General features: G+C 35.9%; 2 protein-coding genes and 1 pseudogene across 2 annotated transcripts; all 3 read right to left on the reverse strand.

The window, feature by feature from the left end:
• Positions 1-37,561: 37,561 nt before the first annotated feature.
• LOC143569535 (pentatricopeptide repeat-containing protein At1g76280-like) lies at positions 37,562-46,017 on the reverse strand. Its single transcript, XM_077055418.1, has 14 exons — positions 45,998-46,017; positions 45,888-45,924; positions 44,984-45,059; positions 44,647-44,825; positions 43,608-43,715; positions 43,319-43,501; positions 42,215-42,664; positions 41,413-41,508; positions 41,145-41,318; positions 40,004-40,231; positions 39,735-39,863; positions 39,228-39,416; positions 39,012-39,131; positions 37,562-38,144 (listed from the first exon to the last, which is right to left on the reverse strand). Exons 1-14 carry the CDS (start codon positions 46,015-46,017, stop codon positions 37,758-37,760), a joined length of 2,376 nt encoding a protein of 791 aa, XP_076911533.1. The 3' UTR covers positions 37,562-37,757.
• A 2,230-nt stretch (positions 46,018-48,247) lies between these two features.
• Positions 48,248-49,947, reverse strand: LOC143569536 (putative pentatricopeptide repeat-containing protein At1g77010, mitochondrial pseudogene; annotated as a pseudogene).
• A 1,257-nt stretch (positions 49,948-51,204) lies between these two features.
• LOC143569540 (uncharacterized) lies at positions 51,205-59,343 on the reverse strand. Its single transcript, XM_077055421.1, has 21 exons — positions 59,180-59,343; positions 58,364-58,440; positions 58,118-58,195; positions 57,886-58,017; positions 57,762-57,812; positions 57,504-57,647; positions 57,287-57,409; positions 56,325-56,402; positions 56,152-56,238; positions 55,943-56,065; positions 55,753-55,836; positions 55,364-55,462; positions 55,070-55,270; positions 54,898-54,973; positions 54,327-54,430; positions 53,990-54,249; positions 52,946-53,032; positions 52,633-52,863; positions 52,450-52,528; positions 51,705-51,768; positions 51,205-51,619 (listed from the first exon to the last, which is right to left on the reverse strand). The coding sequence occupies exons 1-21, from the start codon at positions 59,271-59,273 to the stop codon at positions 51,504-51,506; spliced, it is 2,388 nt and encodes a 795-aa protein (XP_076911536.1). The 5' UTR covers positions 59,274-59,343; the 3' UTR covers positions 51,205-51,503.
• Between the last annotated feature and the right edge of the window lie 12,746 nt (positions 59,344-72,089).

Consider the following 72,089-nt stretch of genomic DNA (forward strand, 5'->3'; position numbering starts at 1 on the left):
TTGGAGTCATGAATGTTGTATCTTCTTGATCAGATGGTTCCATCTGAATTTGTTGGAATCCAGAGGAAGCATCCATAAAGGTAAGCATTTCATGTCCAGCCGTTGCATCCACCATGGCATCTATATGTGGTAATGGGAAAGGATCCTTGGGGCATGCCTTGTTTAAATCGGTAAAATCGACACACACCCTCCACTTTCCATTCTTTTTTGAAACAACGAACACATTAGCTAGCCATCGAGGATATTGAACCTCTCTGATCATACCGGCCTTAAGAAGTTTTTCAACTTCTTCTTGTATGATCTTGTTCCTCTCAGGAGCGAATTTCCTTCGCTTCTGATGGACGGGTTTTACAGATAAAGCAAGGCCGAGTTTATGAGTGATTACCTCTTTTGAAATACCTATCATATCCGAGTGCTTGAAAGTAAAAGTGGATCTTCTTCGCGATAAGAAGGATACTATATCCTCCTCGATCTTACTGGGGATATTGGATCCTAGGAACACCTTTATTTCTGAATCTTCGGGGTCTAGTGATACTTCTTTAAGATCTTTCTCCCGAGCCTCCAGCACGTTCCTGGGATGTTGCTGTAATTACTACGCTATGGTTGGCTTGGCAGTTGGCTTCATTGATGATGAATAGTAGTTTCTGGCCTCCGCTTGATCACCCACTATCTTCACGACTCCCCAAGGGGTAGGTAGCTTGATACATTGGTGATATGTTGAGGCTACTGCTTTCATTCCATGAAGCCAGGGCCTACCTAAAATAACATTGCAACATGAGAGGTTATCTATAACGCAAAATTTTTTATATGAATTTAACCCTTCGATATAGATTGGCAAGTTGATATCCCACAATGTCTTTTTAGTTTCGCCACTGAAGCCGACCAGCACCGATGTTCTAGGGACGATTTCTGAATCCGGGATGTTCATCTTCTTCAGGACATCATGTTGGATAATGTTGACCGAGCTGCCACCGTCCACTAGGATCATGCGCACATAATGGTTAGAAATAAATAAAGTAATAATCAAACCGTTGTGATGAGGATCCTGGATGTTCAGCTTATCTTCCTCATCGAAAAAGATTATTTTGTCTGTTGTTAATGTTGTTGACACTATCGGATGATCCCCTTTATCCATCTTGATCTCCTTGGCAAGTCTTTTTGCTGCGGAGAAAGAAGTTCCACATATGTCTGATCCTCCGGAGATGAAACTGACTGCTTGCGTATCCTGCTTTTCCTGCTGAAGATCCTGGATCCTTGATTTGAAAAAGATTCTTGGATCCTTGATTTGAAAAATATTCTCTGATCAGTCACTCGAGTAGTGGGGATGAGCGGTCTTCTTTCATCATCCAATTCGAACTTCTCTACGGAATTCTCTTTGATGGTACACGAATCTCTAAATAGATCATAGTCTCTGGAGACGAAGTTGATCACATGAGCATCTGGTGGTGGTGGTGTCGCTTTCTGTGGAAGATCTTCAGGATCCTGGATCTTGGATTTCTTTCTTCCCAAGAGTTCTTTAAAGTGACCTTTGCTCAGAAGGTACCCAATTTCTTTCCTTAAGGTGATGCACTCGTCTGTTGCGTGGCCAAAATCTTCGTGGAAAGCGCACCACTTAGACTTGTCCTTGAAGCCGACAACCTTTTCATTTTTTCGGGGCCACCTTGCTTTTTCTCCCAAATCCTTCATGGCACAAATCAAGCCATGAGTATCTACAGAGAAACAATAGTTGGAGATGCAAGGATAGTCTTCGCTGTCTTCTCCTTCTTCAACTGCCCGTACGTTCTGATTGTTGAACTTGGCATACGGCTTCGCATTGTTGTTCCTAATCCAGGATCCTTTATTCTTCTCAGGAGTTTCTTGCTTCGTCTGTCGACCGAGACGATCCTGGATCTTTTTATCTTCTTCTAAGCGGATGTATCTCAATGCTCTGCTTCTGACTTCATCTAATGTCCTGCATGGAGTCATCACTAAATCATCATAAAAAGGGGAGCTCTTTTGAATTCCCATCTTGAATGCTTCAACAGCAGTAGTCATATCAAGGTTTGGGATTTCTAGAGCTTCCTTTCCGAACCTCGTAACGAAATCCCTAAGGGATTCATCACTGGTTTGGATAACATGATACAAATCACTGGTCAACCTCTCAAATTTTCTACTACAGGAAAATTGAGTGTTAAAAAAATTAACTAAATAAGAGAAAGATGTAACCGAGAAAGGGGGAAGACTTAGCGGCCACTTTAGTGCAGCTCCCGTTAATGTGGCTCCAAATCCTTTACAAAGGCAAGCCTCTTTGAGTTTCTCAGGTACAGGATTAATTTCCATTCTCTCCCATTATTGGGCAACATGTTCCTCAGGATCGGTGCTCCCATCATACGTCTTCATGTTGGGAGTTTGAAACCGCTTTGGGATTTCAGCATCACATATGGGCGGAGCCAATCTGGATAATTTGTGACTCCCCTCCGGTATTTCATGGATTGGACGTATCACTCCTGGGACAGTGGATATCATATCCTTTAGCTTCTGTAATTCTCTGGCCATGGCCTGGTTGATACCTGAATCTTGCATGGGAACATGGTTAGTATCTAAAGATATAGGATCGTACCAGTTACCTCTCTGCTGGGTGGAGTTTGGTATTCCAGACGAGTATCTGGGATAAGAGGAGTCAGCAATCGGAGTAGGTCCTCCAGAAGCTATGGTCTGCATGGGGATTATATCTCCTTCATGGACTTTGGAGGATCGTTGTTGTTGTACTCCTGAGGATCCTTGATTCTGAAAGAAGGATCCTTGCTGAGTATACGTCCCAGCAGATCTCGGCGGAAAGAAGGTTGACCCTTGTCGATAATATGAGGATCCTTGGCTTTGCTGACCCATGGATCCTTGATGGAAGTTAGATGACAATGGCTGATCTTACGAGAACCCTTGAGCTTGTTGACTCACGGGTCTCTGTTGAAGGATAGAGGATCCTGGCTGAAAGAGTGAGGATCCTTGAGCCTGGTGACCAATGAACCCTTGTTGAAGGATAGAGGATCCTGGCTGAAACATTGAGGATCCTTGAGCCTGTTGACCTATGGACCCTGGTTGGAGGATGGATGATCCAGGCGAAAACTGTGCCATGGATTCTGGACTGCTGAAATCCGGCATCCTGGGCATCAAGGGGGTGAGATCCTCAGCTGGCCTCTTGTTCTTCTTGATATCTTCTATCTCACGGAGGATCCTCTGGTTGGTCTTGTTCTGCTGCTCCATGTATGCTTTAACCTGCGAAAACATAGATGAAACATCACTGTTAGTACTAACCACCGGGGCAGCAGCAGCAGCAGTTTTTTAGCTCTGGAAGACTAGTAGTTGCGTCTTGCTTCCAGCAGCAGCAGCCCTTGGTGCTCCCGTGATTGGCGGAGGCATCGGTGGCAAAGTCCTCGAAGAAAGAGGGACCGTAGCTGGCATGGTTGATGAAGCAAAGGATGATTGAGAGGCCATTAATAGTGATATGGGTACGAAAAAGTTGAGAATGATAAGAATAATATGGATTATAGCACCAATCGCCCCACGGTGGGCGCCAAATTGTTTTGGACAAAAATCTGCTAAGGATCAAGTATCCAAATCTGTTAAGTGAGGTAAGGTGCTAACTCGATAATGGCAAGTGTATGATTATAATATTGGTGAACACAATGATTTGATCACGAGGGAAAAGGCCCTTAACCAAGATAGTCTTACTTCGGTCAAAACTTATCAAGGCAATCTTTGGTAAAATAACTTCGGTCAAGGATTAATAAGATAATCTCTGGTCGAATTACTTTAGTCAATGATCGACAAGATAACCATTGGTAGAGGAGTATATGATTATCGTGATCTCCGGCACAAAAAACCCCCGGACGGTGAAAACTATCACCGTCAAGTTTATTGATTAAGAAAAAAAGGTATTACAAGTGTTTGTGGAGTTTATGATCGAGATTACAACGAAAGCTATTGAATAGAGAGAGTGTTTAGTTCTGCTCTAGTGTGTGTATCCAGCTCGATCATATCCCGTATATATATAAGAAAAAGTAATTAACAAACTTAACAACTTCATCCTATAAATCCGCTAGTCTTCCATTCTTCACCAACGTGCTGTTTAACCTCGTGCAGATAGCCATTCACTAACGAATAATGCGGTAGACCGGGTCTAGATACCGTTGTTATTATTTAAATGTCAATCTTCTAGAAAATTCGTCCATAATCAGCTATGTTGAATTAGGATCCTGGATCCATGCTCTAGCTAAAGGTTGTCTTGTGAGGATAATTGATGCAAGTTCGTCTTACAGTTGATATACCTGTCTAACACATCACCATACTAAATGCAATCATTAGTAAACAAACAATACCGAGGATCGTCTGTAACGATTCCGGCAAATTCAGGTATACCCTAGCCGGAATATACTATTTACGTGTTATTCAATACTGAATATATGAATTATAATGTGTTTATACGAGTATATAAGATTCACAGTACGAATTATACTCGAATGAACAACTAGTCGTATCGGAATTACGATTAAACAATGAACGGTTATTGAAACCCGAACGAATCGGGAATTACCTTATAGACAAAATGTATAATGTTTAGTGATGTTTACGAAGTATTAAAGCTTCGGGATAAGTGAATTATAGCACAGAAAAAGAATGGTAAGTTTAATGGTACGTTAGTACGTTAAACGAGACCTTTAACATCAAACCAAGCAAGAGACGATCGATCAAACCGAAAAAGATGCACAATGACCGACAATATGATGTTTTAAGTCAATAAATGTCATGGTTTAAGTTTTTAAAGTTTTTAAGTCGGTTTTATGTAAATTTTATTTTAACCCGAAAAACGACCATTTTAGGCTCGTTTTAAGCCGAATTACGAGTTTAAACGAGAAACGAACTGAACCAGATTATCCACAACATTATCCGGATTGCGTAATCCGAATGTGTGGCCTAGAATGGATGTGTGGGCCCCACCCCACACATAACCTTGGACCGATCGGTCCCTTTTACACATACACACACTTTACATTTTCTTTTTCTAAACATCCAACTCCAAATTCTCTCAACACTCATCCATCTTCATCCAAGTTCTTGATCTCCAACCAAGATTTACAAGGTATAACACATGTTTTGATGCTTGAATCTTGTTTCTAACTTCATGATCTTGAGAAAAGGAGGTTTCAAATGTAAAAATGGGTGAAAACCCGGGTTGAAACCGATTCTCGCATGATCTAGTGATGTATACAAGTTATACAAAGGATCTTGATCCATGTGATGAGTTTAAAGAGTTTAGAATGAAATTTTACGGTTGAAATCTTGTAAAATGAGTTTCTATGTGAAAGACGGGTGAAAACCCGAGATGAAACCGACTCTTGCATGATCAAGAGATGTATACAAGTTATACAAGGGATCTTGGTCCAAGAAATGAGTAAAAAGAGTCGAGAACGGATTTTTACGGTTAAAACCTTTGTTTTTATATCAAAACCGACACTATGAAAGAAATGGTTTGATTGTTGGTGTAACTTGCTTGGTATGGTGTTATTGTGCTTGTAAGTGTTGTATCTAGTGGCTAGCAAAGGCTAGAAACCAAGATCTTTGCGATCTAACGCTAGAAAACACAAGATAGTTCGGTTTTCGTGTGGATCTATGATTTTGGACAGATTGTAGTGTGCTTAGAGTCGGGTCATGAAATTTCACAGAGATGATCTACAAATGAAAATATGAGATCTGTGAATTTTTGGTAATTTTTGGATAAAAGATGAATATTTGGTGAATTTAATGCTCGGTTTTGGCCAAAAATGGTGAAAAATAGCTAAACTTGATGAAAACTTCTGGAAAATTTAGGATAAGCTTTTTATAACATATAAAAGTTACACACAAAATTTGAGCTCAGTTGGAGAAGTCTAAGGGGGATTTTCGGTAAAACGAGTTCTAGGGCTTTCTAGCTCGGTTTTTGTGAAAACGGCTTGAAAAATGAGTTTTAGGTTCTGGAAAAATTCCAGGGAGTTATGAGAATGGCAGGGATCGTCCCAGAAAAATTTTGGATTTTTCTAAAGTCTTTTGGTATTTTTGACATATTTAGTGTTTTAATAATGTTTAAAAATAGATAATTAAATGTAAATATAAAAAAATAAATCTGGAAAATTTATATAAAATTTCTTACTGTCAAAATAAGTTTTGTGCAAAATTTCAAGACCCGAGACTAAACGAGTAATTATTTGTGCTAAAGAGAACATAAAAACAAATTTTTAAAGCTTAAAACGTGTAAACCGGCAAAACTCGCATAAGCGAGCTGACTGGTATATAAAAACCTAAAAATGGACCATTTTCATAATACTAAGTAAATTAAATAAAAGTAAATCATCCGAAAATAATTCGGATGATTTGGGTAATTTTACCCGATTTTACTGTTTCCGGCGCCTAAATGACGGAAACGGGCCCCGCGGCCAAACGGGGTGTCCAAACCGAGCTCTAATTTCATCACTTTAACTAAAATAACAGTCAAACACCATTTTTGGGTCGGGTGTGAACAAACTCATTTTTGAAACTAAAAACGGATAACCGTGCTAGGCACGCAAATCGAGGAGAATATAAAAATGACAATTTTGACCGTCAGACTCTAAGTAATGGCACAATCTGAGTCCTTAGGAGTGTCACGGGGTTAACATTGTCCCCGGATCGAGTACAGTACTGGGTTAACAATGTCCCCAGATGTACCGATTAACACGGATTTAATTTATGGGAATTATATAGTAACGACTAGATATCATATTACAGATCCAGGCTTATAGCAGTTCATTGTATCACGTCCCGACTCACAGAAAGGTGAGTTTTCACGAGCCCCTTTTACTGAACTGTTTTAAGTATTTTCCCGGGGCGGAAAGCATGTCTTTAATAAAGTATTTAAGTACATACCGATCGTATGGAAACACTTGTATATTTATATATATATGGTTTGATGCACAGAGGTTATTATTGTTCTGGGGTAACATAGTTCCCGGAGGTTATTATTGTTCTGGGGTAACTTAGTTCCCAGAGGTTATTATTGTTCTGGGGTAACTTAGTTCCCAGAGGTTATTATTGTACTGGGGTAACATAGTTCCCGGAGGTTATTATTGTTCTGGGGTAACTTAGTTCCCAGAGGTTATTATTGTTCTGGGGTAACATAGTTCCCGGAGGTTATTATTGTTCTGGGGTAACTTAGTTCCCAGAGGTTATTATTGTTCTGGGGTAACATAGTTCCCGGAGATTATCATTGTTCTGGGGTAACTTAGTTCCCAGAGGTTATAAATGTTCTGGGGAAACATAGTTCCCAGCATAATTACATTGCTAATAAATGATTATTAAAATGATCTGTCCGTGTTTATTTAAATTAGTGAAACTCACCAACTATTCGTAGTTGACCCATTTTCTTTACATGTTTTCTAGGTATGCCCAAGTTGGAATGATTGATATGTGCTTAATGATCTGTGCTACTTGTTGGGAGCTTGCTGATCTATATTTTGTAATGAATATATTAATGTCTTATCGGTAAAACTTGTGTGTAACACCTAGACAGTAACGAAACTAGCAACAATGTAATATGATATAAATTAATGTAGTGGTATTTTCTTTATAAGCAATGCTGTTGATATCAGATGTGTCTGTTGCATCCCGTGTACGTTTCCGCTGAGGTTACGGGGTGTTACAGAACTTGGTATCAGAGCCATTGGTTATAAAGAATTAGGATGTCTTTAAAAGATACCTAAAATATAACCAGTAGCTCAAGTATTATAGGATCTGAATATCAACTAAACATATATTGTGACGAGATCGGGATGAACTTGGATGGACAAGTGGGTTATTATGGTCCGGAACATAATAACAGACTTGTCTACACGAGGGAATTCAGGGGAAGTCACGGGAGACTTTAATAGGTAAAATTGGCAACATATGTGCAAATATGTGATAATATTGTTATGTGGTAAAGTTGTATAAGTAAGTGCATATTAATTTGATTATGATTTACACTATGGAAAGAACTATATGTTTGTTAACTTGTGTGCAGGTAATATGTCAAGAACCCCCAGTGTGTCGATCGAGGAGGACCCGGAGGAGGTCAGCTCCGGGGACTCCGGGAGCCCACTTGTAGCGTCTAGCACCGAGCCTTCCGAGGCTAGCTTTAGGAGTTCCGGCCAGTCCTCCTCAGCTAGGATGGCCAGATCCCCGACCCCACCCGCACCACAGGTTGCTCCTGCACCCCCTGGATTCGGACCCCGCCTCACGGCGCGGATCAGTATTCCACCGGTCCGACCTATCTCGCCCCCACCCAGACCTGCTACTCGCAGGGGCGAGTCCTCCAGCTCTCGTCCCGAGCCTGCGACTCTACCGGTGTGGGGTCTCCCGAGACAGGAACGGGATGCTGCGGCCTGGCTCCGAACGCTCACCGAACAGGTGAACGAGCACTCCGCCGCCTTGACGGTGGGAGTCCAAAGGAGAATGTACTTGGGTGATTGCATACTGGATCATCAGTATGCAATCGCCCAGCTGAAGAGGGAGTGCTCATACTCCCAATGGATGCTTGACCGGATGGAGAGTCGGGTTCGGGTTATGATGGCGGTGTTAGTGGTGTTGGTGGCGATGTTGGTGTGGTTGGTTTACCACCATGTTTAGTTGTTTTGGGTTGGGGATAGACAGGGACCATTTTTTTGATACTCTGTGTAAGTAGTTAGTGGTGATGCTAACATGGAGTGAATCTTGTTTAGTTATAATACAACCACTGGCCCCTAGGGTGGGTCTCTTTTGGGGCATATCATTATAGATACTTTTGGGTATCATTCAAGCACTGACCCCTTTACGGGTTATGTCGAGATGATACCGACATAGGGCCCTTGTATTAAAACTTAGTTGTGTAATGTTGACTGGAAAGTATGTAAACTGATGTTTGTGTAATATGTATCAATGTTTACTAATGAATGAAATATGTATTGTGTTTTATAATTTGAGATGGTATTGATTATATGTATTCTCTTGATGTTGTGTAGAATGGCACCGAAACGATCAACGAAAATATCGGAAGTAGATGTGAGCCGTTTGATTGCTCAACAGTTGGAGGCGGCAATACCGGATATAGTATCGCGCATCGCCGCCAGTATTAACAACTCGACCAATCCAACCCCTCCGAGCAATCAAACCCCCATAAATAATGACGGGGAACAAAATGCTAATCCTCCAAGGAATGATAACACGATTCCGAGTAATGACGCACCGCCTAGGGTGGTCGTTACAGACAGTAATGGCCCTATACCTACGGTAGAGACGAACCGTACTGAACCGATTCGTGCATCCAGGGGATGTTCGATCAAGGACTTTATGTTGTGCAAGCCATTAGAGTTTAGCGGGTCTGAAGGACCGAATGGGTTAGTTAAATGGATAGAGAAAATAGAATCAGTGGTGAATATCAGCAACTGTCCCGAGGATTGTGTCGTTAAGTACGCCACCTGTACATTCACAGACCATGCCTTGACATGGTGGAACACCATAGTACAGACTCGAGGTCAGGCGGCGACAAACCACATGACCTGGACAGAGCTTAAGGCTCTTGTGTTGGAACATTTCTGCCCAAAGAATGAATTGCAGAAACTGGAAAATGAGTTGTGGAATCTGGAGATGAAGGGGGCGGACCACTTGGGTTATACCAACCTGTTTAATGAACTGTCACGATTAGTACCGTGGTTGGTCACCCCAGAGACGAAGAGGGTGGAACGTTATATTTGGGGACTTACTCCAGTAGTGAGGAGTATAGTTAACGCGGGGGGACACCAGACGTATGAAAGTGCAGTGACACAGGCTGGCATTGTCACGTATGATTTCTTACGGAGCGGATCACTAAAGGTGACAGGAGAATCCGCTGGGGGAAAACGGGGTACACATGACCATAGGATCCAGGAAAAGCAGCAAAGCAAACGAGCTAGGCCCGCTACCCAGAGCTATGCCATGACAAGTTCGGGCGGTAGGCAAGAACCGCAGAAGGGAACGTTTCCTAAGTGCGGGAAATGTGGTTACCACCATGGTGGCGTGTGCAAAGAGGTGGTGTGCCACCGGTGTGGCAGGATTGGACACTACGCACCAAATTGTAAGACAAATCTGAACAACCTGAACCGACAACCGCAACCTATCCGTGCGCAGCCATTTAGGACCCAACGGCCCGACAGCAAAACCCGCAAGGAAACCAAATGGTGACCACTAGCCGTGCACGGATCACTTCAAAAGGAACTGCCCGAAACTGAACCAGGGAGGAAACGGAAGACAACTCACGGGTCAGGCATCGTCGTCCAATCCGGCGCGAGGCCGAGCATTCGTGATGGGGGCAAACGAGGCACGCCAGGACCCCAGCTTAGTGACAGGTACTTTCCTCGTCTCTGATCATTACGCTTCTGTATTATTTGATACAGGCGCCGATAGAAGTTTTGTCTCCGTTAGATTCCTTTCGATAGCAAACCTTCCTATTGGTGAAACCATAGAACCTTACACCGTAGAAGTCGCTAACGGTAAAACCATGATAGTTAATCAGATAGTTCGGAATTGCCCTTTTATTCTGAACGAACAATCCTTTCTGATTGACTTGTTAACGGTAGAATTGGGTAGTTTTGACGTGATAGTGGGAATGGATTGGCTAGCACGTAACAGGGTAGAAATAAACTGTGAAAAGAAAATCGTCAAGATCCGAGTGTCGGATGACGAGGAGGTATTAGTGCAAGGAGAAAAATCCGGCACCATGATACCATTTATATCCCATCTCAAGGTGTTAAAATATATACGTCAGGGATGTGTGGCGTATCTAGCGAGCCTGACGGCCACTGATTCTGAGGAAAAACGGGTGGACGATATTCCCGTGGTACGCGAATTTCCACAAGTTTTCCCAGAGGAACTTCCTGAATTACCGCCAACCCGACAGGTCGAATTCAGAATCGACCTGTTACCTCAAGCTGGCCCTGTTGCTAAGGCGCCCTACCGACTTGCACCATCCGAGATGCAAGAACTATCCAACCAGTTGCAGGAATTGTTGGATAAAGGATTTATACGTCCCAGTTATTCCCCGTGGGGTGCACCTGTTCTATTCGTGAAAAAGAAGGACGGGAGCCTTACAATGTGCATTGATTACAGGGAATTGAACAAGTTGACAATCAAAAATAGGTATCCTCTCCCCCGAATCGATGATCTGTTCGACCAACTACAAGGTGCGAGCTACTTTTCAAAAATAGATCTTAGATCGGGATACCATCAGGTTAAAATTCAGGAGGAGGATATCCCAAAAACCGCATTCCGGACTCGCTACGGCCATTACGAGTTCTTAGTTATGCCTTTTGGGCTAACAAATGCGCCAGCAGTATTCATGGATCTCATGAATCGAGTCTGTAAACCCTATCTCGACAAATTCGTCATTGTATTTATTGACGATATTTTGATATACTCGAAGAGTAAAGAAGAGCACGAGCAACACTTAAAGTTAGTTTTAAAGCTCCTGGATCAGGAGAAGTTATATGCAAAATTCTCCAAGTGTAACTTCTGGTTACAAGAAGTGCAATTCCTCGGTCACGTTATAAACCACCAAGGAATACACGTTGATCCGAGTAAGGTTGAAGCAATTAAGAATTGGCAAGCGCCTAAATCTCCAAAGGAAATCCGCCAATTCTTAGGCTTAGCTGGATACTATCGTCGATTTATAGAGAACTTTTCCAGCATCGCCCAACCTTTAACCCTCCTGACTCAAAAGGATCGGAAGTATGAATGGGGTGAAGAGCAGGAAACGGCGTTTCAAACGCTAAAACAAATATTGTGCCAAGCTCCAATCTTAAGTCTCCCCGACGGAGACGATGGTTTTGTCGTGTATTGTGACGCATCCCGGAGAGGGTTAGGATGCGTATTGATGCAAAATAGTAAGGTTATAGCCTATGCTTCTCGACAATTAAAAGTTCACGAGAAAAATTACACTACTCATGACCTAGAACTGGGAGCAGTCATCTTCGCACTTAAAATCTGGAGGCACTATCTCTACGGTACAAAGTGCACCATCTTCACTGATCATAAAAGTTTGCAACACATATTCGATCAGAAAGAACTGAATATGAGACAACGAAGGTGGGTCGAGTTACTGAGTGACTATGACTGTGACATCCGATATCACCCCGGCAAGGCTAACGTTATAGCCGATGCCTTGAGTAGGAAAGATCGAGTTAAGCCACTACGCGTGCGAGCGTTGGGAATGATAGTCCAGTCGAACCTTTCGGATTTGATTCGAATCGCTCAACGCGAGGCGTTGAAAGGGGACCAATTGGAAAAAGAGGGACTTTTCTGTAACGAGAAGAATTTCGAACAGCGTGTGGACGAAATTCTCTATTTCAAAAATCGGATTTGGATTCCGACCCTCCACGACCTTCGCAAATTGATCATGGACGAAGCACATAAATCAAAATATTCCATACATCCGGGATCAGATAAAATGTACAAGGATGTGAAAGAATTTTACTGGTGGCCAGGTATGAAAAAGGATATAGCCACATACGTCGGCAAGTGTACGACGTGTGCGAGAGTTAAGGCGGAGCACCAGAAACCCTCGGGAATGTTACAACAACCGGAAATTCCCGAATGGAAATGGGAGCAAATCACGATGGATTTCGTGACACACCTCCCTAAGACATCCCGGGGACATGATGCAATTTGGGTAATCGTGGATCGATTAACCAAATCGGCACATTTTATTCCGATTTGAAATAATTATAACACTGAGAGACTTGCGCAAATTTATATAAATGAAATAGTGTCTCGTCATGGCATCCCCATCTCGATCATCTCCGATAGGGATAGCCATTTCACCTCCAAACTTTGGCAAGCTGTCCAAGAAGCATTGGGAACACGTATTGACCTAAGCACAGCTTACCACCCTCAGACCGACGGTCAGTCTGAGAGGACCATTCAAACTTTGGAGGATTTGCTTCGTGCCTGCGTACTGGACTTTAAGGGAAACTAGGATCAACATCTCCCACTGGTTGAATTTTCCTATAATAACAGTTACCATAGCAGTATAAAGGCAGCACCTTATGAAGCATTGTATGGACGGAAGTGCCGATCACCACTTTGCTGGTCTGAAGTGGGTGACTCGCAGGTCATTAGATCGGATCTGGTCCAGGAGACGACCAGCAAGATTCTTGAAATTAAGAACAACCTGAAAGCCGCGCGGGATCGGCAGAAGAGTTATGCCGATACACATCGAAAACCGTTGTCATTTGAGAAGGGGGAAAAGGTATATTTGAAAGTATCACCCTGGAAAGGAGTGGTCAGATTTGGAAAGGCGGGGAAGTTGGCCCCTAGATACATTGGACCATTCAGCATCACTGCAAAAATCGGTCCGGTAGCTTACCGATTAGAACTGCCTGAGGAACTAAGTGCAGTTCATAACGTGTTTCATGTGTCAAATTTGAAAAGATGTCTGGCGGATGAGACATCGGTGTTACCCTTAGAGGGTGTTCAAATAAATGATAAGCTCAACTTCGTAGAGGAGCTCATTGAAATAGTAGATGGGAAAATCAAGCAACTTAGGCACAATAAGATCTCGTTGGTCAAAGTTAGATGGAACTCGCAACGAGGCCCAGAATATACATGGGAACGAAAGGACGAATTTCGGAAGAAATACCCCCACCTATTTCCTCAAAAGGAAGTAGTTGACGCGTAAAATTTCGAGGACGAAATTTTTATAACGGGGGGAGGATGTAACGATTCCGGCAAATTCAGGTATACCCTAGCCGGAATATACTATTTACGTGTTATTCAATACTGAATATATGAATTATAATGTGTTTATACGAGTATATAAGATTCACAGTACGAATTATACTCGAATGAACAACTAGTCGTATCGGAATTACGATTAAACAATGAACGGTTATTGAAACCCGAACGAATCGGGAATTACCTTATAGACAAAATGTATAATGTTTAGTGATGTTTACGAAGTATTAAAGCTTCGGGATAAGTGAATTATAGCACAGAAAAAGAATGGTAAGTTTAATGGTACGTTAGTACGTTAAACGAGACCTTTAACATCAAACCAAGCAAGAGACGATCGATCAAACCGAAAAAGATGTACAATGACCGACAATATGATGTTTTAAGTCAATAAATGTCATGGTTTAAGTTTTTAAAGTTTTTAAGTCGGTTTTATGTAAATTTTATTTTAACCCGAAAAACGACCATTTTAGGCTCGTTTTAAGCCGAATTACGAGTTTAAACGAGAAACGAACTGAACCACATTATCCACAACATTATCCGGATTGCGTAATCCGAATGTGTGGCCTAGAATGGATGTGTGGGCCCCACCCCACACATAACCTTGGACCGATCGATCCCTTTTACACATACACACACTTTACATTTTCTTTTTCTAAACATCCAACTCCAAATTCTCTCAACACTCATCCATCTTCATCCAAGTTCTTGATCTCCAACCAAGATTTACAAGGTATAACACATGTTTTGATGCTTGAATCTTGTTTCTAACTTCATGATCTTGAGAAAAGGAGGTTTCAAATGTAAAAATGGGTGAAAACCCGGGTTGAAACCGATTCTCGCATGATCTAGTGATGTATACAAGTTATACAAAGGATCTTGATCCAAATGATGAGTTAAAAGAGTTTAGAATGAAATTTTACGGTTGAAATCTTGTAAAATGAGTTTCTATGTGAAAGACGGGTGAAAACCCGAGATGAAACCGACTCTTGCATGATCAAGAGATGTATACAAGTTATACAAGGGATCTTGGTCCAAGAAATGAGTAAAAAGAGTCGAGAACGGATTTTTACGGTTAAAACCTTTGTTTTTATATCAAAACCGACACTATGAAAGAAATGGTTTGATTGTTGGTGTAACTTGCTTGGTATGGTGTTATTGTGCTTGTAAGTGTTGTATCTAGTGGCTAGCAAAGGCTAGAAACCAAGATCTTTGCGATCTAACGCTAGAAAACACAAGATAGTTCGGTTTTCGTGTGGATCTATGATTTTAGACAGATTGTAGTGTGCTTAGAGTCGGGTCATGAAATTTCACAGAGATGATCTACAAATGAAAATATGAGATCTGTGAATTTTTGGTAATTTTTGGATAAAAGATGAATATTTGGTGAATTTAATGCTCGGTTTTGGCCAAAAATGGTGAAAAATAGCTAAACTTGATGAAAACTTCTGGAAAATTTAGGATAAGCTTTTTATAACATATAAAAGTTACACACAAAATTTGAGCTCAGTTGGAGAAGTCTAAGGGGGCTTTTCGGTAAAACGGGTTGTAGGGCTTTCTAGCTCGGTTTTTGTGAAAACGGCTTGAAAAATGAGTTTTGGGTTCTGGAAATATTCCAGGGAGTTATGAGGATGGCAGGGATCATCCCAGAAAAATTTGGGATTTTTCTAAAGTCTTTTGGTATTTTTGACATATTTAGTGTTTTAATAATGTTTAAAAATAGATAAATAAATGTAAATATAAAAAAATAAATCTGGAAAATTTATATAAAATTTCTTACTGTCAAAATAAGTTTTTTGCAAAATTTCAAGACCCGAGACTAAACGAGTAATTATTTGTGCTAAAGAGAACATAAAAACAAATTTTTAAAGCTTAAAACGTGTAAACCGGCAAAACTCGCATAAGCGAGCTGACTGGTATATAAAAACCTAAAAATGGACCATTTTCATAATACTAAGTAAATTAAATAAAAGTAAATCATCCGAAAATAATTCGGATGATTTGGGTAATTTTACACGATTTTACTGTTTCCGGCGCCTAAATGACGGAAACGGGCCCCGCGGCCAAACGGGGTGTCCAAACCGAGCTCTAATTTCATCACTTTAACTAAAATAACAGTCAAACACCATTTTTGGGTCGGGTGTGAACAAACTCATTTTTGAAACTAAAAACGGATAACCGTGCTAGGCACGCAAATCGAGGAGAATATAAAAATGACAATTTTGACCGTCAGACTCTAAGTAATGGCACAATCTGAGTCCTTAGGAGTGTCACGAGGTTAACATTGTCCCCGGATCGAGTACAGTACTGGGTTAACAATGTCCCCAGATGTACCGATTAACACGGATTTAATTTATGGGAATTATATAGTAACGACTAGATATCATATTACAGATCCAGGCTTATAGCAGTTCATTGTATCACGTCCCGACTCACAGAAAGGTGAGTTTTCACGAGCCCCTTTTACTGAACTGTTTTAAGTATTTTCCCGGGGCGGAAAGCATGTCTTTAATAAAGTATTTAAGTACATACTGATCGTATGGAAACACTTGTATATTTATATATATATGGTTTGATGCACAGAGGTTATTATTGTTCTGGGGTAACATAGTTCCCGGAGGTTATTATTGTTCTGGGGTAACTTAGTTCCCAGAGGTTATTATTGTTCTGGGGTAACTTAGTTCCCAGAGGTTATTATTGTACTGGGGTAACATAGTTCCCGGAGGTTATTATTGTTCTGGGGTAACTTAGTTCCCAGAGGTTATTATTGTTCTGGGGTAACATAGTTCCCGGAGGTTATTATTGTTCTGGGGTAACTTAGTTCCCAGAGGTTATTATTGTTCTGGGGTAACATAGTTCCCGGAGATTATCATTGTTCTGGGGTAACTTAGTTCCCAGAGGTTATAAATGTTCTGGGGAAACATAGTTCCCAGCATAATTACATTGCTAATAAATGATAATTAAAATGATCTGTCCGTGTTTATTTAAATTAGTGAAACTCACCAACTATTCGTAGTTGACCCGTTTTCTTTACATGTTTTCTAGGTATGCCCAAGTTGGAATGATTGATATGTGCTTAATGATCTGTGCTACTTGTTGGGAGCTTGCTGATCTATATTTTGTAATGAATATATTAATGTCTTATCGGTAAAACTTGTGTGTAACACCTAGACAGTAACGAAACTACCAACAATGTAATATGATATAAATTAATGTAGTGGTATTTTCTTTATAAGCAATGCTGTTGATATCAGATGTGTCTGTTGCATCCCGTGTACGTTTCCGCTGCGGTTACGGGGTGTTACATCGTAGATCCTTTATATCCTGATGTATATTTCATGGATAAACTATCTGTAAGACAGTCAAGGATAAAGGATCCTCGGTATAAAAATCGTGGCCTAACTGTGCGAACTTCAGGATCTAGGGAAAGAAATTTCTTTTCTTTTTCTTTTTCTTTTGTTCCAGGTAGGTTAGCCATGAAGCAAAGTTATCCACTGCGAGAAGAAAAAACAAGGAAAAACAATTAAAAGAATGATCAGTTATCCTAAACCGTTTGTTTCTCAAGGATCTAGGATCCTACCCTTTTTAACCCATTTCAATGGTAAATCAACGCCACTAGGAATGGAGCTTCAATTTACAAAAAAGAATTTATTCCTCCAAAAGGAACCGTTTTGGGTAACTTTGCAAATCGGAGTTGGTTGTCAAGGTTTGGATTTCAAAACGAATCGGTTTGACCCGTGAGTGGTTAAGATGTAAAGGTGTGATAACTCCTGGACACTGAACTCGATATTCTCTTCCTCTATTATCGTCTCGATGGTACACAAGACCTTTCAGATCGTCGGCATAGCCTGGATATAACACATTGCGGATGTATCGAAAAAGCTTTGGGTAAAAGAAGGGAAAGGGTACGAATAACCAATGAAGAAAGGACAAGCCGGAAAGCAAACCCAGTTTGTCGAGTATGCGTCGCATCGAACGGAAGAATCAAAGGGTAGAAAGATGGTCTCCGATGGAAACAGTGGAATCAAATCGTCGATCTTGGGATCGGTGAACTTACATATTTCTGAGGAAGGGTTAGAAAGGAGATTTTGGGACTGCATTTCTGGTAGCTCCGTTTCATCGGAGGAAGAAGATGAAGCGGTGGACATATTTTTGAAAGAAAATATTACTGAAGAGAGAGAAAGGATAGAAGGAGAATACATGATTGCCGGATATATGAGGATATAAAGGGTTAACCTATTCTCATATATAGGTGGAGTGGCGGTTCCCGAGATGAATAGTAACCGCGTAATTATAACTCCTAACCTGTCCTATCAAGTTTAATTATTTTTTGCAGGGATTTGAAATTCAAAATGCCAGTTGTCATCCACTTGCAACCGCCATTTTGGGGGCAATTGTTGGGTCACGAATAATCAGTGTTGAGGATGTGTTATTCCTGAAGACATGTCTGGATCAATTATCCTTCTCAAGAGTTCCGGAGTTATGTTAGGATCAAGGATCCTCAGTAATTGATATTACTAACGATTGTTTCCTATGTGTAGGATTAATATTTGATAGATATAACGGCTGGAAGACCTAGTCCACCTATTTACTCGCTACCGGACCATTATGCACGTGGTCAAAGAGATGGAAACGGCTAGTGGGAGAGTGGAGGATTAATTGGAAGTTTAGTTATTTGTTATTTTTCATTTATAACGAGATTATTGATCAGCTAGGTCACACACTTGTTACCTCGCACAATTCAACATTATTCAGAGTTCTCTCTAGCAACACACACACTTAGATATTCTTGTATTACTGATCATTATCTCCAACCATTGTAACCCGATTTTTGATTAATGAAGTGGTGATAGACGATTTGTCATCACCCGGGGTTTTTGTGCCAGCGATCCGACCAAGATCAAGGGCTTTTCCTCGCAACAAATCATTGTGTTCTTATATATTTCGTTTACATATTCACCATTATCATTCAAGCACTAAACCTCACCTTACAAATTTGGTTACATTATCCTTAGTTGATTTTTGACCAAAACAAGAGTATGCACACAGCCCCGAAAAACATAACAAAGAAAAGGGGCTAGAAACTCACCTGGATCATGTACTTCTCCGAGTTAACAGTAATACCCTTCCTTAGTTGTGCACGACTAACTGTGTAACAATTATGAGCATCAATTTACTACCTCTAACTATATCATCTAATCGAATCACCATTCTAATCAAATCGCAATTCTAATCGAATGACAGTTCTAATCGCATGACAGTTCTAATCTATTGACCATTCTTATCGAATGACGGTTCTAATCGAATAACATATTCTAATCGAATGGCAAATTCTAATCGAATAGAATTCGATTCGATTACTTTGTCTAAGCCATAAAAGTCTTGGTTCTAGGTTTTTCTTTTTAGCTACCTAAATGGTTCGGTCATTTATTGTTTATTAATTAATTTTTATACATTTATATTATAATTTTTTGTTCGTGTATATAATATAATACTTTTTATTTAGTTAACTTTATAATAATTTTATACATTATTAATATATATTATTTAAGTATATATTTAATATATAAGTAGCAGACTAAACGAAGGTACACGAAGTTGTGAAGCAATTTTGTGTATTTCAATGATGTTATTATTGCACAACACACTCATCAAACTTATACTCATAATCAACCTGCATATATGATATCTATGGACTATGGTATACAATTGCATATTTCAAACTATATTTTGATGTATATTGTAATCAAATATTAGTCTATTACATAGTTATCAAATGCGCTATAAAGTGATGAACATGCGGTCTAATGCGCATAGCGCCCAAGCCTCAAGCGGAAAAAAAAGCACCCGCTAAAAAAAGCACACATAATAAAACAAATTTTTAAATTTAAATATATTATCCATCCTACTGAAATTGAAATGGTTTGCACAATTTGACAGATCAAACTAGTCATCATGCTCATTGTCTTTCATTGATTTCAATTGATGTAACTATGTAAGTTCAACTATATTTATAGTTACTAAACAAAAACAGTTCAAATATGATTAAAAGATAAACACCTTGTTGATAAATATGTGTGGAGGTACAGAACAACATTGGGATAGGTTCTAAAAACTCTGGAGGTGGCGGATAATAATGGCAGGCATCTCTTAACATAGGTACTTGTAGTTACAAGATTGATTATGTGAACACACAAGTGGATGAATAAATGGATTTGGTTTTGATAAGTTTGTCATTTAACTAATTTATATTTAAACATATTTTAAAAATACATAATTTGCATGCCATAACAAATTCAGGGGCATAATAAATAATTTGTATGTCATAACAAATTCAGGGGCATATTTGGTATTTTGTGAATTTTTTTAATTACGGGTCAAGTTGGTGTCAACAATTCAATTGAGTCAAATGCTACTATTTTGTTTAGCTTCAATATTGGTCTTTATCAAAAGTTTGTATAGTGTAGAATTGGATACAATATTTCCGAGTTGAATTTTGTAAAAAAAAAAAAAGGTGTTGTTTTGGATTATTTTGGGCTGTTAAAAAGTTTTTTTTTTTCGGCCCACCCTATTATGAAAAAAGATAGTATTTATTTTTCAGTGAGTAAAGAAACACACCTATTCAGATCGATTTGTTGGATTTTTAATCTTTTTTATCCGTATCCGTTAAACTGAATTAATACGAATTCTGAGTGCTCTAACTCAACTGAATTCAGCCAAGTTTAATTTGGTTCAGTTTCGGTTGAACACAAAAAAAACCTGAATTCATGTTTAAAAAACCATAATTGTCTGTTTTTGCTTCATGTTCTGACAGCAGCAACTTCAAAATTTTCAATTTTCAATTTTCAATTTTAAAACACATCATATTATTTGAAAGTATGTACTTACCCTTCTCTATTTTTCAATTTTTTGTGTGTTTAATGTATTAAAAATGGTTTGAAATATAATGTTATTCAGATAATAAGATAATTATCTGGAAATGGAACAATTAGAGGATATTGTTATTGTATGAGGATAAATTGTAATCTATGGTTGTTGTAGTTGGAAGTTGTAATCTATGGTTTTAGTGTGCCTTTTGCTGCATTTTTCTACATTTTGCTACAAATTTAGTATGCCTTTTGCAGCGTTTTTTCTACAATATGGCGTACATTTTTCTGATAAAAACTGGACTTTCCAACCTCTAATCGAAGATATAATCGGTGGAAATCTTCATTTATATACCATGAACACTCAGTTAAAATTTGAGATCGATCCGACTGTTAGATCTCTAGAAATCTTTGTGTATTTGTGGGTGGTTTTCCCAAAAAACGGGAATTGGAGAAGTGTGTGTTTTTTATGGTGTAGAGATGTGTGAAAATGAAAAGGATTAGGGGTTTAAGGGGTATTTATACTCCCTTAAGCCCATGGACCTTAGGCCCATATTTCCTTTTTGGTCCATAATTAATCACATCTAATTAGCCTACTTATCCTTCCATCTTTATTATTTTATTATTTCTCTACTAACTCAAGTAAACTTTTCCACCATAATTAAATAATATATTAAATATTATTCTTAGAAATTTCGGAATGTTACAAGTCTACCCACCTTATAAGAGGTTTCGTCCTCGAAACCTGCTTAGTCCTTGTAAAAGGAATACTTCCTGTATTCACATCCTTTCTTGAACCAGCTAGCTTCCTAACTTGCCGGTTATCCTTTGTCTCACAATCATTGAGTGATTTTCATTAGTTTTAGCTGTCTTAGGTAGCTTGTCCATGAAGTCCTCGATGATACGTTTCTTTATCCAGACTTTGCAAGTGCATATCACTTCCTCAAGCATGCTCTTCTTTCTTGTCATTTAAACAGAAACATTGCAATTACTATCATTACACTTGGATCTGAGTGACCATTCCGTCCAATTACGATCTTTAGCAAATATACTGCTTTGCAATATGTTCAAAACATATTAATTCAAAAAAAAAAAGAAACCTTTCCAGTTTCTCCTTAAGGATTACTTCTTAAAATCCCTTTGTCTACTCTTTGAGATAGAACACTCCTTGCAATTCTTGAGCACATCAATTGCATAACTTGTCGAAAAACTCCTTAAGTCACCATTTAAACCTTCTTTCATTCTCAGCTCTGCATCAATACGTAGGGTCCATGAGTTATAGCTGTCTAAGGTAGCTTGATCATGAAGTCTGTGCTGATACATCTTTCTTCTCTTGACTAATGAAATCTCGTCTTGTCCTCTGAATATTGTTGTCTATTGCTGCATAGCAAGTTGTCTGACATATCATAACCATTTATTTTAACCGACTTCCATTTTTAGCATGTGTTGGCCTTCATATGGATATTTATAATACTATTCTCTCTTTACCGACCTAGAGGACTTCCCGTTGGTGATCACATGAATATCAGTTACACACTAATCATTCATGTTAAGACTTAATTCCAATAACATAAGTATAAGCCATCTCTAACCCTTCCCTGCATGTCTTTCCAGCTTTTATCCGTGGTTTCTTGTACCCTCTTTCAGCGTTACTGTCGGTTTCACCTTCATAATACTTGCGGTTGTTCTTGTCTATGTAGGCAAAGTATCTTATTCTTCCAAAACTATTACATACCATGAACTCCTTAACTAACATTTCCGATGAGATAGCTTCTCGTATTGGTATTAAGTGAGCACCTTTCTTCAAACGGTCCTCAATCACCCAGATAGTATCATGGTTTCTAGCTGTACACGGTATCTAAGTTATGAAATCCACGGTGATGCGTTCCCATCTCCATTCCGGTGTTTCTAATGGTTGTTCCTTTACATGCAGCTTCTGATGTTCTGCCTTAACTTGCAAGCAAGTAAAACACTTACTGACATATTCCACTACATCATTCTTCATACTCGGCCACCAGTAGTCTCTCTTAATATCTTGATACATCTTGGTGGATCTCGGATGAATCGAGTATCTCGACTTATGAGCTTTTTCTAAAATTCGGTCTCTAAGACCTCCATGGCAAGGAATCCACATGCGGTCAAATATAATCTTTACACCATGAGTGTTGTCGATCAACTCACCTTGTTGTCTAAAGATTCTCTCTTTCTTCATTAGCCTTTCATCTATGAGCACCTCCATTTGCACCTTGATAATTTCTTCGAAGAAATCTAAGTTAAGGATCAACTTCTAAGACTTCACTGTTGCAATGACTTCCTTATTCTTACGGTTGAGCGCGTTGGCAACCACATTAGCCTTACCCGAATAGTATTGATATCACAGTCGTAGTCCTTTATCAATTCTAACCATCTCCTATGCCTCATAGTCAACTCCTTCTGCTCGAAGAAGTACTTTAAACTCTTATGATCTCATTCGTCATAACCATAAATGATGATGGAGCGTTCATCAATCCAAACGACATCATGAGAAACTCGTAGTATCCATATTGATTCTAAAATGATGTCTTAGGGATGTCTGCCTCCTTCACTTTCAACTGATGATCACCATATCTGAGATATATTCGGGAGAACCAACTAGCACCTTGCAACTAATCAAAGAAATCGTCGACCTGTGGCAATGAATATATATTCTTCTCCATAAGCTTAACCAATTTGCGGTAATCTATACATATTCTCATACTTTTGTCTTTCTTCTTCACGAACAACACAGGTACACCCAACAAGGAAACACTCTACATTAAAGCACCTTTGTCGAGGAGTTCTTGCCGTTTGGACATTAACTCTTTCATCTCGGACAGCGCCAGACGGTAAGGTGCTCTCGCGACGGGTCGTTCTCTTGGTATTACTCCTATCTAGAATTCTACCTCTCGTTCCAGTGGTAACCTCGGAAGGTCCTCTAGGAACACTTATGGATAGTTACACACTATAGGAACATCTTTCACTTCTTTTGCCTCGGTCGTAGCTTTGACAACATACGCCAGGTAGGCACTACACCCTCGTCTTAACAAACTTTCAGCTTTTATCATCGGAATGACTTTAAGCCCTGAACTTTCCTTAATACTATAAATCGTCACTGTACCGCCATCCAAAGACATAAACCTTATCAACTTGCTCTTACATGCTATACGAGCTTTAAACTCAAATGTCAAATCCATTCCCAAACGACATCGAACTCTCATAAGGTCAACATAAATAGTAGCAAGGAACTCACGTCCCTCTAGTCCTACCTTACGATTCATAACCATTCTCATACTCTAACGAAAGTATCGCTAGCGGCCCCTTCCATAAAGTCTCAGGTACACAACTACATTCTTCTTAGCATCTTCTTTCATATTCGCTACACTATGTATTCTCATCCTTTCATTCCCTTTCAATTAGGATGCCTTGACATTCACCCGTCCTTCTCGATCACCTCTGCTTTTATCATCATTCGCTTCGTTACTCACGATCCCATCAAGTTCCCTTATGGAGTTAACTATTGCAGGCATACTACATGTCTTGACTCACTCTAGTTGGCTTATCTCTGCATCTCTCATGTTGCTTCCACTTGGACTTCCCAGTTCGGGCTGCCTTTGATGCTTCAGCGAACTTTGTTGGCATTGTAGTGCGAAACAATTAAGCAACTCCTTTGGTGTGCATGAATACAATCTCCAAGCGTGATCCTTCTTCATTACTTCCTAAAGTCTGGTTGGCGCGTGTCTTACCACAGCGTCCAGTACGACCTCCTCGCGTTTGTCCCTTTGTATCAGTCATCTATCTTATCCCTAAGGAAACACAAACGTCATCACTCAAGGAACTATTTAGTACAAGGATAGTAAGGTTAACATGTAATAATAGTAGCCAGTTGTGATTAGCTGATCACGTTACTTTCCGTGCCCTATAAACTTCCCCTTATGAGTCTATTTGTGCTAAGTTCTACTTTTAAACAGTTAATCAATCAAACAATCAGTTAATCATATCCCTAACATACACATATCATTTCTTTAGCAATTAAGCTAACATCATTACACATTGTTTAACCATACACTTTACCTTTACTTTGTTTGCTTGAGTGACACATAGCATTCTTGAATTGGCATATTCTTTCTTTTCTTAGTTAAGTCTCGTTCTCTGTTCGAGTCTAAGCATGTAGGATGCTTAATTCTCTCGAACTTATGCTCTGATACCAACTTGTAAGGCCCCGATGCCGACGCCCTACACTGGACATTGGATTTACTCATAAACACAGTTCTACATATCAAAGTTAATTAAAACTTTACGCGGAGTATCAAACTTTCATTAAACATTCATAACATTTCATAAACTTGTCTTAATAAAACATTCTTGTCTTTCAAATTAAACATCAATTCATAAAAACAACTTGAGTCTTTAGATGCCAGCCTCTAATTCACCTGTCATGTGCCTTGCTCAAGCCAGCTGCCTCATTCTACTCACCTGCGTGAATACTAAAAGTCAGCTACGCTGAGTGAGTTCTAGTTAATCATTCAACATGAAATACATTCACTTACCTTCATATATGCATCCGAATATACACATTAAGTAATTTACTTATTACTTTCATTTCATACATTCTTACATACGTTCATACTTTATTACTTCTATGCTATATACTTACTGTTCCTTCTATCTCAAATATTCTTAGGGTCTGATCCCTTTCATTTTCTATCTCAGATATTATTAGGGTCTGATCCCTCTCCTTTTCTATCTCAGATATTATTATGGTCTGATCCCTCTTTCCTTGTCTATCTCAAATATTATTAGGGTTTGATCCCTTACTTCTCTATCTCAGATATTATTAGGGTCTGATCCCTTTCCTTCTTCCACACTCGTGCATACTTTCTTTACATACCCATATCTTACTGTACCTTTATATATATATATATATATATATATATATATATATATATATATATATATATATATATATACACATATATATATACTTCCTTTAACATTCATACATACTCACATGTCATACATGTATCTTTCCTACATATTCATATTTCATATACATACCTTCCTTGTCAATACGTGTCATATCCGAAGATCGTTCACGTACCGACAAGCTTTCGTTCACATTCAAGATATATATTATTTATCGCATAAATCATACATGGCATACACTTACCATTTAAGGTAAGTGTATAAACTATCACATCGAGTATGCACACAGCCCTGAAAACATAACAAGGACATGGTGCTAGAAACTCACCTGGATCATGTTACGTTCGTCGTTAACGGTTATTCCTCTCTTTAACTGGGCTCGGCTAACTGTACAATAATTATGTGTACCAATACATGTCCTAATCGCATTATTTAGATTTCAGCAAAATGGCTTAGTCTGGTCTATTCTAATTGAGTGTTCCCATCCCATTATGCACATTATATTCAAACACACATTTTATTCAAATGCACATTGTATTCAAACACACATTTTATTCAAATGCACATTGTATTCAAATGCACATTGTATTCAAATGCACATTGTATTCAAACCCGCATTGTATTCAAATGCACATTGTATTCAAACAAACATTGTATTCAAATGCACATTGTATTCGAATACACATTGTATTCGAACAAACATTGTATTCGAACACACATTGTATTCAAACACACATTGTATTTAAATGGTTTCTCACTCGCTTACACCCACTGTTGGGTTTTTAGGATTTCATTTTCATTATTTCTACATATTTTAACCTCTTTTCTCATATTCTAATGTCATTTCATTCCTTAAACATTTCATTTCTATCTTTGATTAAGATCTAGTATGTTTATTCATAAACCTTGAACCTTTATTGGTTTCAAACCCGTTTAGGCTAGATCTAGGGTTTCTAAGTGAACCGTATATACTCACGAGTTCATTTAGTCCACTTTAATCATCAAGTTTACATTTTTATCAAATGGTAAGGTCCGATTTACTATCCTACTAAATTTCATGCAAAACCGACTTCGTTTACCCGTTCTTTTCACAAACAGAACACTACTAGTTTTACCCGAAACGAACCAAATAACCCGTTTACCAACAAGTTTATTACTTTATCAATAATCATGACCCGATCTATCATCCTATCAAGTTTCATGCAAATCCGTGCACGAAAAGTAAGCTTTTTTTAACAAAAACATACCTTTGAGGTTTTTGTCTGAAATCACTCGAGAACCCAAAACCATATCAAACAAACTCCGATTTGAGTGATTCAAGCGACCACGGAACTGCCTCGCCCCGATCTACAAACCCATCATCTTGCCTTCGCCGGAAACCGCCGCTACAGTTGCCAGAACAGCTAAACAGTCGCCGGAATATTCACTTTTGAGCTGCTACGGTTTTGCTTATAAACACCGGACTTTCCGACCTCTGATCGAATATCTAATCGGTCGAAATCTTTATTTATATACCATGAACACTCAGTTAAAATATGAGACTGATCCGACTGTTAGATCTCCGGGAATCTTTGTGTCTTTGTTGGTGGTTTTCTCAAAAACGGGAATTGGAGAAGTGTGTGTTTTTTTATGGTGTAGATATGTGTGAAAATGGAAAGAATTAGGGTCTTAAGGGGTATCTATACTCTCTTAAGCCCATGGACCTTAGGCTCATCTTTCCTTTTTTTGGTCTATAATTAATCACATCTAATTAGCCTACTTATCCTTTCATCTTTATTATTTTATTATTTCTCTACTAACTCAAGTAAACTTTTCCACCATAATTAAATAAAATATTAAATATTATTCTTAGAAATTTCGGGATGTTACAAAGGTAAACAAAAATTAATTATTAGTAAATGTATTTTCGTTTTTTATACAATCCTACAAATCCGTATTTTAAACTTTTAATTAAGGTCACCAAAACATGTTTAAAGTTATTGAATAAGAAGTATAATCTATAAGTTTATGAGGTTAAGAGTGAATATGTAGCTATAAGTGAAGCAAATAACATTTTGTCTTTATAAATTATGATGATTGTCTGCAAATTAAAGAATGGGCAAAGACACATGCTATTAATGATCCCAAAGCCAAACACTTTAATTCTTATTCACTAAATGGTGATTTTAAATGTTTGTTTTTTAGTTTTAGTTTAACACTTTTTAATGTTTGTATCTTAATTTTTTCTTAATATGCGTAACACAATTTAACCTGATTAAATACAGAATTTGACCAATTAGCAACAAACTTTTAAAGCTTTCTATACTCTTCAACCTCAACAAACTTTTTCATTTTCTTATATTTTTCCATTTTTTTAATTACGCCTAAATGCCAAAATTAATGTTTAAAATAAAACACCATTTTATTATTTCAAAAATAATAACTTTTTATATTTTTGGAACTTGACTAATTAACCAATTTGATTTTAAAATTTGTATAATTATGTCGAAATTATCTATTACAATACAACTGTACTAAATCTTTTTTTTGGAAATTTACTAATTTTTTTATTCAAAAAAGTGAACCATAGCTTTGGATTTAATAGATCTAACTACAAAGTCATTGAATGTGTCTTATACAAAAGTTAAAATAAAAATTTTTTTATAATAATTTGTATATTTATTAATTACAGTTTTATATAATTATATGTTTTTGTTCATATACAAAGCATGTGTGTATGTTTTAACTTCATTCAAATTTTATTAACAAATACAATATTTATGATCTGTCAAATTCTAACAATATAATATAATTATAGTAGTACCTCAATATCAACAAACATTATTTGACTAATTCTCAATGACATCTAAAAGATTTCCAATCAAAAGAAAGTTTTCATTTTTTTTATTTGACCAATTTCTAATTATGTTTAAATGTCAAGATGCATGCCTAAAATATACCACACATATTTTTTATAACCATTTTATAATCATAGCTCATTGTCTCTTGAAACTAACAAAATTCGAATACGAGCCAGTCATGAACAATATTTAACGAAAAACTAGCACAAAAGAAATTGTATGGAATATGTATAATTTACCAAAACAAATATGACCTTTTAAAGTTAAAAGTTAGACGTTTTAATTAAAAAATTGATTTTTTTTCTTGATGGTAAGTTACTAACTATATATTTTTTTTCCAGTTTGACATTTGTTAGAAGTAATTCGAATTTATAGCAGCCAAGTCTAAGAGATTCGCAATACAAAGTTTATCATTCATTTCAAAGTTTATACCGTTTGGATAAATGAGACGAATATTGTAGGTTATTAGTTACTTGTAATCGTCTTTGTATTTACATATAATCTTAGATATTCACTATAATTGATTATTTATGCTAAATAATCATCATCTTTAATTTTAATGATATATTCCAATCATTTATACATTTATTTATTTCTGTTTTTAAGAATCGAATTTGACAACTCTTTTGTAGCTTTTAATAGTCTCTAATCTCAACAAAGTTTCCATCTTTTATATTTGAACAATTTTTAATTAGGAATAAATGTCAAGATTATTGTATACAATTGAAAAAAGAATTATATAATGAAATTAATTTTAAATAAAGATGTTAAAGAGTTTGAAACATAATTTACTGTAGATTGCATTCACTTTAATAAAATTTTAATTAGGGAATGACTTCTATATACTAAAATTAAAATTAACTGGTTTAATTTTAATTATCTCTATATTATTTATTTATACTTAATTAGTGAAATTAGTAGAATAAAACTTTATTGGTTCGATTTAACTTAATGCATTTAACTAAAAGGTCTTTGAATCGAAATAAAACAAAAGTTTAATTACAAAATAATTTATAATAAAATATACCTTTATTATTTATTAATGTTGAAATGAAACTCATAATACCTTAAGACTTTAGTTGATATTTACTCAGGTTGCTATGATTTATTTTGATTTTTATATTGTGAAGAAAAATAACTTTTTTTGTGAAATGTCGAAGAAGTTGATGGTGGGCTAATATGATGATAACATGTTCATTTCTTCGTTTGGTTTTTTTAAATTAGGTGTATAGTAAGTTTGTGTAAGTATTAACTTTTTATATACACAATCTATATGTTTAATATTTTGGTTACAAACTTATGTTAAATATTTGTGTTGGTTTAATATGTTAGTTATGAAATTTTATGGTTGTCTATATTTATATGGTTGTTTCTATGTTTTCAACTCATGTGTAACGTGGGCTACTATTATAGAAATATATTGGTGGGTTAGATACTTTTACATAAATGAAAATCTGATCATCTATGTCGATTCAAGTTAGCCGGTAGTCTTCATATCCAGTTGAATAAGTTGTGTTATTGTTATTTCATGTGTAATATTTTTAGTTTTCATGTCTTTAATATCTATGTTAACACCAAATATAAATAACCTATAATTGTCACTAAAGTTAACAGTACTTGGTTTCCCGGTATTCTAATTTTTCTGTTTTGTGTATTAAAATCATTCATTAAGTTAGCAAAATTGAAACATCGTGCTATATAAAATTTTGTTTTTATATTTATGTTGTTCATCTTTTTCATATACTAACCATATTATATTCTATTATAGATGTCTTTAAAATTAAAGAAAACGTAATTTTTAGTCAATCAACGTCTTCCAATAAGAGCGGTAATTCAAACGGTTTGTCATTTTAATATTTTTTAGTTACCCTTTAAATGTTTTTTAAGAATGCATTTTTTTTTGTAAACGTGAAGCTTCAACGCCAAGAGAACTATTACTAGCATTTTGAACGGTAAAATTTTATTTTAAACACGTTAATACACTATATTGTATTAAAATAATATTTTTTTATTAACTAAAATATAGTAAATAAAATTTTTATGTTATTAACTAAAAGTTAGGCACTTGTAACAGAAAATTATAAACGATTTTTAATATATTTATTTTTAACTACATTATACATTTTTGATAAACAAATTTTTAATAAGATTGAATGTATGTTTACACATTTCTTTTTTCTGTTTTCTTTGTTAGAAATGATACGAAACAAATTTTTAATAAGATTGAATGTATGTTTACACATTTCTTTTTTCTATTTTATTTTCTTAAAACCAATTAAAATATATGTTTTAGTTAAGATGTGTATACGAATCAATTTATGTTAATTAGAGGCGCAAAGATATTTCTCCATTATTTTTTACTTATATTTGGCTAACTCAATTTATATTGTTTCCAAACTTTGCAACAAAATTCACAAATTTAGTTGTGGTCCATATAAAAAATCAGTTTTTTTGGTTTTTAAGTAAGATCATACCAATTATTTTTTTTATATTTTTAGTTTGAACTAAAATTTTCATAAACACATTATGCTAAATAAAATCAAAAAGACCAAAATTATTTTGACTCATAGATTGGTTATAAAACTCGGTGTGCCAATAATGTAACTAAGGAAGATGGATCGGTGTGCCAATAATGTTACTAAAGAAGATGGATCCGAAGGACGGTTTGTGTGATGGAACTAGAATGCGAGTAATTAATTTGGATAGGCGTTTTGTTGTAGTAAAAGTTATTTCGTGTACTAATACTGGTTATCGTACTTATATAATTCGTTGTGGTCTAACACGTTCAGATAACAAGCTTTTGTTTAAATTGAAGAGAATGTAGTTTTTTTCCAGTTGTAGTCTGTTTTGCAATGACCATTAAGAAAAGTCATGGTCAATCACTAAAAAGAGTTGACATATATCTCAAAGACTTGGTGTTTACACATAGACAACTCTATGTAGATTTATCAAGAGCAAAGAGTGGTGTTAAAATTCTTATATTAAACAATGAAGGCAAAGTTACAAATAAAGAATAAATGCGGTTTATAAGAAAGTCTTTTTAGTAGCCTATGAATTTTACATTTTTAACTTTTGAATATGTTTTCAAAGATTGTAATTTGAATGTTGTTTGGGTTTATATTTGTATTTCACAATCATTGGTTTTCGTACCAATATTAGTTACAACTTAAAGTATGTTGTCGTCCCGAATAACATATAACAACTTATGTTGTCCTTTCAAATGACATTTGTTTGTTTGAAAATTTCAATATTTCCACCAGTACACGGGTTAATAACCTAGTTAGTTCCCAAAATAAATACAATTAATGATTAAAAGTTCATACTAGTTCAGATATAATATAAACATTAATTTATTACGTACTAGGTTTTATCCTCCGTATTATGAGGGTTGTCACATTCTTCGTTTCTAATATTTATATATTTTTTTGGATTCTAATTTTATTTGTAAGAAAGTTATTAATATGCTTAGGGTTTGATGATAAAAGGATTTCACAAATAAATGAGATGTTATAACTCATTTAAAAGCTATATGTGTTTGGTAAAACCCATGACCCGCTTATTTTTTTTACTATAAAATTTTTTCTTAATTATAAATAATACATATTTTAAAAAAAGTAGGCTATTAACTTTTAGTATATTCCCAATTTATAGGATTTTCATACAAATATTTATTTGATGAGATTAATTTTTAATATAATGAGATGTTATAACTCTTTTAAGGGTTATCTGAGTTTGGTGAGATCCGTACCTGGAAATTCGGGTCAAATGCATGAGAAACTTCCATTTACGAATAAAACAATCTGGTGACTTTAGAGAATGTAGGAAGCAACTAGAGATCTTTTAAAGGCTCCGTTTATATATATATATATATATATATATATATATATATATATAGGGGATGGATCTTGCGAGAATTGATATTACAGCGAGAATTGCGAGAAGTGAAGATATAACTCCATGAATACCTAATTTCATTCACTTTCATATGATGTTACATACATATATGTAGGTTGGTTGTATTTATATCTTAATTGCATATTCAAACCTACCTACAAACATATAAATGTACCGAGCCACATTCAAACCTATGTACCTACATACATACAAACATAAATACACATATACAAACATACGTACATATATACAAACATACGTACCTACACACATACATATGCACCTACACAACGCACCTACACATAAGAAATGGAGTGAAATTAGGGATTGATGGAGTTACACCTTCACTTCTCGCACTTCTCGCTGTAAAAAAACTTCTGAAATGATCCAATACCTATATATATATATATATAGGGGATGGATCTTGCGAGAAGTGATATTACAGCGAGAACTGCGAGAAGTGAATGTGTAACTCCATTAATCCCTAATTTTTCACTCCCTTGCTTATGGTGTTACCTACATGTATGTAGGTTGGTTGTATTTATGCCTTAATACACAATCAAACCTACCTATACACATACAAATGTACCGAGCCACATTGAAACCTACGTACCTACACACATACAAACATACGTACCTACACACGTACATACGCCCCTACACACGTACATACGCACCTACACAACACACCTACACATAAGAAATTGAGTGAAATTAGGGATTAATGGAGTTACACCTTCACTTCTCGCACTTCTCGCTATAAAAAAAACTTCTGAAATGATCCAATACCTATATGTATATATATATATATATATATATATATATATATGGAAGAGATATTTTGAGAACTTTGATGAGTTGTAAGAACTTTAAGAACTCAATTTGTACCACACATTTAATTAAATGGTATAAAATATGTGGCTGATATTAAATCTGATTAAAATATGAATCAAGAAAGATAATAAAGATATTTAATGATTACACAAATTTAAATGTTAGTTACGCATGTGTAATAAGTTGATTCAGTGTGTAAAAAACACTGTAATTTTTTTACGTTACTTACAATTACGTATTACATAAGTGTAAAAAAATCAAAAAAAAAATTGTTATGTTGAGTTCTTTCGAGTTCTTAAAACTCAAAGTGGTTCCCAAAAAAATACATACATCACACTGTAAAGGGACTTGAACACAATCAAGCAAGGGTCATGAAAAATGGGCAGTGTGACATCGTATTTACATAACCAAGTGGTTGCTGAAAAAGTTCTAAGATTAATCACCTTAAGCATATGCTTACATTGTGATCACAGATATACATAATTACATAAAGAAAGATATAAGCAAATGAAGAACCAGGATCTACCTAAAAAGTGATATTTAAAAAAAATAAAAAAAAAATGAGTAAGGACTACCTCTTTTGAAAGAAAATGATGTTGAAGATGTAAAAACTACAGGAAAAGGAAGATGTGAGAATTAAGAAAACGAGACGACTTTTATATAGATTAAAGAAAGGCCCTACTTTTGATTTCTCAGCGATGTGGAACGAGTAGTGTTACCGTCATTCAAACTAAATACGAAGAATATACATATATTCATAAGACTTCAATTTGGTACCTTGTAATTTCATAATAAATCTCCATATTCAACAAATATGATACCAAAATATCGAATTTAACTAAGAGATAAACTTATAGCACACATAACTTTTAACAAAGTCAATTTAGAAGTTTTCTGTGAAACTCCATACCTATCACTGCTAAAACTAAAATAATCTTCTTGTAATATTATTAAATGTTTTAGCATTGGAACATATATAACATGAAATTAAGTAACTCATCCGTCAAATTTCTCAGCCTCAATGGAGATTACATTATGCTAATATATTTGAAAGACTTGTCTTTTTCAGTTAAACATAAGCAAGATTTTTATGCTAAAAATGGACATTTGGACGAATCTACTTCAAAAACAATATAGAATTCAGTACTTCGTATAGAAGAATTTTTAAACTATTTTTGGTAAATTCAGTATAAGGCACCATATTTCAAGAAAAGAGTTTTGTATTACACAGTGTTTTAAAAACCGGTTTAAACCGGCCGGTTGAACCTGTTAAACCGGATTTCGCACAGTAGGCCGGTATTTTTGACCGGTTTGCTAGAACATCATACCGGCGGTTTTTGTCTAAAATACCGGTTTTACCGGCAAACCGGTTTTAAGCCCGAGAAATTTTAGATATTTTCAGCCCATATTTTTTCAAAATTACTTTTTACCCAACAATTATCATTCAATCGTGTAAAATTTAGGAATATTTTTTAAAATTGAGTGTTTTTGCATTATTTTTTTAATATGGATTAATTTTTAGATTATTTTTTGTTATATGAATCATTTAGTTTTGAGTTATTTTTGGATTGAAGTTACATTTATAAGATATTATAAGGTAAACTATTCAACCGGTTGAACCTCCTGATATAACCCGGTTCAACCGGTTGTACTATTTTTTATCTCAATCTGATGCAAATAAAATACCGCTTTTTAAAACATTGATATTACACAGAATGAGCGAGCAAATTATATATGTCATCTATAATATTCTCAAACATACAAATTCATAATATCTCACCATATTTAGACGACACTTCTAATAATTAAAGCCAGCAACTTCAATTGTAGCTATATAAAAGGATAGAAGATTGACTTACCAAAAGAAGAAATTACAAGGACATTATTGAAAACTAAAGCCAATTGTGAAAAGTTGGAGTTCCCCATCAAATCCCACAAATTAAAGCCAACAATTATCTATACTATATTATAAAGCATTTGAGAGATACAATTTCTAATTCATGACTTACTAGTACTAATGCATGTTTTAAAATGGTTGAGAGGGCATTATTATTATTATCTTTTGCCTGATACCCTAGGATTAAATTTAATGATAACCGGCTATCTATAACATACATAAATGACTCCCAATAGACTAGGACTTGGCATTGTTTTAGTAATTTCATGATTACCCCTAAGTTAACCATCACTAGTCTCATTTGACATAATCTGAATCCTCTTATTTATTACTTAACTAATTCTTTCTTCACATCTTTATAAAGTACTTTTTCTTTATTGAACTTTACATCCCTACTTACAACCAAACTCCACAACCTATAACACTGTACACTTTCTAGATAGTTACTCTAGAAATACACATTTAATTGTTCTAGGTAACTTACCCTGGTTTACATGGGCATGAGCTAATGATCCAAAACTTCTTAGACCATTGTAATCCATCGTATTCCCTAAACAAACCTCCATCCGTGCCTTCAAGGTATACGGTATCCTGAACACTGTTATCAACTAACCAACATTCTTACTTGTTTTTGACTTGTCTGTATAGGTCATTGGTCTTCACTTGTTACTCGCTAGCTTAATGGATAAGTTCGCATGTCGAATAGCTACGACGCGTTGAACAACCGGAAATTAATTTTATTATATAATAAGGCACATATGATCGTTGTTAAGTTCACTTAATTCACACACTTGCAAAGATAGACGGTTTTTGGAATTTGAGAAAAGAACGTTTAATGATGTGATATATATCATGGTAACAAATGACAACATATGGATTAATACATTATTATATATAATAATTAAGAAGTTTGGCGACACAATCACGTGATTGGTCGCCAAACTTCTTATTTGCTTTTAATTTGTTTTACATTTTTAAACTTGTGTCCGTTCGCTGCTGTAAAATACAAGGTTTTTTAATCGTTGATATCATCAAATGATCCCAGCCAAATTCGCGTCAGCTCGCAGTCGCAACCCAAGTTTTTTTTCCCATGAGTTATTTTAGTCCATCGATTCCTGACGAATCCGCGTCAGATCAAGGCCACAACCGCATATATTTTTTTTTGTTTACGCCATGGTCTTTTTTATGTAAATATGTTAATTTGTTGTATTTTGAGTGTGGACGAATTAACTTATTGCTTAATTTCAGAGTCGTAACCTGATACCAACCGAACCTGTGTTGGTTCAACATCACAACATTTGGTTTTCTATGTACGATTTAGTCTTGAGAACGTTGATTCCGACGGAATTCACGTTAGTTCGCAAACACAATGCGTGTGTTTTTTTGTCTGTCGATTCATAATCAACGAATTCGTATCAGTTCGCAACTACAACGCAAGTGTTTTTTTTCTTCACATTTTTTTATTTTTAAATTTTAAATATGTTAAATTGTTGTATTTAAGAGTGGACGAATTTATGGTTTGCTATACCAACCGAAGTGTCATCAGTTCATAACCACAACACATGTTTTGTTATGTAAATTTGTTGTATTTTAGTGATGACAAAGTTTTTTTTATTATTTATTGGGGTGTGGGGTTAATTACTGGTTTCATTACCTGGAAACGATCGAATTCACCTCGACTCACAGGCGCACTGCAATATTTGATAAGTTGTATGAGTACGACGATCAATAACATCAACCCGGCTCAACGCGCCGAGAATCTTCCTAATTTACAACAATTAGCAAATTCGCCTAATCAAACTTAGACCTGAAATTAATTGAGATCGATAAGCAATCGAACCAAAATAAGACCGAGGGAAGTGCTCCAATCCACCGTCCGCTTTCACACACTCAGTACCATTTTCTTTAAAGACTTTGTTAGCCAAGGACTTCCATCATCATTTTCTTTATACATGTATATTGAGGGTGGCTCTGATAATAGCAATTTTCATCCTCATCAAACATAAATGTGTGATTAAGCTAAAAAAAAGATAGGACTTTCGGGTAGTTTTTTTGTTGTTTCAATGGAATGTTTAGAAATCCTTAGTATAATGAAAGATTGTTGAATTCCATGAATCAAATGAATTTGGAGGAAACTAAAACTGTTCAAATTAAATTCTTACGTTAACCAACCAGACATAAATTTTTACGGAGAATTTTCCAATTGTAAATCCAATCGCATCGAATTCCATGTACCAAACTGGCCCTAAGTTGTGTTATTGGTTAAATCATTTATTTTTGAAAGTGTCCTTTCGCCTTTTAATTGAATGAATGTATAAGTAAATAAAGAGAACAAGTTATATTAACCCTTTCTCCTCTCCAAAAATAAAAAAATGAGGGTGTTAAAAGAGGTAGGTTGGCAGCTCCAACAGACAAATTAACACATTTTGCATCAACTCACAAACCTGACACTAGCACGAGTTATGTATTGAAACGTTTGACAATACTCGAAAATTTGCATCAATTATGTCTGGGTTACAAACTTTAAGTTTGTTACATTTCAAGGATTCATGTGGCCAAAACAAAACTCACTGTGTATACATAAATAAGATACCTCAAGATCTAGTACTTGTGCTAGTTGAAACCAACATTAACTCTAGATAGATAATAAATTACATTATTGCCCCTTCACATAAACAATGCTCGGACACACTACAAAATCTTTTTCGTACAATCGACACTTTATCTAAAACTGTTTGCAGCAGCGAGCCGCTTCACCCACTGGCTCTGACTGGTCAACCACGAAATCGGGTTCCCGACCATAGCACACCATCTCAAGTTCAAAAGGGCCAAAGCAAGATTCTCCTTGGAATCTTTGAACAGGTCTAAAACAAGTGACTCGGCTTCTGAATCTTCTGAATAAATAAGGTCCTCGAAAACCGCTTTGTTTTTGTTAATGTCTTCTTCAGATAGCATGTGTATACTCATAACTTGCAGGGCTTCCATGGCTGTGTTGTGGAAGCCTTGGTTCACGTATGCTGTGAAGACATGACCGCATGTTACGGGGTCTGGTGGAACCTGCTCTTTGTGCATGCGGTCCATCACAAATTCGATTATGTCTATTCTATCCTGTATAATCAGTTCATACATAAGCAGATATAGGTTTTGCTTTATAAAGCTTCAACATGCGTAGTTTTTCCAGCCCGAGCTTGGCTTGTTTAGTATTTATTAGTTATTTAATTTTATCATAACCTTGTGCATAGCGGTTACCATTATGTAAATATATTTTTTTAATATACTCGTTAAAAAATATATAAATAATTGAACTCATTTATTAATGAGCTCCAATATAGGCTCGAGCTCGTTTAAGCTCAACTAGATTCGAGCTTTTTAGCGAGAGCTGATCTCGAGTGGCTTGAGTTTTCCCTAACATTTTCACATGGTTACAGAAAACTAGGGTGTAAACGAGCCAAGCTGGTCCTTAGCTACTCGAGATCGGCTCTCTAAAAGCTCAAATCGAGCCGAGCTAAAACGAGCACGAGCCTAAAGTAAGCTTGTTTAATAAACGAGTGTGAACCCAAACCAAAACTAGGCTAGTATTTATAAATTTTTAAATTGATATATTAAATATATATTTTCATAATGATCATTATTATATATAGAACTATGATAAAAATAATTAAACACTATACATTATGTTATATATAAAACTTATAGATAAAATGTATGAATAATAAACTATAATAAATACATACAAATTAATTAATAAATAATAAACAAGCCAAAGCTCAAGCTTGAAAAATTACTCACGAGCCGCTCAAGCTTTAGAATAAGATCTCGAAATGAGCTGAGCTTCAGCTCTAGTGAGTTAAACAAGCTGAGCTCGAGCCAAGACGAGATTGGGCTTGGCTCTGCTCGGCTCGGCTCGGCTCATTAACACCCCTACCAAAAACAATGTTTTGTTTCATAATTACTATGGAAGAAGCAACTAGAAACCTTCTGTGACGCTACATCGATAATCGTGTTGAACAACACGGCATCGAGTTGGATTCCTTCCGAACAAGCTTGGTTTAGAAGATTCAATGCTTCATCAAAATCTTCTGAAGCCAACACGAGCTGATAATCATTGATTATTATAATGGATTAATATAACATTTTGTATAATTCATGAAACAATTAAATGTGACAAAAAGGAATTAAATATTGGAATACCTTTAAAAGAGATGTATAAGTTTGCGTTTGTGGTGGATACCCATAACGAATCATCATGGCGATCAAACCCTGAGCAGATTTGAATGACCTGCTAATACTGCAACAGTCGATCATGATATTACATGTCACATCATTCGGACGATACCCATGTGACAACAAAGTTTTAAACACGTTTATCGCCGTTTGATCCTGGATCACAACACAACATGATGTCATTATCACAATATACACACATATATATAGACACGCACATACACATGTATATATACACACACATGCACGCGCACGCGCACGCGCACACGCATATGTATATAGACACATAAACGTCGGGCAATGTATACAGTGGCTAAGCGTGTGTTTTTTTAACGGTGCGTCAATGCGTTTCGTTGCTCCTAGAATTTCTTTGGACACGTGGCTTCCGACACTTGTTAGTTGTTATTTTCTTTTTAGCATAACCCTACTCTATGTATATGTATATATATGACCATACATGTATGTATTACCCACCTCCTTAGCCTCAATAAGTGAATGCAAGACAATGTTGTAAATTGGAGTTCCCGGGGTAAATTGGTTTTCTGCCACACGCAAGTAGTGCAAGAGCCCACTTATCATCCCCTCTGATCCAAGTGCCTTTAGCTATAAATTATAAAGAAGAATAAAAAAAAATTAGGGTTCCAAAACATAATAAAATCATAATTTCATACAAGTTCACCTTACACATTCATATAAAAATTATCAACTTTGGGTTCACAATATTTCATTAACAAGGGACTTACCAAGTTCCTGATTGACACATAACTGTGTTGAATGCCATTTCTCATCATATCATCCTCTATTGCATTTATCCTTCTAGTAGCTTCCGCTTGTGACAAAATATTTCCATTTTCGTAGGGAGCGTTCACATTGCCAAATAATGAAAATAGCAATTCGTATGTCTTAATAGTCGGAGCTATTTTCAACTGCTTCATTTTACCAAATATATGAACTCCACGTTCGGGTTGATCCTACAATATTAAACAAACATAGATTTTCATGAGATTTATAGCATTATTTCATCTAAAATGCTAACAATGATTTCAAAAATAAAACTAATAGTAAAAAAACGCAAGGTTTTTGTTTTTTTGAAAAAGATTCATCATGCGAAACTCACATGAAAATTTCATCATTTATGGTGCCCTGATTTCGAATCCCCCTCAAATATCAAGTTTTTTAGTTTATTTCCATTTGAATGTAATAACGTGAAATTGGTGGCTTTAGAGCTAAGCCACTCGTTAGCTACCTGAGATTGGTTCACTAGAAGCTCAAACTGAACCGAGTTTCAACGAGCTTGAGACTAGAAATAAAGCTTGTCTAACAAACAAATCCAATCCCGAGCTTCATTACCGCGCTCGAGAGCCAACATGAGCCTGTTATTTATATATTTTATATACTATTATTAAAGATATTAAATATATATTTATGTAGAAACAATTATTTTTAATAAATCACTATTGTATACAAAATCATAATAAAAATAACTAAACGGTATATATTATGTTATACAGATACATTTAAGTAATATAAAATAAAAATATGTAAAATGTATATAAATAAATAAAAAATAATAAACAATCCGAGCTCGAGCTTAAAAAACTACTCACAAGCCGAGCTCAAGCTCAAGAGCTCTCAGATGTACATAAAAATTAATAAACCAGCAAAGACCGAAACAAGCTCAAGAATAAAAAAATTACTCACAAGCCGAGCTCTCGTAAGTTAAACTAGCCGAACTCGAGCTCTCGTACATTTTATCAGTCGTTTGTTAAAACTTCCACAAATATATGGAGGGTTGTTATTTGGGAAAATGAATTTGAAACGTCATTCATTGTTAATGATCGAAAATGATAAACAACAATATTAAGAAAAAACTTGTTTGCTAACCAGTGTGTCACATGCTTCAAGCAGCTTATTATAAGGATGTGCACTTTTAGATTGAGCCATCTGATCCAAAAATGCCTCAGCCAAATCCAATTCCAAGCTTTCACTGCAACCAACTGATATTGCTGCAAAAGTTGAATCATGTGGCTTCAAATTCCTTTGTTTCATCAAATTTAGCTGCCAAAAAAAAAGATTATGACAAACCAAATGAAGTGGTTAATTTAATACAAAACTGTACATTGCAAAATAAAGAAATGTAGTTAACAAATACCACTTCTATGCCATCATGGAAACCTCTCTCTCTAACAAGCACTCTAATGAGACCATCAAATGCAGCACGTGACGGTTTGACGCCAAGATTTTGCATCTAAAACAAATAAAATTAAATCAAATATCAGAAACTATGGATAGATGACAAGTCAGAAGCTTTCACATATCAGATATTAAATAATGAAAACTAGATAATCAGTTGTAATTAAACAGGAAGTAGAAAATAGTGTTTGGATGTGTTTTTGTTTTTAGAAGATTTAATAATAATCAGATAATCACATGTTTGACAATTATGATGATTTAAGTAACTAGCAAATAAAATGTCCAAAAATGACATTTTTGTGAAATGGAGAATTTCATATATATCATTTTACCCCTTATTTTTCCAAAACTTAAAATTCCATATTTATTCTTTTTTTATCTTAGAATTTTATACTCGCCTAATAAAGAAATTTTAAAAATATATATCTGGAAAAGGTAAGATTGTCAATAAATGAAATTCATTTTAGAAAGGATATATATAATATTTTGATTTTGGTTTAGGTGTATAATATACTTAAAGAAATTTTTAAGAGTATATATTGAATTCTCCTTTTGTGAATAGTATAGAGTATAGACAGATCGTTGAGTGGGAGTAAAAGCCGTTCAAGTTATTTCTCTTAGATAAAAAATCTTATTCTGTCGCAGCAGGTATGAGAATGATTATCCAAAACTGATTATTTGACCCCTAAACATGTAGAAGTAACGTTCTAAATTGTACATACAAATAATTTTATAACTAAACATGTGAAATGAAATATTACCTGATAGAATAACTGTTCTGCTAGCTCATCGTTCTTAAATGGCACACAAGCACGAATAACATCAGTAAAAGACAACCTCAAGATCTTTGTAACAAGAATACTTTTCGGATTTCCCATTACCGTTCCAACAGTGTTGACTTTGTTCACATCAAAGCCAACAACCTTTGGGTTGAACATAGTATTATTATTATCCTGATTACTTAATATAGGTATCGGTACATCTAATTTTGGAATAACCATTTTTCCTTCATCACTTATTTTGATGGTAGAATCCCCCCGGAAAACTAAAGCCACCAGATGTTGTAAAGCTTCACATGCGGTTGTTAAATCTTTTAATCTTGTAAAGGACCAAATGAATTTTCTTAGAGAAATAAGGTTGAAATTATAATACTTGGAATACTCATTCCAGATGTTATAAATCGCTGACATGTTTTTCTGCAAAACTGCAAGCTGAAAGAATGAATTTAGAATACATGACCCGTTTAGCTCGATTTTATTATTTTTTGCATATCAACAAAAAATTAAAAATGTACCAAAACATTATAACTATTAAATCTTACATCATTTTCAAGTTTTACATTTTGGCATATAACACCCAACAAATTTGATTTATGATATAAAATACATTTTAAAAAAAAATGGGTTGAACGGGTCAACCCAACAGGTTAAAACAAACATGACCCGTTTAGCTAAACGAGTACCCGAACCCGCTAATAGTAAACCGAAACCCGCAAATTTCATGTAAGGTAAGTGTCATGTCAGAAATTATACCCCTATGTTGGGTAAAGGGGCAAAAAGAGTTCACACTGAAATGGGCCATGCTAACACCTTTTATTATTATGATAATTAATTGTCAATTTAATCAGAAAACAATATAATTACCATAAAAAATATAATCCCTGAAAATTGAAGTTGTATGGATTAAAATAGGCTTTCAACCCGTTTAAACCGTTTACCCTTTTAGCTTAACTTTATATTGGACCCGTTAAGTGAAAAAAACACAACCAAATTGACCCATTCATAATAAATGATCGAAATTGCCACAACATACATAAATATTATTCATATTATATTTGACTATCGTTTGAGCATATCGATACATACCTTGAGAAGTTCAATGTATGTAATTTCATCCTTCCCCAACATGTCATTCTCCATTAGGCCTAAACATTTACTGACATGAATAACACTGTTCATTTCAGCAGAACCTCCTAGAAGAATGTTATATTTTTGCAAAGTAGGATAAAGATTTGAAGTTTCACCACAATTACTCATCAAGTTGAATGCCTACAAAAACATATAATCTAAATTAAAATAGGCATAAGTCAAGTATTTATTTTTCAGGACAATTATATAAAGTGATATAAGAATGGGATGTACAAACTGTTTATACCTCCTCTAAGTACCCGGCTTTGGAGAGAGCTTGAATCATGAGAGTGTGACATGTATTGTTCAGTTCTATTCCTTTTTCCTCCATAGTTTTCCAAATCTCCATGACAAACTATACAAAAGAATTAATTCATGTTACACCTAAATAACATAGTACTCATTTATAAATGTTAGCAACTAATCTAGTCAAAATGAGAAATTGAGAACCACACATGGAGCGAATTTTTTGCTTAATAAACTTGTGATAACAAACATGAGCAAAAACCTTGGTTTTAAAAAGCGTGAGGCACACCGAGGCGATGAGTACCCAAAGCTAAGACGCGAGCTTGGTTTTAAAAAGCACGTTGCGATCTGATGCGTTTTAATCCCAAAAGCCGAAGCATAATGCGCAATGCATGAAACATGCATCATGTATGTGTGGCGTTCGTTAAAAAAAATACGAAAAAGTTATTTATATATATTGTTTAAATTTGCTAACCTCTAAACACTAAAATATGGGATTTTCTCATCATCTCTGGTCAATAAATGGTCTTAACTTGTTCAATCGCATTGCTCAATCGATCAGATTTGTTCAATTAGATTTGAAAAACTCAGACGCATTGCAAATTTGCAAATAACTGTCCAGTTGTGTTCATATACTGATCAACTGCATAAGACGACACATCACACATAAGATCACATCAAACGATCTCATATGATGCGCACATCATGGCATCGCATCGCGCAATGCGATCTCGTTACCACATTATGTGAGGCGCGCACTATTTTCTCCCGATGTGTGCATTTAAAACCAAGGTCACGTACACAAGGCGCAAGCTATTTATATAAACCTGTTTGTATTTCCGATAAGTTTCTACCATTATTTCCGTAAATTTTAGATGAAAATAACCTCCATATACGATTTAATGTATAAAAACGATGTAAAACCTAGAAAGCTATACCTACAACCTCCCAATGCACAAAATTTACTCATGTACAATACCAATTTCCCGATGAATATTAACTCCATACTAATCAAAAAATAATATCATTCAAAGGTTTACCAGTGGATCAGGTGTCGATGCGCAGTATTTAAGAATATCAGCAAAATGGTTAGCTATCAACGTATGCTTGTTTTGGCCAATATTGGATAACAGACTGGAAGCCCTTTCTCTATCACCCAGGTGAAGTGCATTCACAATTTGCTTCTGCACTGATCCTATAACTTGATTCACTGGATCGCCTGAACCAAAATTGCATGTCAAACTCACAATAGTTTTTAGCCAAAGGAATCAGTATTGTTTCTTGTTCTTGGTCACGGTAATTGTTTCATGTCAAAGTTGATGTGAAATATGAAAAACAAAGGGTAAAAATGCTACAAAATATGATCAATTATCATACCATAGAATGTTGTAGAACTCCTCCATTCCTCTGATATCTCTTTCCTTGAATTAAATCGAGAACTCTTGTTTCTTACCTATACAAAATCAGTATTCACAAGTATAAAAAAATTGAACATTTTTGTGCCTCCTTTAGTCCTTTTGATATCTGATATCACAACTATGAGCTTCATAAGCAATATCCATATCAATTATGTTTCAAAATTAATACCATAAACCATTAGTAAAAGAAAAGATGTCAAGTTCAATACAGTACATATAATCCTAAACAAAGCTTAAAATTTAAACAAACTTGCCAGTTGAAAGTAGGGGTGTAAATGAGCCGAGCCCAGCTCGTTTTAACTCAAGAGGACTCGATCTCAACCTTGGCTCATTTAAAGCTCAAGCTTGGCTCGTGAGTAAGTTTTTTAAACCCTAGCTCGGGTCAACCTCAACTTGTTTATTATTGATTATTTATTTTGTTATACACTATTATAAAAATTTACATATACATTTATAATTATATTTTATTATATATGATACAATATACATTACTTAATTACTTTGATCATAAATATATACATAATAAATAAAACGCTCGTTTAGGCGGCTCGAGATTGTTTATTAAATGAACCTCAATAAACGGGCTCAGGCTTGTTTAAGCTCAACTCGAATCTCGAGTAGCTCATGAGGCTCGGTTTGTTTACACCCGTAGTTGAAAGCATAATAAATTGACCTCAATAAAAGCTCGAGCTCGTTTTGAACGCAAGTAGCTCACAGGCTGAGCTGCTCCCGAGTTGAAAGCAACCAATTAGACTTCAAAAAGTCAAAGTATAGCTTCGGTAGTTAAAACACTTTGAATTTTAAAAATAATAATAATAATAATAATAATAATAATAATAATAATTTGAGAACAAATATCGTACCAATCCGGTAGAGTAGGACGATGGCACGAAATGCTTACTACAATTCAAAACAAATAACATAAGATAAGCATTCAATTTTAAATAATCAGTAACGTGTATAGACTACTTACACTGAAACCCTAGCACACATGACAGATCACTACGAAAGGAAATGATTACCAGACCGACGGTGGCCGGAGATGGAAGATTCCGGATAATAGGTCTGCAGAATTGTAAGTGTAAAGTTTTTTTTTTAAATTAATATATTTGATCAGTGTTAATTATTAATTAAGCGACTGATATTTATTTGACCAAAAATATTTGAGTTATATATTAAATTTTTATAAATTACTTACAATAAAAATCTAGAAATTCGGATCGGTTCAGTTTGGTTTTTATTACATATGCAAAACCAAACTATGAACTATAAGTTTGGTTTTTTCAAATACATAAAATAAAAAACTATCAGTTTTTGTTGCTATTCGGTTTTTCAGTTTTTTGGTTTGGGATCAGTTTCTTGCATACCCTTATAATATAGGTTTGGTCATGTTGACTAGTATTTTTTTTTTTTTTTGTGATTAATCTCAATATGTGTGTTGCGACGTGCAAGCGGTAAAGAATCTACTAATGCTTATACAAGATGAATAATAACATACTTGAAAATTTTGATTTAACCTATTGTTGTATTGGAAAAGAATCTCTTTAACGTTTGTCCAAATCCGACTTATAATACAATAATAACTTATTGACATGGAGAAAAACTCTTGCCTAACAAGATGCAATAACTTGAGTGGCTGAGTTACTTCTACTTTTCTACTTTTATGATGTTAAGTTTTAACTCCTGATTTTATAATACATAAAAATTGATTTTGAGAACTAAATAAAACATGGTGGTTTGGAACTCAATGATTCATGCGTGTAAAAGTTGATTTTTTTGGCCTTGCGCCTAGGCCCTCGGAGAGGCCTATGCGCCTTGAGTGTACCTAACGCATTTGTAAACTACGATCTCCACAATAGCCACTTCCAAACCCAGCACCAGGAGATGTGTTAGATCTCTCTTTAGCATCGGCGAACCAGAAGTTGGTGTGGTCGAGCGATACGGCTCCAAATTGTTCACAAATGCTTTGGACTCATTATCTTATCAATATATAACTTAATAAACTCATTATCTTGTCATCCTAAGATACTATAATGAGGTAGCTTGGAACTCGATGATTTATGCGTGTAAAAGTTGATTCTTTCGTCTTGTGCCTAGACTCTCGGAGAGGCCTATGTGCCTTGAGTGTACCTAACTGAAGAAACACAGATCTAATCCTAAAGGGGATAGATCAATGAGTTCACAGGATACGGGTCAAATAATTACCAAACTAACGATACAAGTCCAGTCTCCCAAGTCCGATGACAGAAACCTGCAAAACATCCACCGTGAGCTCGTTACAGGAAGGACAGGAGGGGGTCTTCCCGTAACCACCCTCCGGCGTGAGAATAAGTACTGATATGATTGAGAGAAAAGTACAAAGTATTGAGAGTAATAGTTGTGAGTGAATGAATACCTTGTAAGGATGGTATAAGGAATTTATAGCCGAAGGGGTAAGGGAATATTATTGGTCCAGCTAACCTTCTTCTAGAAGATCTTGTAACTTGGACACGTGTCCGCCTATGATAGGACGAGCTAAATGGCCATGTGCACGGTTATAACAGTCTGGCCAGCTGTCCTCCTCTTATTGGCTGTTGCATCACGTGCTTTCCGAGAAAGGATCTTGGTAAATCTTCTAGAATGAAGTTGGTTAATTACATATGTCCTTCTGACGTCACCCTCTAGTCTCCATTGCGGGTGGGAATAGTACCATGCGGATGACTTCTAAGGACGTCTGGGTGACTCCGCAAATAGTATATGGACTTTATTCTTATTCTTCCTCTGACTTAAGTTATGCGGGTGATATTGTGTTCCGCGGATGACTTTTGAGGGAGCCCTCTTCCATCCGCGGATAATCTTTATGGGTATTTGCGTCTTTTTGCTACCATGCCTCTATACTAACACATTTGTTAACTACGGTATCCACAATAGCCGCTTCCAAACCCATCGGCAGGAGATGGGTTCATTTTCTTCAACGACAACGCACTGGAAGTTGGTGTGGTCGAGCTATACGGCTCTAATTTGTTCACAAATACTTTGGATAACTCATTATCTTATCATCCCTAAGACCCCAACTTAATAAACTTGTTTATCTTATTATCTGATTCTATTTGTGATTCTTCAAGTTGCAATAACCATTTACAAAAAACACATCCAAACACCTAAAATGGTTTTTGTTAGGCGGATATCAGTTAACAAACGAGTAGGACAAAATATTAGTCGAGTAAAACAAACCCGAAATCTGATTGATGGTTAAAGGGCTGATCGGACAACTAAGGTTCTACTGATCGAAACATATCAGCAATAAGATAATGGCTGGTCGTGATGGAGCAATCCGGTGGCTGTCGGCGATGACAGTCGTTTTTTGTTTCTTTATAGAACATACCAAGTTGTAAAAAAGTAAAATGTAATTTTATAAATATATATGTAAATGATAGGCTAACTACATATATGCACTTTACATATATCCTATAACATATTACATAACCACTACAGTTTTTCAAGAATCAACCCAACTTCTACCGGAAACCTTCTTCATTCTCTCATCAATTATCAACTTTCTAACTTGCTTCGATCGGGCCCATTCCCCAGAAACCGCAAAAACGCTCGATAACTGCACATGTGCGTCTGCATTCTTCGGGTCAATCTTTATTATTTTCTCTGCAACTTTTCTCCCAAAAATTGCATTCCCATGAGCTACACACCCTCTTAAAACTGATGACCACATGCTTACATCAGCATCAAACGGCATGTATGTAACTAACTTTAACGCCTCATCAAGCCGACCAAACCTTGATAAAAGATCCACCATACATGAATAATGCTCGATTCCCGATTCAATAAAATACTCGTCTTTCATTACATGAAACCACTTTAACCCCTCTTCAAATAAACCACAGTGATCACATGCTGATAAAACAGCAGTAAACGTAATATTATTAGGCGAAACGTTTAACTTTCTCATGTTATTAAACAACTCCAATGCTTCAATTCCATACCCATTTGTAGCATAACCCATTAACATGGAGTTCCATAAAGCTTGGTCAAACTGGTCAAAGTTGACCATTTGACCAAATATCTTTCTACCATTATCAATCATCCCACATTTGCAATACAAATCGATAACCGAAGTTGAAACAATTATATCATATTCTAGACCGATAACAATAGCTTTAGCAAACAATGATTCACCAAATTCAAGTATGAAATCGCACCACATGCGCTAATCACACTCGCAAGGGTAAATTCATCAATTCTCAACCACTTTGTGTTTAACTCACCGAAACAAGCAATTGCTTCGGTTGAATAACCGTTTTGACTCAACCCTGATATCATTGAGTTCCATGAAATCTATGTTTTAGATGAAATACTGTTAAAAACCTCTTTAGCATCTTTAACTCTTCCACAATTACAATAAATTGTAATCATCGAGTTCAACAAAACCGTGTCGTGTGTATCTAACTTATTAAACAACTCACACGCGCTATCCAATCTACCACAATTAGCATAAGTATCAACAAGCACGGATGCGACTATAAGATCACGTATCACTCCAAATTTACATGCGTGTGCATGCATTTGTGTAGCATAATCAACAAAACCTAAACAATCACACGGGTTTGTCGAAACATCTTCATGGGTCCCGTTTCTTCTCATTTCATTAAACATAATAAGTGCTTCTCTTCCCATATTATTAACAATATGACCCGAAATCAAAGAGTTCCATAGACCAACACTAGGGTTGCTTTTCATATTAAACACTTGTTTCGCATCATTCAAGTATGCAGAGATCAACGACGATAGAGAAAAATCATCAACGTACGGAAGCGTTTGCAACACTCGGTTCGCATAATCCAAATCGCCACATTTCCCATTCATGTTCACCATCGAGCTTCCCAAACTCTTCAAATGTGAGTTCCATGTGAAGGGGTTTCTTTTGGGCATTTTGTCGAACGTACAGTTGGTGGGCATTGGGTAAGTGGCCAGAGTTAAATGAGACGGTTGGTTAGTGTTATTGAGGAGTAAAGTTAGTATGCCTCGTTTGAGTAAGTAATAAGGGGTGGAGTTGTTTGGCTTGGTTTGTAGTAAACGACTGCATGAGGGTCCATATTGCTGGATTGAAAAAGTGGATGATGGTATAAAGTAAGCTTCAAAGATTTTCTTAAACGAGAACTCGGTCGATATCGATTATAACTATTAAAGAAAAAAAAGGAACATAAGTCATAATATGTAATTGTAATTACTAATTACAATTAAAAAAATAATGAAATGTGAACTAATTTAATCATAAACTAGAGATGTACAAACCAGGTATTTTCTGAAACTGGGTAGAGATGGTCAACAAAAGTCAAAACCAGGTCCGGGTAGGAAACGGTTCCGGGTATAGTCGAGTATTTGACCGGGCATTTCCGGTTCCAGGAAGAAATCATATACCTAGTTTAGGGATGGCAACGGGCCGGTTCGGGTATTGGTAATCCCATGCCCGTACGCGTTTATAAAACTGTGTCCCATACCCGGGCCATTACCCGTCGGGTATTTGTCGGGTATCGGGTATACCCGTTGGGACTTTTAAGTACATTTTTTTATAATTATAATTATTTTATACATTTTATTCATACAACATTACTACAAATTTATAAATAATGCACTCTATATATAGAAGTATGACAATAAATAAATAAATAATATCATTATAATTTTTATATACTTTTTATATATATGCTTCACAATCTATGAAATACAAAGAATTTTTCGGGTATATGATTCGGGTAAACGGGTATGTGTTTTCGGGTAATCGGGCCGGGTATCATCTAATCCCATACCCGGCCCGTACCCGCGGATATTTTTAAATCCTAATCCCATACCCGGCCCATACCCATCGGGTATACCCGTTTCATTTATTTCGTTTTTCGGGTATACCCGTTCCATTTATTTCGAGTTTCGGGTATACCCGTCGAGCTTTTTTGCCATCCCTAACCTAGTTCTACCTACGTGTAGAAATCAGTTCCAGTCAGGTAAAGAACCACACCCTATCATAAACAATAATATTTTATCTCTCATCCACGTACCAAGCACACCCTAAAAAATGGACACTACTTACAGTCTTACATAATGTGAAGAATCCATTTTGAATTTTTAACATTCAAACTCTTCAACTTAAAAACATAATCCAATCCAAATCCACCCACAAAAAGCCAGACAGAAAGTAAAAATAATATCAATATAACCAACCATTCAGTTACAATCAATTTAACATTAGAACACTTCACTCAAAAGAATCATATATCATAATAATCAAATACAATAATAATACCTTAAGGTGATATACAACCAAAACTTTTTCATCATCCACCATCCAACCAACCAACCAAATTTTTAAAGCAGGCAAGTTAGGTGGTGAATAATGAAGAAAAGATCACAGTGGCATTAGCCAAGTAATCAATCTGAACCAAAGCTTCATTCCAGCACCATGTCCAACACGATTAATGACGGACGACAGGTCAAGCGGACAACGGGAACCAATGTTCGGGCCACTTGGGATATGATCGCTTGAATAAACTCATGCATACTGTGTCGTTCTGCTGGAGAACACCGTTTAATATGCACTTCATCGCACCTACAAATTACAACATAATATAAAATTATAAATTTAGTTAACTTTTAAAAAAAAAAAAACAAAGCTTATTATATTAGCACCATACCGTGTGTACCAAGGGGCTCTTTAATACGACCACGACGACCCAGTTTTGTCCAAACTTCCACGGGCTGTATCATAACAAACAAGTCAACAAGAGTAACAAATGGAGGTGTAAACAAACCGAGCCGAGCTTACACAACTTCGGCTCTTTTAAATAAACAAGCTCAAGCCCAAGCAAGACATCGAGCTTGACTAGGCTCCCAAGCCTATATGAGCTTAAATGAGCCAACTAATTATATATTTTTTATTTGATATGCTAAATACTTAAATATATATATATATATAAATATCTAGAATTGTAATAACTAAGTAACTAATAAATATAATCGAGCTGAGCTCTAGGTTTATATATAAAGGTCAAACCAATCTGAGCTCAATCTTAAGCAATCCCTGGCTCGGCTCGGCTCGTTTACGCCCCTAATAACAAACCTTATGAAGCTTAAACGAGCTCGAGCTCAGGCTTCATATACTATCTTTATTTAGCTTGATTAGGCATGCAAGCCCCTATTCTTTTTATGTAAAATCATAACTTGATTACATATAAATATATGAAATAATTAATAATCAAGTATCATTAAATGTATAATTACGATAAAAATAACTAAATAATGTATATTGTGTTGATACAAAAAAATCATATAATAAACAAATATGTAAAAATAACTATATATCTAAATAACAAAACAATGAGATTTCTTTTCAGCTAGTTGACATCCCTAGTTTTAACCACAAAGAAAAGAAACACATACCTTGAACCACTTCACATCCTCTGGATTATGAAACATATATCTTACTGCAGCTTTCGATTTCGAAACACGTTGAGGATAACTAAAAACAAACAATAAACAACAAGAAAGTTAAATCTCTATCTGTGACGCTAAAGTAACAAAATAAGTATATAAAAGTTAATGAAAACGTAATCCATTTCTTACCCAGTTAAAATGATCTTTTTCAAAATAATCTTATCAGCGTCAATACTTTTTAACGAGCCAACAGCAGCCAGTGCGGGTGCAACAGAATCACCTCGATTCTTTAAAACAATTAAAGGAAGAGGAGGAAATGAAATTGGTGCGTATACTGAAGCTATTGAAAACCGTCCTGCGTGTAGAAATCTTTCCATCTTGTGTTTGTCTGAATTGAAATTGTCAGACGCAAAAGTAGGTCTGCAAGTTTTTTCAAAAAGTCAAAGTGGTCAAACTATGAACAAAAGTATATGCAAAAAATTATAATGTAGATAAATCAAACCTTGTGATAAACTGTCGGAAGCCAACGTGAAATATCAATTCTTCTTTGGCTTTTATTGGCTCAGTGTATGTCTCGTGTTTCTTTAACCTGCCAAAACATAACACAAAATCTTATAAATCATGTAGCCTGTAAACAAACCAAACATTGGGTAAAACGTTCATGAACAGTTCGACAAGAAGTTCATAAATTGTTCATTCGTTTAAATTCGTTTATGTTCATTTTACTATGATCGTTTATGTTCGTTTACGTTTTATTAATATACTCATTCAAATTTTCTTGGCCCGTTACTATATAGTCTAGTTTTATAACCCTTTAGGCCCAACATCTTTTCACATTACTTTTTAACTAGTTTTAGCTCATTTATATTGGTTCATCTATGTCCAGTTATGTTCGTTCGTTTATACTATAGGCAAGCAAACACAAACATGTTCATTTTAGAACAAACAAACACAAACAAGAAACCTGTTCGTTTAACTGTTTTGTGACTGACCGTTTGTTCACTTAAAGTTAAACAAACAAACATGCTCTGTTTGTGTTCATTTACAAGCCTAAAAACATGTTCTTTCAAAAGCAAAATCATCACAAAAATACGTAAGTTCTTTTTAGCCATATCATATACGCTAACTATGTATTAAGCACAAAAACAATGATTTTAAACCAAACTTTTTCACCTACTCTAGCCTATTACCTAACCTGCCCATTTTGACACATAATTACAAGCGTAAACAAGCCAATTTATGCCCAAGCTTGAGCTTGGCTTGCTTCGAGCTCTATGTAAACTACATGAAATCAACATTATATGAATAATAGGCTCAACATAAGCTCGGTCTGTTTCGAGCTATATGTAAAATATTTTAACTATTAAATAAAAATTATAAAAATAATAAGCTTGTTTCGGCTTTTGAGCCGACTAGAGCTCAACTCAGCTCAATCTCGGCTCGTTTAATCTTACAAAGAGCTCGAGCTCGGCTTGTTACGAGCTCTATGTTATTTACATAACACAGAAAAGATACAGAAACAGAAAATGCATATATAATAAGATACCTAAAGTGAAGAACAGATATCTTTGATTCATGTTGCAAAAGACCACATGCAATAACTGGCATCGTCTTCGCCAAAACGCATAACTTGGAAGCAATATGAACCGGGACTTCATTAATGTAGAGTGCCACATAAGCATTTGCAAGTACACATTCATCTGAACTTCCGTGTTCCATGTCCCGAGCTTTAGATAGCACGTGCTTTTGTGTTCTAGTAAAGTTATCAAATGCAAAGATTCTTGCATATTCTTGAGGTAAAGATTCCTAAAAGAACATGAATATAAGATTATAAAGAATCCAAAAACTATGAGAATCATAGTTTCTTATTATATAGAGCTTACTTTCGGGTCCCACGAAGATGTCCTAAACGACTTTAAGCCTCGGTATTTGGCAAAACGTTTCCTAGCAGGAATGTCTACTGGAACATCCACTTCATCAGGGAACTCTGAAACAAAAAATTAATAAAATCAAACAAAAATATAATTGGCAAATTTATTTGTTTATCTACAAATGGCTAAAATTAAGAATATTTTTTATGTCCGAGTAATCAGTCAAAGGTGATAAACAAAAAGATTGAAGAAAGTGGACAAAGGAGCCCATCATGGCCACTTGCCTGTAAACAAACTGAACAAAATAGGCCAGTTTTAGTATTCTTTTTAGTGTCCAAATTAGATCATGATGTTCACTCTGCTATGTTAGTTCACCTATGTTCATTCATTTACGTTTGTGAACCATTAGTTTACACTATCAACAAATAAACATAAACAAACACACTTTTTTGTAACGGACGAACACGAAACTTCAATCTTTTAACTGTTCATGCCCGATTGTTTGTTTGGTTAAAGTTAACCGAATGAACACGAACATGCCCCGTTCGTATTCATTCAGTTCGTTTACAAGTCAAGTCCATACCCTCATCTTCAGCATGCGCCTCCTTTATTTTTCGAATATCTTCTTCTATCTGCTCCTTGGTCAAATTATCATTATCCTGCATGCCAAAAAAATAAATTTTATGATCCATCTGAAATATCAATCATATAAAAATATTAACCAAATAACGAACATAAGAGGTTTGCTAAGATACCATCATCATATTATCAGCATCAGTTTCATCCTCAGAATCATCCCTAAGGTTGAGTGAAGCCTCGTCAAACTCACGATCAAACCTCCCACCGTCACTTTGACCAGTCAACTCATGTTCTTCATCAACCACCATGCCATTTTCTGAACCATCATCATCACTGTCTGTACCAGACACATCAGATTCATCCACAATCCAAGCAGCCTGTAACATATTATCAAAACAAAATTATATTATATAAATCATGAAACCATCAAATTGAACAATATGTGAACACTTGTCAAAATAACTACATACCTGGTATTCAGAAGTACCGCGTGGAAGAGACCGTTTTTTCTGCTTCTTTTCTTTATGTAACCTGTCAGCTTCTTCCATCTCTGCCTCTGTTGGCCATGTCTATATACATAAAGATTTAAAAAAAATCAAACTTCGTAGTGTCTTAGAAATTCTAATTGTTCAAAAAAGTAAAATAAATAAAAACAAACTTGTAAAAAAGGACAGATTTTTTTACAAGGTGGGCTAAAAAATTCCTTTAGTTTCCATAAGATAGTGAACTTAAAAACAAAAGCAATTGAGTTATGTAGAATTATTTTGAATATTTTATAGAATGCATTAAAAATTCTGCACTTTATAAATAACCTTAGTAAAAAAAATAAGAATAAAAAATAATCTTCTGTAGAAGTTACCTGTTCGCCTTGAAGAGGATCAGGTATATTTTCAACAAGTAAAGGTTCTTGCTTCATAGGATCTGGGAGTAAAGTTTTGATGACCTGCAAAATTTCAAATAATAATAAGTAAACATCCTAACACTGTTGGCAACTTCGTTAATATTAATAGAAAACATAATAAATCCAGTAGCTTCAAAAGAAGTTGTACTTGTAAATCATTTATTTCATCCGCATCCATAAAATCCGCTTCTTTTCTAAAGTTCAACGGACACGGATCCTTTAGAAGTTCAATCTTTCCCAACTGAAAATCCCCAGCACCCGCTACATGAACCTGATGAAAACCAGGTTAAACACTTTAACCAAATCTTTATACCGCTGCTAAGTGCAGTAAATAATTAAAATACTTTAAATGCGTACCAGCTGGTTTACAGAAAGATTGCGGGCTCGAAGATAACCAGTGATGCGAAGTGTACATTTTCCAGACTCATCAGCCGCCATGTCCACCTGTCATGGTGTAAAATACACATTCAAATATTAATAGTTAATAATATATAATATGCACTTCTGAACTGAAAATATTAATAACTTACCTTGTGAGCCATTAGATAGGGTCGTTGGGTGCGCCAATGAGGTATTATGAGTCTTTGTTCCTTAAAAAGAAACATGAACTACATAGAAACCATGTTAAATCAAGAGTCAGACGATGGTCAAAGATGAGCACGTGTTGAAACCGTAACTTTGAACTTAGAGGTGTGCATGAACCCGGAAAAAAACAAACGCAAACAATAAACTGTTTGGTTATATGTTTTTGCTTCAGTTTTGCATGTAATTAAACCCGAAAAAATCGAACCAAACAGAATTATAGATTTACATTTTCCAATTTGAGTTTTAAATAGAATATAATAATTAATGTAACCCAAATATTTTAGTCCGAAAGTATTAAACCAATTAACTATTAATTTTTTTTGGAAAGCCAAATAATATAAAAGGGAAAAAAAGCATCTCACAAGTAGACGAGAGCCCAACACAAATACAAACGTTCAAATTCATTATCTTGGGCAAACTACTTTTTTTGCCCAAAACTTTCAAGCCCTAAATGGCAAAACATAACATGACCTGAAAACCCAAACCAAACAGTTTTCAAAAACTGAAACCCCCATATTTCAGTTTTTGACTTTTTGGTTCGGTTTGAGCCGAAAAACCGGCCCATGCACACCCCTATTTTTAAAATATGTCTAATCATGAGACCTATCACATCTATTGTCTTAAAAAAAGTTCTTAATGCCAATTTAATGTGTCAACAGACAAATAGGATTCCAAAAAAATGTCATTTCAACGATAATAAAAAACAATCATTAATAATAACAGTGTACTGGGATGTTTTATGCATTAGAACTTATATATACTCTTTGGTGACTTTTGACATGTCTTTTAAGCTAGGGTTTATTTTTTACTCAATTGGACTGGTAAAAGATTAATTACAGCCCGATTCTACCTGCTCAAAGGTAAACGGCTCAAAATTGCCAATGCCAAATAAGACTATTATATATACCTTGTGCAAGTCATCTTTAGTATCTGCTGGATAAAATTTGCAATCTTCAGGGAATTCAGAAGAAAGACTAGAAATGCATGTTTTCTTTAAATCATTTCTTCTTTTCAAATCAGAAGGTAAATCCTGTTAAACAGAAGAACGAACGGTCAATACAAACAAGATACTTGTGTACATATAAATTATTCAAAAGCATAGAAGTTTTTTGTGTAGTGCTTACTCGAAGAAAAACAGCAGTACTTGGTAAACCAAGAGACCTAAACACAGAGAGACCCTGAGAGCCAAATTCATCGATGTAATAATTGGAACTATCGTGCTCGGTTGAACAGTTAGCAGAAGCCACAAAAACTACCAAGTCTGCAATCTTTGAAAGATATATACAACAGAGTTAATTTGAATAAACCAAAAACAGGAAATATATATAAACATATACATATACATATAGACATGATGTTTCAAAAGCATGAAGTCTAAGTACCTTAGCCATCTCCATACAAACCATCAAATCACCATGTGGTGCTTGTAAGACCTACGAAAATAATACGAAAATAAATATTTGAGAATGTGATATTAAAATATATTCCATAAACAAGTCAACCTACCGTTGCTCTTAGCCGATACTCAGATGAAGCAACGGCTGGAAACAAAATTCCATTGTTCTCATTTGACAGTAATGCCATAAGATCCCCTGCTAATGAGCTTACATTTGCAGAAGCAGATAGCCCAAATAAAACCTAGTTTATGGAAACAAATTAAATTTCCATAAGTTCTAACTAATAATGTTTCATGTCATCATATGGTCAGTAATATAAAATCAACATAAATATAACTCACAATAACACGAGGAGCACTGGTTGTTCCACTAGAAGCACGTTTCTCTTTCAATAGTGTAGCCCTCTTCTGCTCTCTCATCTGCATCGTTCAAAACCGACCATTAAATTTCTACTTTTAAGATTCTTTTGCTGTTATAAAACATATAAGCGTTTCCCAGACTAAAATATAACAATTTTCATTTGATATATAAGTTAAAAAATATCATAAGCTCAAAACTAATGGCAAGTGTAAGAAAATGCAAATTACCATTTTGTTATGTTGAAGCCGAGCAGCTCGAGCACCCTTCACTACATTGCGATCAGGTTTGCTAATCTTGCTTTTATCTAACCTCCAGTGAAAATAATAAAAAATACATAAGACATTTTATATTTATAAACTTTGTATAAACCAAAATCCATCTAACCTAAATAGAATGTACAGAGAATAGTGAAAAGCGAAAACTTGTGATTAGACTTTACAATTTGCTACAATGCAGCTAACTATGTATTTGTAGCCTAATTACCTACTAACTAACTACCAGACTTAACTAAACTTTTATACTCATAAAAATGATATAATCTGATGACTAATATAAGAACACTTGTAACCCTAACTGACTACTAACAAATTCAACTATCAAACTTAAATATGTATTTGTAAACCTAATTATCTACAAACTCAACTAACAAAACTACCAAACTTAACTAAGCTTTTATATTCTTAATAACTAGGGATGTGCATGGATCAGCTCGGTTTCAGTTTTTGGTTTGCATTCAATTCAGTTTCCCCATTTGTGCTTAAAAATTTTGGGCCGAAAAAAATGGCCAAAACTGATGTATTTTTGCTCGAATTCTTTTGTTAGTCTATAAATTATTCAGGTTATACTTTTATAAATTAACTAAGCTTTTAACTTCCTAACAATAATACAAGCAGATAACTTAACTAAAACACCTGTATACGTTCTTATTTTACTAAAAAGATGCATAATTTATCCACCTATTACTTCCAAAGAAGCTCAAAATCATATAAACAGATACAAAGCTTAAATCTTTACAATAAAAAAAATAAAAATAAAAAGCAAACCTTTGACGGATACTTTGTGGGTATTGCGAGATGACTTAGAAGCGAAACGGGTCTTATGGGATTTGTTAATTTGAGATCGAGAACCACCCGCCATTGTTGTTGCAGCTCAAGAACAACAAGAAACACAATAAACCCTAATTGGGATTTAAGACTGAACAGAACTTGTGTTTGTATGTTTATCAAGTATTATAGAATGGGCCGGGTTATGGCCCATTTTTTAACTAGTTTAGACCAAATATAATCACTTGTTATGGTATGGAACCAGCTATTGGTCATACCCGGGTCGGGTTCGGGTCTGTGAATTGTGTTATACTCTATGTATTCAGATTTGGGTTGGGTAGAGTACAGGTTATTCTAAAACCGGATATTTGAATACCTTATTTCCGGATAATGAAAAAACCTTGTTTTCAAGGTTTTATTATTATTATTATTATTATTATTATGGATAAGGTTTTTTAAAGGGCTGTACTTATCGAGGGCATTTTTCAGGTACTTTTCAGGTATAGATTGGGTATTTGAAATACCAGGTTTCGAAAATTGAAAAAACCCGGTTCCAGGTATTCTGGGTACAAATCGATCCAGTTTTAAATACGGATTTTGATACTGAAATGTATATCTTATCTGTATCCCCACAGGTTTTGGTAGTAAACCCAAGGTATAAAAAAGCATGGTTCCGGGTTTTTTCGGTTCCGATTCGGGTTTTCTTTTCCTCTAATTGTAAAGGTGTGTTTTGATCCATATGTTTTCAATTTTATCAACTTTTCTAATTACTGAAAATATTATCTGACTAATTATAAAGTCGTAAATTAAATTAGTAAAAAGTTTTTGTAAAGAACTAATGATTATAAATTATGGGGAAGGTTCAAGTACATTTTAATATTAACATGAAAAAATAGGAACCAATACTGATTTAAAAAAGTATGAGAACGTAAGAAACAATACCAACTACAAAAGCAATCTACATAAACAATTATTAGAAAAAAACCTAAAGATTACAACAAAAGAATCAAAAATTAATAACAAAATAATAACAACAAATATCAGCATATACTTATAACAGCAAAAGAAAAAACCTAATAATAACAACAAAATATAAATCATCAAATATTTTTAACGTCTCATAACTGAAAATTAGCAAATACGAACATAAAATAACAACAAACACCTATAAAAATAAACCTACTAATAACAACAAATTGGTTCTCACTGTTTTCATGTTAAGAATAAAATGCATTTGATCATGTTTCTATAAATTATATAAGACGACGACGATATTAATAATTAATAAAAGGAATTACTCTATAGAATAGTAACAAAGTTTTGAAATTGTTCCAATCAGGTCACTCATAAAATCTTTTGTTCCAATTAAATCATTAAAGTTTCTTTTTTGTTCTAATCCTATATATTTTACCTGAATAGCAGGTTTTGTAGGTTTTTTTTTTAAATAGTTTAACATTGAAAAAAAAAAATTAGAAGTGACAAAATTAGTAAAAATTGAGAAAAAATGCAAAAATAATTAAGATTTTTTTTAAAAAAAAAATTCAGTTTTTTTTTTGTTGCAATTTTCCAGATTATTATTTTTTTTCTATTTTTCGAAAAAAACTGGAAAATTGCAAAAAAGAATTAAGATTTTTTTTTATTTTCCAATTTTTTAAAAAAAAATCATTTTTTTTTAAATTTTTCAGATTATTATTATTATTACTATTATTATTATTACTACTACTTTTTGCAATTTTTCACAATTTAAAATTTATTTTTCTCAATTTTTAAAAAATGTTTTTGCAATGTCAAACTATTTAAAAACAAAAAAAAAATACATGACATGTTATCCATGTAAAATATGTAGGATTAGAACAAAAAGAAAACTCTAGTGGCCTAATTGGAACAAAAGATTTTATGAATGACCTAATTAGAAAAGTTTCAAAACTTGTTTACTATTCTATGGAGTTGCCCATAAATTAAAAATTATAACAAGATCAATTTAGTGTCGGCTAGGTTAACTAGATATAACGAATCATTTGTTGATCGATTAACAAAATTAAAACGTCGGTGTGGCCGAAATAAGCATGTATAATACACCATTTAATTCAATCGCCTAATTCGTTACGAGAATTGAGGTTCAAGTCGCGAAATTGTATAAACAGTTATGATGATCAAGAAATCGGGTTTTGGTTTGGACTCGAGTAACCAGGTTAAAGATTATAATAACCAAATTTACACTCTAGTCCCTGTAATATGAGGAGGGAAACATATTTGGGTAAAAGCTTAGTTTAGGGTAAATTTTGCAACATTTTAAAAGTATGTATGTATATTAAATAAATAATTAAACAATAATATTATAACAATTAATTAACTCGATAACTGCGGTATTTTTATTGAGGATGACCCGAACCTATAAGTGGGTCGGGTAACGATTACAAAATAAAATATGAAAAACCCGAATTGTTACAAAAACGGATTTCGGTTCGAGGTTTTTTTTAATGGGAACAACAAATGAAACGTTTTAGTTTTTTTGTTTTTTTCGGTTTTTATTTATATTTTGAGTTATGATTTTTTATTATTTTTTTAAAAAATTTAAGGGTTTTTATTAAGATAAAAAAACACTAAAAAATTCAAAAAAATCATAACTTAAAATATAAATAAAAAATGGAAAGAGTAAGAAATCTAAAACATTTCCTCCATTGTCTTCGTTCAACAACAACAATAACAAAACCCCCGAGAAATTAATCGAAACCAAAAATTCGACGTAAACGAAACCAAAAACTGAACCAGATTGATTGAAACTGAAAAAATCGATCAAAACGAAACAAAAGAAACCGAAATCCAACCTGTCCAATGCGAAAACACGTGTCGACTCGAAACCTTCTCCGAGCCAAATCCTAAATCGAACTCATTCCGTTCCATTCTAAAATTCGTTTCAACCCGAACCTGCCACTTTTCCTCAAGACACTGACCCACATCGACCCATTTCATTAAACTTGTTGACCCATTTTGACCCGAAAATAAGATGGAAGAATTTCAAGTGACTTATTTTGACTTATTTAGTTAAAATCTATGACTCAACCCAACCCGTACGATTTTTAAAACAAACTAAATTGACCAATTTGAAATTGTTTTGGTCAACATTGTCACCCTAATTCAAAGGAAATAAATTGAATATTGTTTTTGTTCTCTAGTTAAAATTACTCTATATGTTAAAGGAAACCGATGGTGGAACCGTAGCAATCTACAGTAGCTAGGGGTATATTCGAAATTTCATTTTAACAATATAAAAGAGCGAGTTTACGTGTTTTATCTATAATTGGTTGAGTCAACTTGGGAATTTTCATAAAATTGGAGTTCGATTAGTCTCACTTTTTTCTTAATCCCTCCATGTGTGGTAAAGCCTCACCCTTGGGTTTTACGACACATAACGTCTCAGTCAGCAATAGTATTTTTTTGCAAAGAGTGGTGTAGTGGTAAAGAAACCATTTCAATTATTACTTGATTATTATAATTTAAATTAGATATAAATAAAACAAATATTTTAGTGGTTGGAGTTTGTGAGGAAAAAAACAAAATGTAACATCCCGAAAATTCCAAAATAATATTAATTATATTACTTAATAATAGAGGGAAAGTTACTTGGGTTATCAGGAAATAAATAAAAGAATAGAGGTTGGTATGGGTCGGGCTAGTGTCGGGTAATGGACGTGGGTTATGGACTTGGATTAATAGAGATGGGTTAAATGAGAATGGGCCTTAGGTCCATGGGATTTCAGGGGTATAAATATCCCCTAAACCCAAAATATCTTTCATTTTCACCAAACTCCCTAACACTCCAAACACACACACACACCGCACACATACCGCCGGCCGACCGAGCCAAGGGAAGAATCAGGCAGGACCGAGAGAGAGCGATTAGTTGTGTTAACAAGTTAAACAAGATCCAAACAAGCTCAAAAAGGTATGATTCTTGACCTTTAAGGTTTAAAGATCCAAGTTTTTTTAGTGTATAAGCGACCTAAGATGGTCGGGAAGCGTAGTGGGTGATATTGAACCATAGCAAGGGTGTTAAAAACGCTCAAAATGCTGGAAAGAAACCGAACAGCGGCTGTCTGGGTAACTTCGCCTGCATCTGGGCAACTTCGCCTTCAACGCGATGAACTTCGCCTGCAAGCTAAGTTCGCCTGATGAACTTCGCCTGCAAGCTAAGTTCGCCTAATGGCAACTTCGCTGTAAAGTTAAGTTCGCCTAACTGACAACTTCTCCTGAAGCCAAGTTCGCCTGATGGCAACTTCGCTGTAAAGCTAAGTTCGCCTAGCTGGTAACTTCGCCTACAGCTAAGTTCGCCTAAGGTTAACTTCGCCTAGAGCTAAGTTTGATTAGAAAATAAATTAAAAAGCGATAAGTTAAGTAAGCTACTACTAGGCCACCAGATTAGATCAGGCGAGTATTGATACGTGTAACTTGTATAGTCAGCCGAGCTCAGATAGAGAAGGGATTTACAGCTATCAGAAAAAGAAGCAGAATTCAGGTGAGTTCTAGCCCCATTTATGTGTTACGTTTTCGGGGCTGTGTGCATACTCAATATGTTTGTTAATACACTTATCCTAAGAGATAAGTGTATGCCTTATATGGATAATGTGAAATATATGAATGATTGCTTGATGGTACGTGAACGATCTTCGGATATTGCACGTACTATCAGGTTGCAGCGCTAAGAATAAGGTAAGTATGTTATGTATGTTTATGTGTATGAACATGATAGAGATAGTAGAAGAAAGAAATGATAACGTATGGTTGTATGGTTACGAAGAGGGTACCGAGCCCTAGTAATACGCGAGGAATGTAGGGCGTAATGCTCTTTATAACGTAAGATATGAAAGTAAGATAATACAAAAGAAAGTATGAACGAAAGGATATAATTTTATGTGTATGCCGTGTATGGTATATGTGATCGATACGATTGATTGCTTGACGGTACGTGAACGATCTTCGGATATTGCACGTATCGTTAAGGGAAGTGACTAGCTCCTTACATGGATATTAAATAATAAAGTATAGTGTTCCTTTAATGGAAGGTATAGTGTTCCTTTTATGGAAGGTATAGTGTTCCTTTTATGGAAAGTATAGTGTTCCTTTTATGGATGGTATAGTGTTCCTTTTATGGATAGTAAAGTGTTCCTTCTATAGATAGTATAGTGTTCCTCCTATGGAAATTATATATGGTAGGGTAATGGTAACGGTTCTTTTAATAAATATTACGTGACGATCCTCCTATGGATATTTATACAAGGTTAAGGTAGTAATATGTGTCTTCGGATACGGGAAGTAATATATGGGAATAAATTGTATGATACCTGATTAACTAGAACTCACTCAGCGTAGCTGACTTTTAGTATGCACGCAGGTGAGCCGATTACAGAGCTAGCAAGAGGATGACGCATGGCATGGATTGAACGGCTGGCATCTGAAGAAAGAAGTAAAGATGTTTTGAATATAAAGTTTTGTGTTATGGTATCAAAGAAAAGATTTAATGTTTTGTAACAAATGATTGGTGTTTTATATTCCGCGAAAAGTTTTAATAAACTCTGATTTGAAGGACTGTGTTTATGAGTAAATCCGACGCTAAAGTAGGGCTACCGGGTTCGGGGCCTTACAAGTTGGTATCAGAGCATAAGTTCGAGAGATTTAAGCATCCTACATGCTTAGACTCGAACAGAGAATGGGATTTAAGTAAGAAAAGAAAGAAGATGCCAGTTCAAGAATGCCATGTGTCGCTCAAGCAAAAATCAGTAAAGGTAAGGTGTATGATTAAATGATATATGTTAATGAGAAAGAAAAGATACGTGAACGATAAGGATAGAAGTAATTGATTGTTTGATTTGACTAACTGCTTAAGTAGAACCAGCACAAATAGACTCATAAAGGGAAGCGAATAGGACACGGAAAGCAACGTGATCAGCTAGTCACAGCTGGCCACTGTTATTACATGTTAGCCTTGCTATCCTTGTACTAAATAGTTCCTTGAGTGATGATGTTTGTGTTGTCCCTTTAAGAATACTGATGGCTGGAGCTGGAGAAGTTGTGGGAACTGGGGGTCGCCCTGGACGTCGTGGCAGGCCTCGTCTTGTCCGGCAACCCTCGGTAGAAGAAGCCTCCCCCACCGAAGATGAAGGGAGCGCCGCAGGAGGAGACCAGAACAACAACGAAGGAGTTCAACTTAGCCCTGCAGTTCAAGCAGCCATTGTTCAAGCTGTAGTTGCTGCTGTGAAGAACCTGAATCCCGAAGGATCTGCTGGAAGCCGTGAACGAACTGTTGAAGGGGCAGGTGGTAATAATAGAAAGGATGACGAGAGGGAAAGGGGTGACTCAAGTGAGGTAAGGTCTGTGAAAGATGATGATAGGAAGAGGGGCCGAGGCGGTTGCAACTATAAGTCCTTCAAAGGTTGTGACCCGCCTAAGCTGACTGGTTTAGGAGACGCAATCGCTACTCTTCAGTGGATAACCGCCATGGATAAGGTTATCCGCATTAGCGAGTGCCGTCCTGACCAAGCTGTCGGTTATGCCACTCAATCTTTTGAAGATGAGGCTATGTATTAGTGGGAGAGTGTGGAGCAGAGGAAAACCCGTGAAAAGATCAAGGCGATGAGTTGGAATGACCTAAAGGACATGGTGATGAAGAGGTTCTGCGCTGATACAGAAGTTGAAAGAGTGGAGATGAAGTTTCTGAATTTGAAAGCGGGAGAGATGACACAACGGGAGTATACTACTGAATTCAACCGCATGTCTAGGTTGGTACCTGACATGGTGAACACCGAAGCTAAAAGGATCAAGTGTTACGTAAGGGGACTTCCACGGAATGTTCGCACTTTGGTTAAGTCTAGTAAGCCCGCAACATTTGACTCGGCCGTGGAATTGGCCGAGATGATTTATGAGGACCTTGCCCACTGTGAAGGGGAGAAGATGGAACCGAAGAAAAAGAACCCAACCCCAGAACCAGAGGAAGCCAATGAGGTGGATCCACGCAAAAAGAAGGCAAGGCAAGAGGGGTTCACTGCTTGTGAAAAATGTGGGAAGAGACACCCCGGAGAGTGCAGAAAGGGATTAGGTGTTTGCTACAGGTGTGGAAGAGCAGGACATTCCTCTTGGGAATGTGATGATTACCATAGGTGTCACAACTGTGGAGGACGTGGGCACCTAGCAAGGGATTGCAAGAAGCCAAAGGGAGGACATGAAGGAGAAAAGAGTGCTTGAGATTTAACAGATTCCTCCGTATGCTTAGAGAAGCCATTCAAGAAGGCTAGATGCTAGCCATAAGTATTAAATCTATGTGTAACTTATTGATGACTCGATGCGTGTTGTTTTATGTTGAAATTTAGACTGGTGTTTATTAATTATGGTACAAATTGTCTGAATGCATGTTAGTCATGATAAATTGACGTGTTGTGATAGAGTGTCGACTTAGGCTTTAGCATTAATATGATTTAGGACAAAGCCTCTTGAAGATCGAAACGAGACTTGGTACATTGAGGGCCTCATGGACAAGCTACCTTAAATAGCTAATACACATGACCACCATTCGATGACTGCAAAGTCGGAAGTAAGAAGGGTAACACAGAAAACGAAGGCGATTCAATAAAGCGTGTAAATATAAGAAGTTTTCCTTTTATAGGGAATAAGTTAGGTTTCGGGGACGAAACCTCTTTAAGGAGGGAAGACTTGTAACATCCCGAAAATTCCAAAATAATATTAATTATATTACTTAATAATAGAGGGAAAATTACTTGGGTTATCAGGAAATAAATAAAAGAATAGAGGTTGGTATGGGTCGGGCTAGTGTCGGGTAATGGACGTGGGTTATGGACTTGGATTAATAGAGATGGGTTAAATGAGAATGGGCCTTAGGTCCATGGGATTTCAGGGGTATAAATATCCCCTAAACCCAAAATATCTTTCATTTTCACCAAACTCCCTAACACTCCAAACACACACACACACCGCACACATACCGCCGGCCGACCGAGCCAAGGGAAGAATCGGGCAGGACCGAGAGAGAGCGATTAGTTGTGTTAACAAGTTAAACAAGATCCAAACAAGCTCAAAAATGTATGATTCTTGACCTTTAAGGTTTAAAGATCCAAGTTTTTTTAGTGTATAAGCGACCGAAGATGGTCGGGAAGCGTAGTGGGTGATATTGAACCATAGCAAGGGTGTTAAAAACGCTCAAAATGCTGGAAAGAAACCGAACAGCGGCTGTCTGGGTAACTTCGCCTGCATCTGGGCAACTTCGCCTTCAACGCGATGAACTTCGCCTGCAAGCTAAGTTCGCCTGATGAACTTCGCCTGCAAGCTAAGTTCGCCTAATGGAAACTTCGCTGTAAAGTTAAGTTCGCCTAACTGACAACTTCGCCTGAAGCCAAGTTCGCCTGATGGCAACTTCGCTGTAAAGCTAAGTTCGCCTAGCTGGTAACTTCGCCTACAGCTAAGTTCGCCTAAGGTTAACTTCGCCTAGAGCTAAGTTTGATTAGAAAATAAATTAAAAAGCGATAAGTTAAGTAAGCTACTACTAGGCCACCAGATTAGATCAGGCGAGTATTGATACGTGTAACTTGTATAGTCAGCCGAGCTCAGATAGAGAAGGGATTTACAGCTATCAGAAAAAGAAGCAGAATTCAGGTGAGTTCTAGCCCCATTTATGTGTTACGTTTTCGGGGCTGTGTGCATACTCAATATGTTTGTTAATACACTTATCCTAAGAGATAAGTGTATGCCTTATATGGATAATGTGAAATATATGAATGATTGCTTGATGGTACGTGAACGATCTTCGGATATTGCACGTACTATCAGGTTGCAGCGCTAAGAATAAGGTAAGTATGTTATGTATGTTTATGTGTATGAACATGATAGAGATAGTAGAAGAAAGAAATGATAACGTATGGTTGTATGGTTACGAAGAGGGTACCGAGCCCTAGTAATACGCGAGGAATGTAGGGCGTAATGCTCTTTATAACGTAAGATATGAAAGTAAGATAATACAAAAGAAAGTATGAACGAAAGGATATAATTTTATGTGTATGCCGTGTATGGTATATGTGATCGATACGATTGATTGCTTGACGGTACGTGAACGATCTTCGGATATTGCACGTATCGTCAAGGGAAGTGACTAGCTCCTTACATGGATATTAAATAATAAAGTATAGTGTTCCTTTTATGGAAGGTCTAGTGTTCCTTTTATGGAAGGTATAGTGTTCCTTTTATGGAAGGTATAGTGTTCCTTTTATGGATGGTATAGTGTTCCTTTTATGGATAGTAAAGTGTTCCTTCTATGGATAGTATAGTGTTCCTCCTATGGAAATTATATATGGTAGGGTAATGGTAACGGTTCTTTTAATAAATATTACGTGACGATCCTCCTATGGATATTTATACAAGGTTAAGGTAGTAATATGTGTCTTCGGATACGGGAAGTAATATATGGGAATAAATTGTATGATACCTGATTAACTAAAACTCACTCAGCGTAGCTGACTTTTAGTATGCACGCAGGTGAGCCGATTACAGAGCTAGCAAGAGGATGACGCATGGCATGGATTGAACGGCTGGCATCTGAAGAAAGAAGTAAAGATGTTTTGAATATAAAGTTTTGTGTTATGGTATCAAAGAAAAGATTTAATGTTTTGTAACAAATGATTGGTGTTTTATATTCCGCGAAAAGTTTTAATAAACTCTGATTTGAAGGACTGTGTTTATGAGTAAATCCGACGCTAAAGTAGGGCTACCGGGTTCGGGGCCTTACAAGTTGGTATCAGAGCATAAGTTCGAGAGATTTAAGCATCCTACATGCTTAGACTCGAACAGAGAATGGGATTTAAGTAAGAAAAGAAAGAAGATGCCAGTTCAAGAATGCCATGTGTCGCTCAAGCAAAAATCAGTAAAGGTAAGGTGTATGATTAAATGATATATGTTAATGAGAAAGAAAAGATACGTGAACGATAAGGATAGAAGTAATTGATTGTTTGATTTGACTAACTGCTTAAGTAGAACCAGCACAAATAGACTCATAAAGGGAAGCGAATAGGACACGGAAAGCAACGTGATCAGCTAGTCACAGCTGGCCACTGTTATTACATGTTAGCCTTGCTATCCTTGTACTAAATAGTTCCTTGAGTGATGATGTTTGTGTTGTCCCTTTAAGAATACTGATGGCTGGAGCTGGAGAAGTTGTGGGAACTGGGGGTCGCCCTGGACGTCGTGGCAGGCCTCGTCTTGTCCGGCAACCCTCGGTAGAAGAAGCCTCCCCCACCGAAGATGAAGGGAGCGCCGCAGGAGGAGACCAGAACAACAACGAAGGAGTTCAACTTAGCCCTGCAGTTCAAGCAGCCATTGTTCAAGCTGTAGTTGCTGCTGTGAAGAACCTGAATCCCGAAGGATCTGCTGGAAGCCGTGAACGAACTGTTGAAGGGGCAGGTGGTAATAATAGAAAGGATGACGAGAGGGAAAGGGGTGACTCAAGTGAGGTAAGGTCTGTGAAAGATGATGATAGGAAGAGGGGCCGAGGCGGTTGCAACTATAAGTCCTTCAAAGGTTGTGACCCGCCTAAGCTGACTGGTTTAGGAGACGCAATCGCTACTCTTCAGTGGATAACCGCCATGGATAAGGTTATCCGCATTAGCGAGTGCCGTCCTGACCAAGCTGTCGGTTATGCCACTCAATCTTTTGAAGATGAGGCTATGTATTAGTGGGAGAGTGTGGAGCAGAGGAAAACCCGTGAAAAGATCAAGGCGATGAGTTGGAATGACCTAAAGGACATGGTGATGAAGAGGTTCTGCGCTGATACAGAAGTTGAAAGAGTGGAGATGAAGTTTCTGAATTTGAAAGCGGGAGAGATGACACAACGGGAGTATACTACTGAATTCAACCGCATGTCTAGGTTGGTACCTGACATGGTGAACACCGAAGCTAAAAGGATCAAGTGTTACGTAAGGGGACTTCCACGGAATGTTCGCACTTTGGTTAAGTCTAGTAAGCCCGCAACATTTGACTCGGCCGTGGAATTGGCCGAGATGATTTATGAGGACCTTGCCCACTGTGAAGGGGAGAAGATGGAACCGAAGAAAAAGAACCCAACCCCAGAACCAGAGGAAGCCAATGAGGTGGATCCACGCAAAAAGAAGGCAAGGCAAGAGGGGTTCACTGCTTGTGAAAAATGTGGGAAGAGACACCCCGGAGAGTGCAGAAAGGGATTAGGTGTTTGCTACAGGTGTGGAAGAGCAGGACATTCCTCTTGGGAATGTGATGATTACCATAGGTGTCACAACTGTGGAGGACGTGGGCACCTAGCAAGGGATTGCAAGAAGCCAAAGGGAGGACATGAAGGAGAAAAGAGTGCTTGAGATTTAACAGATTCCTCCGTATGCTTAGAGAAGCCATTCAAGAAGGCTAGATGCTAGCCATAAGTATTAAATCTATGTGTAACTTATTGATGACTCGATGCGTGTTGTTTTATGTTGAAATTTAGACTGGTGTTTATTAATTATGGTACAAATTGTCTGAATGCATGTTAGTCATGATAAATTGACGTGTTGTGATAGAGTGTCGACTTAGGCTTTAGCATTAATATGATTTAGGACAAAGCCTCTTGAAGATCGAAACGAGACTTGGTACATTGAGGGCCTCATGGACAAGCTACCTTAAATAGCTAATACACATGACCACCATTCGATGACTGCAAAGTCGGAAGTAAGAAGGGTAACACAGAAAACGAAGGCGATTCAATAAAGCGTGTAAATATAAGAAGTTTTCCTTTTATAGGGAATAAGTTAGGTTTCGGGGACGAAACCTCTTTAAGGAGGGAAGACTTGTAACATCCCGAAAATTCCAAAATAATATTAATTATATTACTTAATAATAGAGGGAAAATTACTTGGGTTATCAGGAAATAAATAAAAGAATAGAGGTTGGTATGGGTCGGGCTAGTGTCGGGTAATGGACGTGGGTTATGGACTTGGATTAATAGAGATGGGTTAAATGAGAATGGGCCTTAGGTCCATGGGATTTCAGGGGTATAAATATCCCCTAAACCCAAAATATCTTTCATTTTCACCAAACTCCCTAACACTCCAAACACACACACACACCGCACACATACCGCCGGCCGACCGAGCCAAGGGAAGAATCGGGCAGGACCGAGAGAGAGCGATTAGTTGTGTTAACAAGTTAAACAAGATCCAAACAAGCTCAAAAATGTATGATTCTTGACCTTTAAGGTTTAAAGATCCAAGTTTTTTTAGTGTATAAGCGACCGAAGATGGTCGGGAAGCGTAGTGGGTGATATTGAACCATAGCAAGGGTGTTAAAAACGCTCAAAATGCTGGAAAGAAACCGAACAGCGGCTGTCTGGGTAACTTCGCCTGCATCTGGGCAACTTCGCCTTCAACGCGATGAACTTCGCCTGCAAGCTAAGTTCGCCTGATGAACTTCGCCTGCAAGCTAAGTTCGCCTAATGGAAACTTCGCTGTAAAGTTAAGTTCGCCTAACTGACAACTTCGCCTGAAGCCAAGTTCGCCTGATGGCAACTTCGCTGTAAAGCTAAGTTCGCCTAGCTGGTAACTTCGCCTACAGCTAAGTTCGCCTAAGGTTAACTTCGCCTAGAGCTAAGTTTGATTAGAAAATAAATTAAAAAGCGATAAGTTAAGTAAGCTACTACTAGGCCACCAGATTAGATCAGGCGAGTATTGATACGTGTAACTTGTATAGTCAGCCGAGCTCAGATAGAGAAGGGATTTACAGCTATCAGAAAAAGAAGCAGAATTCAGGTGAGTTCTAGCCCCATTTATGTGTTACGTTTTCGGGGCTGTGTGCATACTCAATATGTTTGTTAATACACTTATCCTAAGAGATAAGTGTATGCCTTATATGG

The sequence above is a fragment of the Bidens hawaiensis genome, unplaced genomic scaffold (assembly GCF_021521415.1).
Source record: "Bidens hawaiensis isolate Kalapana, Puna unplaced genomic scaffold, B.hawaiensis_p1.1 tig00024530_1, whole genome shotgun sequence".
NCBI classification, from domain to species: Eukaryota; Viridiplantae; Streptophyta; class Magnoliopsida; order Asterales; family Asteraceae; genus Bidens; species Bidens hawaiensis.

Coding starts and splice junctions, on each gene's coding strand:
- LOC143569535 (XM_077055418.1), bottom strand. CDS start 46,017: ATGTGTGCTAGGGTTTCAGT. Junction 40,232..41,144: donor TTGAAGCATGTGACACACTG/GTTAGCAAACAA, acceptor TTAATATTGTAG/GATCAACCCGAACGTGGAGT. Junction 39,417..39,734: donor CACTTATTGAGGCTAAGGAG/GTGGGTAATACA, acceptor GTTGTGATCCAG/GATCAAACGGCGATAAACGT.
- LOC143569540 (XM_077055421.1), bottom strand. CDS start 59,273: ATGGCGGGTGGTTCTCGATCTCAAATTAACAAATCCCATAAGACCCGT. Junction 58,196..58,363: donor GGCTTCAACATAACAAAATG/GTAATTTGCATT, acceptor TGAACGATGCAG/ATGAGAGAGCAGAAGAGGGC. Junction 52,529..52,632: donor AAAAAGATCATTTTAACTGG/GTAAGAAATGGA, acceptor GTTTGTTTTTAG/TTATCCTCAACGTGTTTCGA.